Source organism: Salminus brasiliensis, chromosome 2 (assembly GCF_030463535.1).
Source record: "Salminus brasiliensis chromosome 2, fSalBra1.hap2, whole genome shotgun sequence".
Taxonomy (NCBI): Eukaryota; Metazoa; Chordata; class Actinopteri; order Characiformes; family Bryconidae; genus Salminus; species Salminus brasiliensis.
Genome location: NC_132879.1, coordinates 10,567,119 through 10,618,159, shown reverse-complemented (window position 1 = coordinate 10,618,159; position 51,041 = coordinate 10,567,119). Strand labels below are relative to the sequence as shown.

Sequence of the window (51,041 nt, the reverse complement as noted above, 5' to 3'; positions counted from 1 at the left end):
CTTTTGGAGCCATATAAAGTTGGGAAAACATTTATATTATCACCGTTTTTCAAATGTATAGTTAATATTGGCTCAAAGCTGTTAGTAGTAAGTAATTGAGATATTCTAAGTGTCAGATGTAGCAAGTACTAAGGTATAAGTACGTGGTTACTTCACTTCTCTACTGTACTGGAGTATGTCTGTTGCTTAATACTTTACCTCTATTTAATACAGGTAAAGGTACTGGAGAGCCAGGCCAGGTAACCCTGGGCAGAACAGTAGAAACAGGGTTTCTTGATACATGAGCAATAAAACAGAAAGGGAAAACAATAGGAGGAATGAAGAATGTGGCAAATGAAATGATGAGTTTACACAAGAGGAGAGCCTGGTCCAGAGGGTAGGCAGGCACCAGTGCACAACCATGAAATGATGAGTTTACACAAGAGGAGAGCCTGGTCCAGAGGGTAGGCAGGCACCAGTGCACAACCATGAATGGTGCATTCATGGTTGTGCACTGGTGCCTGCCTACCCTCTGGACCAGGCTCTCGTCTTGTGTAAACTCATCATTTCATTTGCCACATTCTTCATTCCTCCTATTGTTTTCCCTTTCTGTTTTATTGCCCATGTATCAAGAAACCCTGTTTCTACTGTTCTGCCCAGGGTTACCTGGCCTGGCTCTCCAGTATCTTGCTGCCCACTGCAATGCTGTCCTGCTCTGGATCAGTGCATTGTTTCATTCATGCCTCACTGCAAAGCTGTGCATATGACTGTTTAACCATTATTTATGGCTTGATGTCACATTAACCATAGCTCTTTCTCACTATTTTCTGTTATTTTTGTCTCTGTTATTTGTTCTGCTATCCAGTGTAAAGGAGGTTAGGTTCCCCTTTTGAGTCTCAAATTTCTCTTATTCTGAGGCTCAGACCCAGATCTCTGTAAAGCTGCTTTTTGACAACTTTTGTTGTAAAAAGTGCTATATAAATAAATTTGAACATTTGAAAAGAAAAAAAATTACTTTTTATTGTACTTCAGGTAAAAAAAAACAAGCATTACTAAAAGTAAGTAAATTTGCTTAAAAATAAATAGAGATAGAAACAGGCTCTTAGTGTTACTCACATAGGAGCTCAGAAAGCCATATGTTACCACATTTACCATCCATGAGTTAAATATAATAATGTCTCTTTCAGTTATGTTAATTTTTACATTATTCTTTACTATATACACTAGGGGCCTGTCTTACACCCTGCACAAGGCATGTCGCGATGCTTATTGCTATCTTACACCCCACCAACAGTCTATTTTCACGCCTTCCACCTGCGTTGTTTAAATAGCAACGCTGCTTGTGAATATATCTATGCCGTGTCTGCCATTAGGCATGGTGCCAATGGGTTTTTGTTTATCTGCTCCAGAGAGTCCGATTCTATTGGCAATAACTTTCTACGGTACTACACACTCTGTGTGTGTGCATTTGCACATCCATGTCAGCAACTGGCGCAATTTAAAGTAGCTGAATGTGTTCATGAGAAAGAGTGTCCACAAACATTTGGACATGTACTTTAGCTGATATTAAAATGCAGTGTGTATGATTTTTGCAGATGCAATGCACATATATAATATATATAATATTTTATATTTTTTAATCATGGTACTGGACTTAGGGCCTGTGTACACCCGCCACCTCTACTTCTAAATAGTCTTGGGGCATTTTGCATATTATCCAATATATATAAATTCAGTAATTTGAGTGAATTGCAAAATTTCTATATTGATATTTTTATCTAAAGCAAAATGCCAGTAACTCTAGACTCCTAAACACACAGATTTAGGAGTGTGTACATATAACAGGTCAAATCCGTTTTTGTCTGTTTTCCAGTTTGGTTTTGGTTAAGAGGGATTTAGTTTTCAGTGAAAAGACAACAATGTTTGAGGTTCATGGTGTGTTTGTGAGGCTTTGAGGGGCTCTGGTACAGGTTAATGCTTTTAGCCACCAATGAAAAACTCTTTGCTTGACACCAGCACTTTCCAATATAGCTGAAATTCAACAGAGGAAACACAGACGCACAGACACCAGTATTTTTAATCTACTGCAAAATGCCAGTAACTCTACATATCTAAGGGTTAATCTGGTGCAACTTATCTCAGTATGAAGGCAAGACGTGCAACATTGCCAAAGCAAACAAACAGCAGATATCACAGTGACAGACACTAGGAGACAAACTGTGTGTTGGGACACTGTTGTCATTTGAGGTAGCTTCTAAATAAAGGACAGGAGTAATAAAGATTTTCTGTCTGAGGAAGCTTAGAAAGCACCTTTTATTTTGGCATGCATACTTCGATAAGAAATTGTACACCAGAGTGTGTCAAATGAACCCTTAGAAACTGAGATATTGCTGTTTTGTGTTATTTAAATATCATTATAGAATGATCTAAATAAAACTGCATTATGAATTAAAATATGACATAGTGAATTACTGCATTACAGTCAATGTTACATACAACATTATCTATAAAAAAAAAGACTTGCAATTCAGGAACTCTGACTTTTAAGGGTTACAGTTCCTATCAGACCAGCAATTGAGCAGAAAAGAGAGCAGGGATTGTTTTTCCTAGTGTGAATAATCTCATATCTTAATGCTGATTCATATCTGCAGAACCCGACTTGCTCACAGGCACAACCGCGGCTCGCCAAATTTACTCCCAGCTTTCTGTTTGCACTTAGGGTGGTTTCTCACCAACATGTGAGAACTGGAGAGTTAATAAGCCTGACTGACAGCCAATTTACGAACTGTCATTAGATATTTTTGACTTGATTGATTTCTAATCTTTTATTTTCTGGAAGAGGTCCAACTTTGAATCTGTCATGATGAGTGTTTGTGGCCAAGGAAGGAATCGGGTCAGTTTCTCAAACACTGCAAGCGTTAGCCAAAGTGTAGTGTTGTGGTGTGTCGCTATGGTAGGTGATCCAATCATCATCATCATCGGCGTGTGTTGGTTAAAGGTTTAAAACAGTGCAGTTTTTGAGAATTTGAACTTGTTATTTGGAGTATATATAGTAAGTCTGTGATTTGTGATTGGGGTTGAAATTGCTCATATGTGATTTTACAATGCTTATATTCCTTTTATGGTGGCCACATAAAACTTCACTGCACCACTTTGCATAGCATATCATAGCATAGCCTAGCTTAGTCTGGTTTAGCAGTGTAACAGTCAGTCGACTAAAATGAAGTTGAGCAGTCAGGTTTGTTTTTGGAAAACAGACAAAAGCTTAACAAACTGCACAAGGATTACATTTTAATTAGAATGATAAATAATGGGAATCATAAATATATTATTTTATTCTAGCGGGACTGAACATCTGGAACACATGCTAAAAGAAAATCTACATGACAACACACACTGGTGGTTCACTGCTGAGACAAGCTAAAGCTGAGAGGCTGAGGTGGAGGGGTGGTAAGTTAGGCTGCAATAATGATGTTTCAGAAAAGGTCTAAAGTATGGAGGCATTTTAAAGGAGGAGCTCTGTCTGCAAGAATCTGCTTATCTTTCAACAACAGCGAACACAGCAAACCACTTGAAACTAGTAGGTTCCTATAGGCCGCCATTCGCCAAATATCTAGGCAGATTTAATGCAGGCAGTAAGTTTATTTACAGCTAATTCAAAATATATGTTCTGGATATCTCTGCTGGACCATCATAACATGGAAAAGTATGAGCACTCCACCTGTCTTGTGATTTATAAAGGCCAGGCCAATTTTTCATTGCTGGAAAAAGAATCTGAAGAAAAAACACTTGCCTTTTCATCCCCAATATTTCACAATTCACAAGTAATAAGTTTAATTATTTATTCATTTACATCTAGATTTATTTATATTCAATGAAAAATACAGTCACTTAATTAACCTGTAGAAGACTAGAAATTAAATTGAAAATGATTTCAAAGCAGGCGATGCTGCAAATTACTGTCAGGCCTACCATTTTTCTTTTCATCTAAAAATAATTCAAACTTTGATTCATTTAATTCATTGTTTAATTTTGTTTTCTTTATGAGTTTATCATGTTTAAAGGGAAATCAATATGAAGTGATTTTAATGTTGGCTATAAGAGCTTATTTTAAATTTAAATACATGCTTTTGTCTGTCTCAATATTCTACAAATCCCTATGGCAGCCCAACATTTTATGTCTGTAATTAAAATCTTCAGTCTTCAATCTTTCATTGTTCCCAAACTAAAGAAAAACTTCTTACCATAGATCATGAATACTGCATGTTCCTGTAGATCTGTAAAGAACTTAATTGGTAAAACAAAAATGATTTAGTACCTATATATATATATATATATATATATATATATATATATATATATATATAATAAATTGTAAAAATGTTTAAATAAGTGAATTCTTTATTCTATAACTATTTTACTGCTCTTAATTTAGTGTTAAAGTTAAATGATTCTAATATTTGCTGTGAATGTGATAGTAATTACGGTGCTGAGATTATTGTGAATTTAATGTATGTAGAGTAGAGTGTATGCAGAGTAGCTGTGTATTGTTATTACTAGAGAGACACTAACAGCCAGAAAAAATCCTTGGCCAAAAATACATACAAATAAATACATGCTTTTGTCTGTCTCAATATTCTACAAATCCCTATGGCAGCCCAACATTTTATGTCTGTAATTAAAATCTTCAGTCTTCAATCTTTCATTGTTCCCAAACTAAAGAAAAACTTCTTACCATAGATCATGAATACTGCATGTTCCTGTAGATCTGTAAAGAACTTAATTGGTAAAACAAAAATGATTTAGTACCTATATATATATATATATATATGTATATATATATATATATATATATATATATATATATATATATATATATATATATATATATATGTATATATATATATATATAATAAATTGTAAAAATGTTTAAATAAGTGAATTCTTTATTCTATAACTATTTTACTGCTCTTAATTTAGTGTTAAAGTTAAATGATTCTAATATTTGCTGTGAATGTGATAGTAATTACGGTGCTGAGATTATTGTGAATTTAATGTATGTAGAGTAGAGTGTATGCAGAGTAGCTGTGTATTGTTATTACTAGAGAGACACTAACAGCCAGAAAAAATCCTTGGCCAAAAATCTGGTTCTGATTGCTGTAATAGCAGTTACAGGTCTGTGAAATTACTGTAATAAAAATGACATTATTTTATAGTTACTGTGATTAAATGTACAGTATGTATACTGTTGAATTTACAACAGTCCTCCAACTTCCCTCTGCAGATACCTGCAGCGGTGCTTACTCTGTTTGGCCCTTTTCCATTTTTAGGTTGGCCCAGTGCAGCTTTTAGCCTGGTTAGCCTTGCTTCCATATTCCCCTGATGTAGCCTTTGTGTTTAGCCTCGTAAGGCTTCCACTAGTGGGCTGGGTGTATGTAAATGTTTCGGGTTTGACTAGGCTGGATTTTGTTGTCAGTGAAGAGACAGCAGTGTTTGAGGTTCATGGTGTGTTTGTGAGGCTGTGAGGGCTCTGGGAGCTTTGGTACAGGTTAGTACTTAAAGCCAGTAGTGGGGTAACTCCACGGTTCTGCATGATTCAAAGGACTACGTGACACCAGCATCACCAGCCTGTCAAAATAAGCTAACACTAAGAAAAGTTGCCTGCAGAACAAAGTCAGAGCGTCTCCAGGAGCTAATGAAGACTCTTGAACATGGAAAATTGAAAGCTCAGGCTGGGGTTTGGATGTGAGCAACATGGTCCTGCTCACACCCTGCTTCTCTCTGCCAAACAACCTAGACATCATGACAGACTCTGAAAGGCTTCTGGGGATCTCACATCATCACACACACACACACTCGCTCGCTCCCCATACCACGTCTGGACATGCTGAATGATCCGCACTTGGATCCAGACCACAGACGGCTGTGCCGCAGCTGCAATACCGGGTGCTGTGTCGGGGAGATGGCCAGCCAAATGACTCTAAATGAAGACACACTGAATAGCACGCCTGTAAAAGGCAATATGTGCCTTAAACAGGCTCGACACACTCAGAATGGTTTTCCATGAATTTTTATTGAAGACCTATCTAGAGAGCTCTACATTTTTGCATGGTCTTGTTCATAAACGAAAACACCACCAATGACAATTTACAGTATAATATCTGCACTGTAAACATGTAGACAGGCCAACTTGATGGCCAAATGATGCAGTAACTGATTACAGAACGTAACTAAGGTTAGTCAAAAAACATTTTTTAGTTCAGCATCTAATCACCATTTGGTCTGATTAACCCCTTTAAAAAAAGCCTATGGGCTGCCTGTGGTAATACACCTTAGTGTGCAATGAGCTTTGAAATGTTAAGGGGCACAGGCCGAGTTGAGTCTTAAAAACATTAGTAAATGAACTGCAGCCTAAAGTTTGTGTAAGATGTCTGTGGCTCCTCCCCCTCAATCTGTTTATGTACTATTTATTCCCATTTGCAGGTTAGAACTCTCTCTATAACATACAGAGACCGTCCTGTTTTCAGACTCCTGATCATGGAGGGCTGTGGTGTTGATGGGATTTAAACTTATGCTCTTATGTCTCTTAACAAGCAGGCAGTGAGACACATTGCACGGCTCTTGCACATAGAGTGGCTCTACAGTCTAACTGCTGCTCATGAAGTGTGAGGAGATCATCAGTTCAAATCCCGGCAAGGCCTCAGTGCTCCACTGTAAAAGCCTCCCAGTCTGGGGACGTCATGTGACAGGGGGAGTTCTAACCAGCAGATGGAAATAAACTGTAAACAGATTGGAGGGGGGGGCGAGGGCATAGACTAAATATCTTACACAATATTTAATCAGATTCAGCCGCAGCTCATTTACTGCTGTTTTGAGGCTCAACTCAACATGTATTGTTGAGATGAAGATCTTAAAAACACTCTGTAATCAGTTCCTTTATCATTTTAAGTTGGCCTGATTTGACATTTTTCCAGTAAAAAGAGCTAATTCAAACAAATACATATGTACAGCTATACACTGGTCACATTTTCAACTTTAAGCAATTGCATCCTTAACCATTCCCCCAGGGACTTTCAAGAAAAACAAGGATACCTTTAATATTTTCCAACTTCGGTGTCCAATTCCATAACATTAATAATGGTAAAATAAACTTAAATAAACTCTGAAGTTTCACTGGAGCTTTCATCTGACCTCCAACATACTGGTTTTAAATGAACCACTCAATAACATCCTTCATCTTTCATCTACTCTAATACACTGGCCTCCATTAGAGTCTAACTCAGACTGGTCTCAGTACTGATCTGACATGAATAATTTTTTGAACTCTAACTCAGACTGGTCTCAGTACTGATCTGACATGAATAATTTTTTGAACTCTAACTCAGACTGGTTTCAGTACTGATCTGATATGAATCATTTTTGAACTCTAACTCAGACTGGTTTCAGTACTGATCTGATATGAATCATTTTTGAACTCTAACTCAGACTGGTTTCAGTACTGATCTGACATGAATCATTTTTACCTCTAACTCAGACTGGTTTCAGTACTGATCTGACATGAATCATTTTTGAACTCTAACTCAGACTGTTTTCCAGTACTAACCAGTTAGACGCTTGACTCACATTTGTTTAGTATTAGCTTGATATGAATAATTTCTGAACTCTAATTCATTTTAGTTTTAGTACAAACCTGATATAAATCAGTTCTGAACTCCAGCTCATGCTGCTTTCATCTCATGCCTGAACCCATGGAAGCCTACTTGTTTTAATGAGTTGACTGCTACTAATTCACAGTGGCTTTAGCATCGGTCAGGAACTGACATGACTCATTTATGAACTCTAACTCACACTGCTTTCAGTCTTTACCAGTTACTGATACTCACTCCCACTGGGCTTAGACTCATGAATCTGCAGGAGCAGAGGGTTAGGATGCTGGTGGTCTGGCTGAGGGGTGTGGGGGTTCGTTTGCAGGCATCGTATGATTCTAATCATCTTAGAGCTCAGTGAGAGTCGTCTTTAATAACTTTTTGTGTGCGGGACGGGGGGTGAAACGCAGACCAGAACACTTAGGAAATTCCATCAAGCCGAAGAAAGAAGAAAAGCCCAGATCCCGAAGCTTTCCCATTCACCCACACATACACTGTACACACAAATGTCTGTACTCAACTCAAACGCACACACATATACACACAGCTGCCCTTTAGAAAGTCAAGCTAGCCCACAGGACATAGAGCAGCAACGGCAGGCCAACCAGCTGCAGAGGGGGCGGTGAAAAAAAAAGAAAATAAACACGCATTGAGAAAAGAGAGAGCTAGAGTGGGATGAATCAAAGTGATCTATGGCCCAGACTGGACATATCCAGTGGTGGTTTTCCCCACTGAGCACATTTCTGACCATTTGACAATTGATATATTGATCATATTACATGTGTTTGGAGTGTGTTAAACTTCAACACATCATATTGTGAATTTGTTTATGTCACTTTTGGTCTGAATATATATTGTTAACACTAGAGAGACTCTAACAGCCGGAGCAAATTCCTTGTGTGTGAACATACTTGGCCAATAAGTCTGATTCTGATTGTGACTCACATTCTTAATAAAATCCTTAAAAACATTATAAGACCCTAAATAAAAGATACAATGCCATAGACCGATGGTCTACATGCCTGTACAGTTCATCTTCTCAAACTTAAATAGCTGCATTTGTAAGTTTAAGGAAGTCCCATAGACCTACATGTGTAATCTGATGTTTACTACCTCTCATGGATTCAGTATTGAATTAAGCTTATATGAATCATTTCTAACTTAGCTCACGTCATACTGTACTGTTTCAATACTGCCCTGATTTGAATCAGTTCTGAATGTTAACTCATTCTAATTTCAGTATGTACCTGGCTAGAATAATTTCAGAACTACAATTTACTTGTTTCAGTAATAATCTGATCTAAATCAATTCTGAACTACAACTCACTCTAGTTTCAGTAATAAACTGACATGAATCAGTTCTGAATTCTGAACCTGACATGAATCAATTCTGATTTTTTACTCCCTCTAGTTTCAGTAAAAATCTGATCTGAATCAATTCCGAATTCTTACTCCCTCTAGTTTCAGTAATAATCTGATCTGAATCAATTCCGAATTCTTACTCCCTCTAGTTTCAGTAATAATCTGATCTGAATTAATTACGAATTCTTACTCCCTCTAGTTCCAGCAATAATCTGATCTGAATCAATTCTGAATTCTTACTCCCTCTAGTTTCAGTAATAACCTGATCTGAATCAGTTCCGAATTCCAACTCCCTCTAGTTTCAGTAAAAATCTGATCTGAATCAATTCCGAATTCTTACTCCCTCTAGTTTCAGTAATAATCTGATCTGAATCAATTCCGAATTCTTACTCCCTCTAGTTTCAGTAATAATCTGATCTGAATCAATTCTGAATTCTTACTCCCTCTAGTTTCAGTAATAACCTGATCTGAATCAATTCCGAATTCCAACTTCCTCTAGTTTCAGTAATAATCTGATCTGAATCAATTCTAATTTACAACTCACTTTAGTTTTGTACCAACATAATTTGAATCAGTTCTGAACTCAAACTTAAACATAACTTTGAGCACTAACTTGCTGTAAATACATTTTGAATTCATTTAAGTTTCAGCTCTGACCTGATATAGATCAGTTCTGAATTATTACTCACTCTAGTTTCAGTACTCTCCTAATATGAATTACTTGGGGGAAACTGTTTGCTAGGCGGTTGCTATGGTAGCCCAGGTAGTGATTAAGTTAATTCTATTCAGTTGCAATGGAATATTTGGGTGCTTGCTGAGTGGGTGCTATGTTATTGCTAAGGTGTTTCTAGATGGTCCATACCAGGAGAATGCTAGGACTGTCTTTAAGGTATTTCAGGTGGTTCATAGGGTGTTCTAGGTGGTTTTGTGATGGTTACTATGGTATTTCAGGTGGTTGGTAAGGTGTTTCTAAATGTGGGTGTTGTGGCATTAAAAACATGTTCCTTGGTGGTTGTTTCAGATGATTGCTAATAACCGAACTAACCCGCTTTAGCATCAATACTAACCTGATACTCAAAACTCTGTCTCAAAGTCTGTCTTTGTGTCTTTGTGAGTCTCATAGATCTAGACGTGTAATTTAGTCCAAGATTAGGCCTAATCTGTGTCTGGAAAACCAGTCCAATAATTTATAGCTTTGCCGTGCTATGTTTTCTATGCAGTGTATGCCTGTGGTCCAAGATCAAAGTTTGCAGACACACACTTGTTCAAGCAAAGCCAGATGACTATGACTCTGAGTGCATGTGTGCGTATGTGTGTTTGAAGGCCTCCAGTGTCACCCTGGTATGAAATCTCAAACAGACACAAGTATTTGTGTGGAAGTCTGAGCCGGCGTTCTGCTGTGGGGCAAGACAAAGCAGAAGTGTACTTAGACAAAGGCTCTGACCTGCTTCTAATACAGTGGCCAGTGAGTGGAGGTACAAGGTAGGTGTTTCTAATATTGTGGCCAGTAAGTAAAAGCACAATGTAGGTGTCTCTAATAGAGTGAGTGGACATACAAGGTAGGGGTTTCTAATAAAGTGACCAATGAGGGAATGTACACGAGAGCTGTTTCTAACAAAGTGACCAGTGGTGGGGAGTACAAGATAAATGTATCTAATAAAGTGGACAGTGAGGAGAAGTACAAGGTTGGTGTTTCTAATAATGTGGCCAGTGAGTGAAAGAACAAGGTAGGGGTTTCTAATAATGTGGCCAGTGAGTGAAAGAACAAGGTAGGGGTTTCTAATAAAGTGGCCAGTGAATGGAAATACAAGATATGTGTTTCTAACAAAGTGGCCAGTGAGTGAAAATACAAGATATGTGTTTCTAACAAAGTGACCAGTGGTGGGGAGTACAAGATAAATGTATCTAATAAAGTGGACAGTGAGGAGAAGTACAAGGTTGGTGTTTCTAATAATGTGGCCAGTGAGTGAAAGAACAAGGTAGGGGTTTCTAATAAAGTGGCCAGTGAATGGAAATACAAGGTAGGTGTTTCTAATAAAGTGGCCAGTGAGTGAAAATACAAGATATGTGTTTCTAACAAAGTGGCCAGTGGTGGGGAGTACAAGATAAATGTATCTAATAAAGTGGACATTGAGGAGAAGTAGAAGGTAGGTGTTTCTAATAAAGTGGCCAGTGAGTGAAAATACAAGATATGTGTTTCTAACAAAGTGGCCAGTGGTGGGGAGTACAAGATAAATGTATCTAATAAAGTGGACAGTGAGGAGAAGTAGAAGGTAGGTGTTTCTAATAAAGTGGACAGTGAGTGTATATCCGAGTGATAAAGCCCCCTTGCCAGCTTGAGGAATCAGCATAGCTCAGGTCTGCTCCGACTTTGTTCTTTTCCCTGTTACGGTCCCACATCAGACTCTGAATGTATGGGAAAGCCATCTGCACAGCACCTTTTTGTCCCGCACCTTTTTGCCTCCATTTGAAACTCACAGGAGGGAGTAATCAGAGCCTTGGCTGGCTACTCTTATAATTCATAACAATCAGACCCAGTCTAAACACAGCTCTCTCCACTCCGGGGGCCACGTTAGGGCACGTTTCCTCACATATACATCAATTCCTCGTGACATTCCTTACCTTTACTTCACTTTACTTTCCTTACCTTACCTCAGTTGACAAATTCAGTTTATACTGACAGCACATCATTACACACTCTGACATTTTTCACCTGTGTTTCTGAGCAGGTACAGGAAAGACCAGGCACTGAACCAAGAGGCATAAAGACTAAACTAGAAAAGAGCTTCCAGAATGGTCACTCAGCTTAAAAGGCATTGATTTCCAAGCAGTTGCTAAGCTTTTGCTACATAGTCTTTTGCTACTAGGGTGACTTTGTGATTGCTATGGTATTCCAGGTGTTTGCTGGGTTGTTGAAATGCAGCTACTATGGAATTTTAAAGTATTAGCCCATATAAGGTGTCGCAGGTGGGTGGCAAGTGGATGCAATGGAGTTGCTAAACTGTTTCTAGGTGTCTTCTATGTGACACCAGGAGGTTGCCAGGGCTGTTCCTTAGGCCGTTAAGGTGGTTGTTAAGGTGTATCAAGTGGTATAATGTAGTTTCTAGGGTGTCTGCTATGGTATTCCAAGGTATTTCTTTTTGGTTTCTTGGTGGTTGCTATGGTGGTTATGTTTTAGGTGGTTTCTAAGGAGGTATTATGGTGCTGCTAAAGTGGTTGATATGGTATTTCAGGTGGTTGTTAAAGTGTTTGCTATGGCAGCTGCTATGCTTTTGTTTAAGTATTTGCTAAGGTCTTGCTGTGCTATTTTAAGGTAGTTTCTAGGGTGGTTGCTATGGTATTCCAGGTGGTTGCTATAGTTATTGCTAGGCAGCTGCTGTGGTATTCCAGGTGGGTTGCTAAGGTGTCCCAGGTGGTTGCTAAGGAGGTGGTTTGGTGCTGCTAAGGTGTGTCGTGGTGGTTGATATGCTATTACAGGTGGTTGCTAAGGTGTTGCTAAACTTTTGCACCCTATTCATTCCTATGGGGAAAAATCTGTTGCTACATGGAAACTTTCTTTTTTGCTATTTTTTTGTTTCCATTTTCTTTGTTTCTTCCTTTCCATTTTTATCGTTTTATTGTTCTTTCTTTCTTTTTTCTTTCTTTTTTCAGTCTTTCTCGCTATCGTTATCCCTTTATAAGCTCAATAAGCAGATCCAGGTACAATAGACTTGGGTGGGGGGTTGGGGTGGGGGGTAGTAAGGGCAGAGAAAGTGACTCTATGTGTTAAATATGAAAATATATAATGGTATAATGTGTTCAGTATGCATACTTGAAGGAAACCATATGAAAGTGGGCCAGACAAAGAACCGTCTGTGTTTTCCAGATCGTCCACACCCCCTTTTTCCCCTTTCTCTCAGAGACTGGCGAGAGGGAAAGAGGAAGAGTGAGATCAAAAGAGCGGGAGAGAGAGAGAGAGAGAGAGAGAGAGAGAGAGAGAGAGAGAGAGAATGAAAGATACTGAGAGACGGAAAGAGATAGAGCGAGGAAAGAATGACAGAGTGCAAGAACAAGCATGATAGAGAGAGAAGTAGTAGAAGAAGAAAAGAAAGAGCAAGGGAGTGAGGGAGAAAAGGAGGAGGAGAACAGTAGGAGGGTCTGGAAGGGGGCTGTGCATACTGGCTGTCACTTACACACACACACACACACACTTTTACACACACTGAAGTGCAGGAGAGCTCAGGTGAGTCTTGCGTTTACTGTGTCTAATCTCTTCTGTCTGTCTAATCTCTATCTGATCTATCGGGCCTGAGAACAGATGCAGAACACACACGACGAGATGAAGGACTTACGAAGACTTTCGCTCAGTGCAGTTCCTTTCTCGTGCTGTGTGTGCTCTGCATCTGTTCTCAGGTCAGTCAAAATCTCTAAAGGATCTGTTTGGTCTCTTTGTGAGTGTGAGTTTAATTAAAGCTCTGGGCAGTTCCTTTGTTTTGCCTGTGAGAGTGTAAGTGTATGTGTGTGTGTGTGTGTGTGTGTGTGTGTGTGTGGTGAAGGTGTGGGCGGTGTATCCTTAGTGAACTAGGTACTAGGCACTGTATATCTGGTCCCAGGTAGGCGAAGACAAGCTGCAGGCAGTGCATGTTTACTAAGTGTCCATTCTCAGATACTGAGATAAAGATCCTGATCATAGGAGATAATCATTCATATGGAATACTGAATTATACATAGAGAACACTTTATAACCCTGAATTATTCAGAATTCATAATAATTCAAAATTTAATAAGTCATAGTTGATGCTAAAATATTTGTAGTAGGTACTGAGTAATTCATAGTAGTTACTGAATGATGTATAGTAGACACTGAATTTTTTGCAGTAAAAAAAAGATACTGACTAATTCATAGTGGATACTGAATTATTTACAGTAGGTACTGAATAATGTATTGTAGATACTGACTAATTCATAGTGGATACTGAATTATTTACAGTAGGTACTGAATAATGTATTGTAGATACTGACTAATTCATAGTGGATACTGAATTATTCACAGTAGGTACTGAATGATTTGTAATGGATACTGAATAACCCATAGTAGGTACTGAGTAATTAACAGTGAATACTGAATAATATATAACAGATACTGAACAATTCATAGAAGATACTGAATAATGTATAGTAGTTACTGAAAATATCATAGTAAATACTGAAAACTTCCTAGTGGATACTGCTGAAATTCATAGTAGTAACTGAATAATTCCTAGTGGATACTGAACAATTCATAGCAGGTATTAAATAAATTGTAGTAGATCCTGTAGTAATTGTATATATATATATATATATATATATATATATATATATATATATATATAAATTTGGATTTCTATTGTTTGGTTTTGATCAGTACTCTGAGACAACTAGAGGACAAAATCTAATATCATAAATGAAGTGATAAAGTCATTTTTATGAAGATATGGTTTGATCAATTTAAAATATTTCTTTAGATTTTTATTCAGGCAGACTCAGAGAGCATATGGCCTGAAGAGCGATGGAAATATTAACTGTGGTCATTAATGAGTAATGAGTAAGATATACGATGATCAAGTCAGAGAAAGCTGAAGGTTTATTTTCCTTGTCTAGATCGTGTGTGGTTGCCATACTGGAGTCGAGCAGTGGTGTGCAGTAACAGGAGAGTCAGTAGAGTGTGTATCCGGTGTAGCAGTATCTTAGCGACCGTGATGAATAATGACTTATACATCAGCCACTGAGCTGCAGACGACAGCGGGACGCTTGGCATCTGGTTCTGCTCCGCCTCATTGCTTCTTTACCTGCAGGATTAGACAAGGACCTTTTAACCCCTTCAACTGTAGTTCTGGACTTAGATGGTAGAGGAAGGGTTGTAGACACCTGTTCATCCACATCTTCTGAAATCAAGTGATTGTCCTCCTTTGGTAGACTAACAGTTTCTGCTCATCTGGAAAGCTTTTACACTGCATGTTATAACTTTGCTGTGAGGATTTGATTGCATTTAGCGCATGATTAGTTCTGCCACTCCAGTTCATCTCAAAGTTTTTGAATGGAGCTCCATCACTTCAGAGAACACGGTCTTCTGCTCTGCAACTCCAAACCCCTCTGGCTTATGATAAGCCAGCGTCAAAAGCTAGAGGACTTTACACCATATGTTATAACTTTGCTGTGAGAATTTGATTGCATTCAGCCACAATGAGAGCAACAGTGAGATAGTCAGATACTGATGTTGGATGATTAGTTCTGCCACTTCGACTCATCCCAAATGCCCAAAGGTGTTGGATGAAGCTCCATCACTCCATTGCACACAGTTCTGCTGGTCCACAGCTCAATGCTGAAGGGCATTATACTCCTCTATGCTGCATTGTTCAGCCCTGGGCTCAGCATGGTGACCTTATTCTGATGTGTCGTTGCTCCAGAGTGGTCTATGCTTGCCGGTGGATGCAGCCTAAAGTAGATCTGAAAATATTGTCTATGATTCAGTAACTACTAGAAATGATCTCTACTGCTATCAATGTTAGCATAGTTCCACCGCAGCTCTGTGTCCTTGTATTCGGCCCAGAAGGACGCTCTGTGGTGTGTGAGTCTCTCAGGGGTGTAGAGCTACTGGTGGTGTTTTGGTTGTCTGTCACCAGCGTGTACAAGACGAGGCATGTCGGTTATCACAAGCTCTCTGAACATTACTCTCAAGGAATGCCAATCGCACAGCACAAACCCCAAATTATTTTTCGAGACACTTACAGTGTGTGTGTGTGTGTGTGTGTGTGTGTGTGTATGAGAGAGAGAGTTTAAAAAAGAAGGAAAGGTAGTAAGAAAGAGAGTTAGAAAGACAAAACAGAAGGAAAGAAAGGAAAATTAGATACATATAGATAAGAGGTGAGAGAGAGAAAATAGTGAGAAAAAAGGAATACAATAGAGAAAGTGATGAAGTGAGAGACTGAGAAAGTTAAAGAGAGAGAGAGTGTGTTTGTGTGTTTAGAGTGAGATAAAAGCAGGAAACACTGAGAAAGCAGAGTGAAAGAGAAAGAGAAGGGTCAAAGAGAGAAATAAAAGAAAAAGAAAGAAATAATGGTTAAACAAAGAGAGAGAGAGAGAGAGAGAGAGAGAGAGAGAGAGAGGGTGAGGTTTAAAAAGAGAGGGCGAGAAAAAGGGATTAAAGAGAGAGAGAGAGATAGGTAGAGGGAGAGAGAGAGAGAGAGAGAGAGAGAGAGAGAGAGAGAGAGAGAGTGAGAGAGAGAGAGAGAGAATGGTTAAACAAAGAGATAGAGAGAGAGATAGGAAGAGGGAGAGAGAGATAGGAAGAGAGAGAGAGAGAGAGGGAGAGAGAGAGAGAGAGAGAGAGAGAGAGAGAGAGAGAGAGAAAGGGTGAGGTTTAAGGGATTAGAAATGGGATTAGGAATTAGAAATTAGAGGGCGAGAAAAAGGGATTAAAGAAAGAGAGAGAGAGAAATAGGTATACAACGAGAGGTAGAGAGAAAGAAAGAGAGAAAAAGAGAGAGAGAGAGGAGAGGGAGAGGTTTAAAAAGAGAAAGAGAGAGAGAGAAAGAGGGGGTAGAGAGAGAGAGAGAGAGAGAGAGAGAGAGAGAGAGAGAGAGAGGGAGAGAGAAGTGTTGAACAGGTTGTTGTGGATGTGAGTGATCCAGGCCTGGAAGGCTGTAATAGATCTGGATATAAAAGGTAATTCTGGAAGCTCATCATAAATCAGTCACTACACACACACACACACACACACACACACACACACACAGGTAAACGCAGCTCATTACTGTGGCGAACGTGAGAAAAGAGCGAGCGTTAGCGCCACACTGTAGAGGCACATAAATCAGGCAGGATGAACTCATTAGCTGCAGTAGACGAGCTCGTACCGCTGTTGTCCTGGAGCAGTTTGGCAGCGTTCATCGTCAACTAACGAGTGGTGGAGGAAAAACAAATAGCTGGAGAGCAGTGGAGGAGAGCAAGCAGCTTACCTCACTGTGAAGTCATGTGTGTGTGCTACACACAACTGATAAGTCACACACTCGCCCAAGGCTTCAAGACGAGTAATCACCAGTCGCTGTTTTCCTAATCGGCTTTCCGATGAGTGCTGATACGAGTGCTCTGGCACACTCTCCATCAGAGAGAAGACTACAGGTAGATACTTCTGCAGATCTACAGCTGTGGCACAGCATATTTGGTCATTGGTTCCACTCAAAGTTCTTGGTTCCTCTTAGTGGTTCTTCTTCATGTTCTTCAAGAGTTTCTCTTTCTGAGTCTTGGTTCCTCTCAGTGGTCCTTCCTCATTTCCTTTTAAGTTTTTGTTTTTTATTAGTGATATTTCTCTTTCTCTTTGAGTTTCCTCTTTTAAGTCTTGGTTCATCGACTGGTTCTTCCCCATGTTCTTCAAGAGTTTCTCATTTGAGTCTTGGTTCCTCTCTTGGTCAGTGGTTCTTCGTTGTGTTCTTATGGAGTTTCTCTTTTTAAATCTTGTTTTTTTCAGCAGTTCTTCCTCATGGTCTTAGAGATTCATGATTCCTCTCACTGATTCTTCCCTATGTTCTTCAAGAGTTTCTCTTTTGAGTCTTGGTTCCTCTCTGTGGTTCTTCCTAATGTTCTTCAAGAGTTTCTCTTTTGAGTCTTGGTTCTTCTCTGTGGTTCTCCCTCGTGTTCTTCTTCTCCTCTGGAGTTTATCTTTCTGAGTATCGGTTCCTCTTAGTGGTTCTTCCTTAGCTTAGTTCTTCCTTAGCTTAGTTCTTTCTCATGTCCTTAAATATTATTTTCTTTTTCGTTCTGGTTTTTATTAGTTTGTGTTTTTTTCTCTTGCTCTTGGAGTTTCTTTTTTGGAGTCTTGGTTCCTCTCAGCAGTTTGTCCTCGTGTTCTTAGAAAGTCATGATTCCTCTCAGAGTTGATTTCTCATTAATCCATACTCATTAAGGGGCTGCAACCACATTTCTGCAGGGCTGCTTTGTGTAGAAATAATGCTGAACTGAATTAGCTTCAGCCTTAACTCGTATGGTAAAGCTTCTGTTCCATATCTATAACTCCCAAGCCCAAGATCTAATTTCCTCTAGTCTAAGACTCTGGATCCTCTGCTTTTCACACCTGATGCTACTGCACCTGATCCAGTAAATCAAAGTCTTCTGTAGACAGTAATTAGCTGGAGCGGATGTGGCAGATCATGGTTGGAAGTGAACTATACAGGAAGACAGATTTCCAGGAGCAGGGTTGGGGTACACTGTGCTGTATCATCTTTTCCTGACTGCATGCCTGTTTCAGGGGATAATGACAAGAGCACTACGAAAGAGGCTTTCAAAGCTGTAGGCCTTTGATACTTGATCCTGATACAGCTCTTTAATGTTCTGTGAAAAGATCTGAACCTGTGACCTTGTGGGTTTGGCTGTAGTGTGTGTGGTTGCACTTAAGTTTCCTTTATGTACTGCTGCTGTCACTGCTGTCTTGGCATGGTCCTTCAAAGTGTGAAGAACCAAAAGAGACCATTCAGAAACCAAAAAAGTGTCTTTTGGGTTTTTTTTACATGACGCATCTTGAACTCCACAACCTACAAAAAAACCCTTTTTTGAGGAGTGCTGTGGTCCATACTGGCTGGGTCGACTCCAGCAGCAGCTCTTGAACATTTTATTTCAGCCTGGAAGTGATAAACGTTAATGGCTACCATCAAAGGTCCCATCTCCTCGTAGCATATCTAAACAATGCAGCTGTTTCTCGCTGGTATCGTGACAGGGAGTGTGCTGATCAGAAGGCCGCTGCAGCCAAGTGGGTTTGTTTGAGTCAATTGTCTTCAGTTTAGCGGTGACGGCACGAAGCAGAGGATGGAGGCGTTTGGGAGAGTGGGGCCTCTGATCTCAGGAAGTGCAAGACTCATCAGTAGCAGAAGAGGGAGTCGCTCTCTGTGTAGGCTGTAATAGGTTTTAATAGTGTGTGAAAGGCGATGATTGTGATAAATGGTGTCTCTCCAGTTCACATGCCTTCAGGCTCTGGTTCCACAGGATAAGAGACAGAGAGAGAGAGAGAGAGAGAGAGAGAGAGAGAGAGAGAGAGAGAGCATTGCCGGCACAGGCCAGAGGTGATTTACGCCCTGCAGATAGTTTTTTCTCTCCACCCCACTTGAAACTCTGCCGCTTAATGCATGGACCCAGTTCAGTTTGTGGTTTTCATTGCACAAAAGCTTATGCAGCAGAACAGAGAGTAAGACCTTTTCAGCACATTCTTGGGATATCTCCAGTTGCCAACACCCCAAAAGCATTTGAACCCTCCCTGCTTCCAAGATGAGGAACAAGACTTTATCACATTTCAGCCCCTAATTAGGCAACACCTAGTTGCCTCTGCCACCCCTTCCTTCTCCTCACCATTAGTCAAAAGAAAAATGACTTTTGCATTGTTGTGTTACATGAGTAGGAAATTCAGTTCATTCTTGACAATAATAATTCATTGGTGGGAGTGTCATTTCCACAGCTGATTGGGAAAAAAATGAATGTTAATAAAACCAAAGGAAATGTCCCTCCTTTAGTCGAGTACAAAGGAAGCTTAAATTTGACTGATGATGATTGCATACCTCAGGCATGGCTTGAGCCTCGCCCCTCTTGGTCTCAGATTGGACATGAGCCTTTTTTTTATAGGACAGGCCTATTTTATATGGTCGCTCTTCAAGGCTCAGTTGCACCCTTGGAAGAGAGAGTGCTAGTGGGTCTGCTTGGGCTCCACACATTTTTCATCTTTGGGTAGCGCCCCCTTTCTCAGATAACAAGCCCATGTGGGCCCTGTGCTGATATCCCAACTGGGAACTTAAAAGTATTGTCCTCGGGTTCCACATTGACCCTACATATGGATGCCCAGGCTCATTGATGGGACCAGGAAGGGTTAAGCATGGGCTCCATCTAGGTTGTACACCACACACATGGGCCAAGATGGGACCCATGTTAAATTAGGGTGGGCTGTAATGATGGGGCCCTTGTACCCTGACATGGGTGTAGGTATTACTTCAGGGGTGGACAATACAACACTAATTATCTGTTTAAAAAACTATCAAACATAAAGCGAGGGTTGCTATTGAGCCTGGTAGGCATCCATATGTGGGGTCAACGTGGAACTCAAGGAAAAAGCGTCCTCTTGCTATCCATACAGGCCCCACATGGGCATTTAAGTTGGAAACTGGCTACACCAAAAGAAATATGTTGTACATCAAATTTGTGCTCACTGTGTTTATTTTGCTATTGAGGCCTTGCCTCCCAAGTGGGCTGTGTACTGCTACTCAGATGGATGTTTTTTGTATTGGTCTAATGGTTCAAACCTTTCTGTTTCAGGTGGGAGAGGACAAGTAGAAGCCATTCTGAGTTCTTCTCAATGACACACGCCCCAAGTGCCCCAGCATCAGTGGGAGTTTTGTAGAAATGTTGAGCAAAAGCAGAAGTTAAGACATCCTACTTAGTCTGGATAAACGATTTGCCCGAGCAGCCGCGTCTCATCGGACCTAATCCGGACCGAACAAATAAAAGACCATTAACTTTGCCTCAGATTGAAATAACACTGGCCTTGATGAAGCCACCCAGGGTGAATCTGTCAACAATGTGAGGATACAGAGGGATTATAACGTCAAGGATCTATTCATAACGTTAATGTATAAAATAAATCCTTGTTGAAATGAGCATCTCTTGAACAGTGACATTCAGAAAGTCTGGACGACCTTTAGGCTGAATGGTTTCATAGTCGTAAGAAATTGCAGGAAGCTACGAAACATTGCCTTTCTTTTCAGACATTGTTGGAACATTTCAAGAGCAAGGGGCGTGCACGTGTCTTTCGAGGACTGCAGCCAGCCTTCTGAACGTCGCACTACTCTAAAGGGGGTGTTTAGGGACTGAGAGAAGAAAGAGAGGAAGAGAAGTTTCTGGAGCACTGAAGGAAAACAGACCCAAGCAGAACAGTGGATGGTGTTTCAGCTTTTAGCGGATCTGCAGCGGAGCACATCACGAATTGTGAAATTTCCTTGGCTTTTCTCCATGGGAACCGATCCAGGGTGCATCAGAGAGAGGGAGAGAGTGGGAGAGTCTGCCAGGACAGTCCAGTTAGAGTTTGAGTAATATTGTGTGGAGTATAAGGCAAAGCAAACGTGTGGCTTTTCAACACATCTCTATCTCCTCAGACGGATTACTCCAGAGAGAAACCTCCAGGCAGATGCAGAGGTGAAGCCATATCTTTTCACTCCTGCTTGTGGCTTTTCTTCTTCTTCTTTTTTTTTGCAAGTCCAAAAAGCTAGAAACCCCCCTCCCATCTGGGCCACCCTGACCTCCAGTCAGACACAAACACAAAGCTTCGGTCAAGCCCAGACAAGCAGGCGAACGGGACACCGCGGACCAAGAGACAACGCTGTCTTGCTCTTAAAACACCTAAAGGAGCCACTGCTGAACATTTGCCAGCCTCAGGCCAGGAGGAAGGGATGGAAAGGGAGCACGACCCCGTCAGTAGAGGTGTCAGCTGGTCGGGGCCTGGTGCCACAATGCTGACTTCGCTTCGAAGAACCGAAGCACAGAAAGGCCATGAAGAAGTGATCTCTTGTGGGGAAAGTGGGGACAGGACTAGTCCTCATGTTTGGGAGAAGGAGAAGCACAGCTGGGTCAAAGTGAAGCCAGCCCTGACCTCTAGCTCCAGCCGCCCGGGACGCAAAACAAGTAAATATTTACTTTAAGATCTTGTTTGTTACATGGAATAACCCTGGTCCTGCAGCACCCCTGCCCTGCATATATAGTGGTGTTTTGCCTACTCTGAAAACATCAGATGTACAGGGATGGGGAACTCCAGGTCCAGAACTTGGGATGCCTAACAGTACATTTATACTTGTTGTTTGGTTCCTTTGGTCTGGGTCAAATCAGAAAATGATACATTGCTGTTTTTTTTAGTTCCGGTTGGTTAAGGGTTCATTCTCAAATATTTGATATGAAACCAGAAGGTGCCAAAAAATAGAAAATGGCACGTGAGTGATGAGGACTACTTGGATTTTAAATCTTGCATGAATTATTATTTTTTATTAAAGTCATATACTGTCACTGTCATGCAAAAACCTTGTATGTCTATATTTGTTTGTTTTACTTTTTTACAAAATGTGAATCTGGCAGTTGTTCTTGAATGGACCAATAGAAATGCTCCACAATTACTTAAAATATAACCTTTTTACAGTGACTTCCATTGAAAGTTACGAAGGTTTTTTCCTTCTCTTGTACAAAAACTTTGACATTCTGGAGACACAAAGTTTTTGCATGACTAGTGAATAGTTTTATTTTTTTTAAATATCATTGCTTAACATAGAGTCTTTCATAATGGCTTAAAATGTGCCTCAGCCTGGTTTTAAAAGTGAAACGAGCTGTTCGGTAATGACTAATTCAGAGCTCATGAAGAAACTCATCCACATGTCAGAAACTTGTCTGTTGCAAGTACCAACGGGATCTGCACAACGGCAGACGAATGACAAGGTCTTTCCATGTTAAACCAGAGTTTGATTGGAAGACTGTCGAGACTGACCTCCTCTGGTTGTCTCAGGCCTGGTCACACATATCTAGATGTTTTTGGAAATGTAGTTTTTTTCTGTTCTGGCTTTCTCTCCTTAAGAAAACTGTGTTTTAGGTCAGTGAAACTGGAGAATCTTAAAAACACTCTCCAGGGTGGAGATTGTTGAGGGCCCTGTTTTCATTGCTGTAGGATGGAAAGTGCAGCTTTTTGAAAGCTTTAGATGTTAACTTAAGCATGGTCATTGTTTAATGAATGACTGGGTTTGCTTTTTCGTTGCACTGTGACAGAACGTCCAGGTACTCCACGTCCCTACCAGGAGTGTGTAGATGTATGAGACAGCAGTGTAGCCATGGCAATGAAAGAGAAAAAGCTTAAGATGGATTTTTATTTTATTTATTTTTCAAAACTGGATTAGATTTTTGTTTTGAGATATTTCATTAGGGGGAGCACATTGACCCCACAGGGAGTGTGTATGTCACCCCCACAGCCTGGGGTGTCTACATGTGTTTCCTCCGGGTACTCAGGTTTCCTCTTGCCTCCCAAAAACACACACAATAGATAAACTGGCTGTGCTAACTTGCCTCTAGGTGTGAGTGTGTGTGTGTGTGGTACCCTGCGATGGACTGGTGACCTGGCCAATGGATATCCCAATGATTCCAGGTAAAACGTTTCTTGAAGGTTCCTCAATGCACCTTAAGAGGTTCCTCCACAGTTTCAACTGAAAGAACCTCCAAACGTCCTCAAGGACCTTATACTTTTAACAGTGCAGGCTCTGGACCCACCAGGACCCTGACCAAGAAAAGGCTGATAAGAAGATCTAAACAAAGCTGCCCAGTGTGAACAGAGCCTACGTTTCTGCTGGGGGGATTGAATGCTTGGTGCCTTAGCTTATCTTTTTTACATCCGAGACTAAAAGCATGACTATAGTTGTAGTATGTCAACAACTCATGTTGGACACCATGGCTCAGTTATGAGCCTTGTGTAGATTCATATGGGTGCCTTGGTATGTCGTCATCAGGAAAGAATTACATCTGAGTTTGATAGAAACCAGGCCAGATCACCACACCCTTACTGGTCAAGCTTCAGAAAGTGCTCAACATTAAACATTAAACACAACATCTGCTTCCTTCTGGTTACAGTGCTGATTTTCCTCCACTGTAATGCAGTAATGGGCCTCTCTCAGCCTCAACCGCAGACCCGCTGACCATAATGCGTGCACTAAAAAGAGTTCGCTGGAAGGAATTCGCGATCAGAAACACAGATGACCGGTCGCCATCGGCCGGTGGGAGGCCTTTCACACTCCTGCGCCAGTGCTTTCAGTTCTGAGCGGGTGGGAAAAGCATTAAAAGCAGCTCGAAGTTCAGAGAGCGTGCTTCAGACAGGGTGCAGTTGTGATCAGGTATTTCTACAGGCCACGCTAGTGTTGTTTCAGCTTTCGGGGCGAGTGCGAAGTGACGTGTTTGAGGGGCCAAGAGGTGGAGGCGAGAGCGTGAAGAGAGCGAGGGGGGAAATGAACAGGGCTGGAAGAAAATAGAAAGACAAGTTATTGCTTCATTGTGTTGTGTTGGTCCCAGACCGTTTCCAGGGAGAAATGAAGTAGAAAACCAATGACCAACTGGAGTAAGTAGGGGCACACACACACACACACATACACACACACACACACACAGACGCCCACACAGTCTCTCTCCCACTCTCTCTCCATGTGGAATAATATATCTTTACAGCATCCTAGCGTGTAGACATATTGTGCCCTCAAAGGCATCTCATGTGTTAACCTTTATTTCTGACATCAGCCTCCAGACCTTAAATGCATTAAACAGCGCTGAATTCTGGCTCTCTGTGGTTTCTTGGGTTAGGGAAACTCTCCTAGCTCTGTACTCAGCATTCGCGAGCCAAATCTACCCGACCTGGCAGCTGACTCCGAGCAAATGTGCCTTTAACCTAACGTGTTCCTAATTAAGAGTCGGATTCCTCACGAACGCACAGCATCTGTTTTCATATACAGAATCTGCTGTATCTGAAAAACTGCAGAAGGAAAAACCTGAATGCTGTAAACGCAACTCGACCTGTTTTACGGCTGCACGTTGCCACTGTCACGCAAAAGCCTTGTATGTCCATCTTTGACGTTTTTCGCCTTTTGACATTAGGTCAATCTAGCAGTTGTTTAGGACATTCTGTCAAAATTTCATGATGAATGCAGCAATAGAAATGCTCCAAAATGACTTGGCATAAAATCTTTTACACTGACTTCCATTGAAAGTTAAGCATTTTTTCCCTCCTCCTGTAAAGATGACATTTTGGAGAAAATATTGGAGATATTGTTCAGAAAATGTCTGAAAAGTCTTGTTGAAATAAGGTTGGTCTGTGTATTTGTGCAGTAGACCTCCAAGGAAAACCCTGAATCCCATTTTGTCCATATCCATGCGCAAACACACACACAGGCTAATAAATATGCTTGCCAAGCCCAGTGGAAGCATGTCATTTTATCTCGTCCCTTGGTGAACAACCACAACATCAGATAGGGTGATTTGACCTCTGATACGCAGCCCTGGGGAGGCCAGGGTCAGAGTCCTCCACATTCTAGGGAGATTTCTTCTTCTGCCCTCACTGAGGACCAATACATCACACAGCCGGCCATCAGCAGCACTGCCGGGGGCTAAAAGATTCCTCTCTGTCTCTGTCTCTCCCCACTCGTTTCACTTTCTTTCCTTTTCTGCCCTTCTGAACTTTTGGCCCCACTCTATCTGTGCTCTCTCCTCACTTTCCCAGTTCTCTCTCTTCCGTCCTGCTGGAGGAGGAGGGGGTTTCTGTCCCTTCCTGAAAGGTTAATGTGCAGTGGAGGGGCACTGAGTCAGGTTACTTATCATGGCTGACTGCACAGGCCAGACTGTACTAAACTCTAGATGCCAGATGAATAATAATAACCCTAACACTAACAATCCAAACCCTGTCCCAAACTTCATTCCAAATCCTAACACCAATAATCCAAATCCTGATCCTATTACCCAACACCAATGATCCAACATTCTTCTCAATCCTAACACCAACAATCCAAACCCTGATCCCATTGCCCAACACCAATGATCCAACATTCTTCTCAATCCTAACACCAACAATCCAAACCCTGATCCCATTGCCCAACACCAATGATCCAACATTCTTCTCAATCCAAACACCAATAATCCAAATCCTGTTCACATTACCAACACCAATAATCCAGATTTTATTCTCAATAGTAACACCAATAATCCAGATCTCATTCCCAACCCTAACACCAATAATCCAAACCCTGATCCCATTACCCAACACCAATGATCCAACATTCTTCTCAATCCAAACACCAATAATCCAAACCCTGATCCCATTGCCGAACACCAATAATCCAACATCCTTCTCAATCAAAACACCAATTATTCAAATCCTACACCAACATCCAACACTAATAATCCAAACCTCATTCCCAACCCTAACACTAATAATCCAAACCTCATTCCCAAACCTAACACTAAAAGTTCAAAGCCTGTTCTTATTATCTCCAACTCAAATTAAATGCTAATACTACCAGTAATCCAGCTCATAACACCAATAATCCAGATTTTATTCTCAATCCTAACACTATCAATCCAGACCTCATTCCCAACCCCAACACTTACATTAACCCTACATCTAAAACCTGGTACCTTTACCTCCATGTCCAGTCTAAACACTGGCAACGTAATAGAGATATACATACTGAAGAGTATTCTCAGACTCAGGAAGAGAGAGAGAAGAAGGAGAAGAGGGTGGGAGAGAGAGAGAGAGAGAGAGAGAGAGAGAGAGAGAGAGAGAGAGAGAGCTCCTGTCTGCCTCCTCTACAGCTCATCACCCGCAACGAAACGAAACACGAGCCGAAGCTCAGTCTGAGAGAGAGAGAGAGAGAGAGAGAGAGAGAGAGAGAGAGAGAGAGAGAGAGAGAGAGGGACGGTTTGACGGCAGAAGGCGGAGGAGCAGCGAGCGCAGCGGCAGCGCAGAGAGTTCAGCACGGTAAGGAAAAGAGGGACAGAGGGAACAGCAGCGGGAGCTTCCAGTCCTCAGTCCGAATACCTTCCTAAACCTGGGCACAGTCAACAAGACAGACACTTTCTGGGGTGAGCGGCTGTCTTTTAAGAAGGGTAAACTACTACAAGTCTTTCCTAACGTAGAATCCAGCTGATGGTGTCTGAGGAACACAGGTGAATGTGACCTGAGCTGAGGGTGGAGAAGTGGACCTTCTCTATAGGAACTTCTTGGCATGGGAGCTGCTGTTTAGATTTCAGGCAGAGAGCCAGCATCTGACGTGCTGTAGGTGGTTTAGTCCATGTGGCTGGAGTTTGGTTTGCGTGGTAGGAGTTTAGTCTGGAATTGGCTGTGTGGTAGTGGGGTGTAGTCTGTTTGGTACGGGTTTAGTCTGGGTGTTTTATCTGGTATAGGCTGCATGTTAGGGGTTGTGTGTGTGGTAAGGGTTTAGTCTGGTATTGCCAGTATCTGCTGGGAAGGAAGGGAGCTTGCCTAGTCTGGGATTGCCTTAGAAGGGTACGGGTTTAGTCTGTGTGCTATGGGTTTAGTCTAAGAGGTATGGGTTTACTCTGTTAGTGGCTGTACAGTAGGGGGTTTAGTCTGTTTGGTAAGAGTTGGTTAGTCTGTAAGTTTAGTTTAATACCCCCTCTTAATGTTAGGTGTTTAGTTAGTGTTGTAGGCATTGCCTGTATATTAGGGGTTTAGTCCAAGCAGAATGGGTTTAGTCTGGTATTGGTTGTATGGTATGGGGTTAGTCTATTATTGGCTGTATGGCAGGGGTTTAGTCTGTGTGGTAAGTATGTGGGTTTAGTGTAGTATTGCCTGTATGTAAATGTTTAATGTGTATGTATGTAAAGGGGTTTAGTGTGGTATGGGTCTAATCTGGTACGGGCTGTATGTCAGGGGTTTAGTCTGAGTTGTGATTCGTATCTGCTATATGGCAGGGCTTGATACTTACTGTGTGAGGGTTAAGTTTGTGTGATGGGGTTTAGTTTCGTGGTAGGGGTTTAGGTTTGTGGTAGGGGTTTAGCTTGTACAATGTTGATTTAGTTTGTGGGATAGATGCATAATTTGTGGGTAGGGGTTTAGTTTGCTTGGTAACATTTTAATATATGTAGTAGGGATTAGTTTGTGTGGTAGGGGTTTAGTTGATGGGATGGGGATTCATTTGTGTGGCAGTGGGGTTGGTTTGTGAGTAGGGGTTAGTTTTGTGGTAGTGCTTCAACTTGTGTAATATTGATTTAGTTTGTAGGATAGAGGTTTAGTCTGTGTGTAGGGGTTTAGTTTTTGTGGAAAGGTTTTGTCATGGTGGTTTTGTGTAATATTGAATTAGTTTGTGTAATAGAGGTTTAATCTATGTGTAGGGGTTTAGTTTGTGTTGTAGGGGGTTAGTTTGTGTTGTAGGGGTTTAGTTTGTGTTGTAGGGGGTTAGTTTGTGTTGTAGGGGTTTAGTTTGTGAGTAGGGTTTAGTTTGTGATAAGGATTTAGTTTATGGTAGTTGTTTTAAGCTGTGTAATATTGTCTTAGTTTGTGTAATAGAGGTTTAATTTGTGTGTACAGGTTTAGTTTGTGTTGTAGGGGTTTAGTTTGTGTGGTAGGGATTTAGTTTTTGTGATAAGGGTTTAGTTTTGTGGTAGTGGATTTAGGCTCTGTAATATTGATTTAGTTTGTGTAATAGAGATTTAATCTGTGTGTACAGGTTTAGTTTGTGTTGTAGGGGTTTAGTTTGTGTTGTAGGGGGTTAGTTTGTGTTGTAGGGGTTTAGTTTGTGAGTAGGGTTTAGTTTGTGATAAGGGTTTAGTTTGTGGTAGTTGTTTTAAGCTGTGTAATATTGTCTTAGTTTGTGTAATAGAGGTTTAATCTGTGTTGTAGGGGTTTAGTTTGTGTGGTAGGGGTTTAGTTTTTGTGATAAAGTTTAGTTTTGTGGTAAGGGTTTAGTTTGTGTGGTAGGGGTTTAGTTTGTGATAAGGGCTCAGTTTGTAGTAGTGGTTTTAGGCTATGTAATATTGATTTAGTTTGTGTAATAGAGGTTTAATCTGTGTGTAGGGGTTTAGTTTGTGTGGTAGGGGTTTAGTTTGTGATAAGGGCTCAGTTTGTAGTAGTGGTTTTAAGCTGTGTAATATTGATTTAGTTTGTGTAATAGAGGTTTAATCTGTGTGTAGGGGTTTAGTTTGTTTACTAGCTTTTAATCTGTGCAGTAGGGCTTAGTTTGTGTGGTAGGGATTTAGCCCTTCAAATGGGCTGTGTGCTTTTGACTGAGCTCTGGCAGAGATATAGTTTGTGTGATATGGGATTCATTTGTTTGGTAAGAATTTACTTTGGTACCATCGATGGAGATTGCCTAATGTCTACTTCTGATGACTTGTTGCTGGCTTGTTTGACGAGTTGTAACTAAGCAGTAACAAGAAGTGTGTAAGCATTGTGGCTTTCTTACTGTCATCATCGTTGGGCTTATTGCTTAATTAATGGAGTGACATGTTTAAACCCAAGCTGTCTAAGCATTAGGTCACCACCGTCTCTGTGCCTGTGAGTGATTACTGTGTGGCCGCCACACTGCACAGCAAAAGTCAGATTATTACATTCTAAATAACGGTAAAGAAAGTTTGTTCTTTCTGCTTTAAATATCAGACTTTTACTGTGGACTGTGGTGACGGCTGGTTTCACAGACACCGACTTCTTCTGAATATTAAGAAACTGAAGATGCATATTTGTGCAGAAAGAAAATGGAAAATGCTAACCACTGGCTCTGGAGGTAGCTTTCAGCAGCCTGAGTCAGTTAAGGAGAGAGGCGTTTTCTGGCGAGACATGGAGCGGGTGTGTGATTTTGCTCTGTTTGATGTGAGAGCTGTTTTGAGCCTGACAAATCTGCTCATAAAATATTCAAAGGACGATTTAAACACAACTCTCAAATTGTATTACTTGAAACTGCTCAAGCAGAGCGCTGGCAGGGCAGAGTCGGACCTGCTCAAAAAGTTGTTTGCGAGTATTGTGCCAAACGTCCCAGTGTAGGAATACAGACAAAAGCTCAAACTCCCACAGAGAAACACGCTGCCGACAATTAATCAAAGCCCTATTAAGAAAACTGGATTGTGTTCGTATCACTCAGTTTGACCACACAAGTGAGTCAACTCTCTCAAGGGAGTCATCTAGTCCACTAACAATGGTATCACTCTTAATGTGAGGCATTTCAGAGTGTGTTGCAAGTAGGGGTATTATTTGAAGACGTTTAAAGCTTCAGTTTGGTGGCATTATGTTCTATTTTGTGTAACATGTAGCATTGCTATCACACAAAAACCTTGTATCTCAATTTTTGATATTATCTAATCTGCTCTTTACATTGTTTCAAAATCCCATTATGAACGGACCAATAGAAATGCTCCAAAATGACTTGGAATCAAATATTTTTTAATTGGATCCATTGAAAGTTAAGAAGGCTTTTACCTAATCCTGTAATATTGCCATTTCGTAGGTCCTAGACCTAAGGTTTCTGCATGAGAGCGAAGATATAGATAGAAGATATTGTGGGGGCAGTGGTGGCTCAGCGGTTAGAGCGCCGGGCTATCGATAACAGGGTTGTGGGTTTGATTTCCGGGCTCGGCAAGCTTGAGCAAGGCCCTTGAGCAAGGCCCTTGAGCAAGGCCCTTTACCCTCTCTGCTCCCCGGGCGCTGGAGTTGGCTGCCCACCGCTGTGTGTGTGTGTGTGTGTGTGTGTGTGTGTGTGTGTGTGTGTGTACTCACTCACTGCCCCTAACACATGTAAGTGTGTGTTCACTACCAGATGGGTTAAATGCGGAGGAAACAGTTCGCTGTACAGTGACAAATACATGCACCTTTACCTTTTAAATATAAGGCTATGTCAGCGTATAATGTATAGTATTAGACTCTTACAACTGAAGGTGCTTTGCATGGTTCTCTGAGGGATGCTATAGAAGAACCACTTTTGTTTTCATAAAAAAAATCTAAATCAGTTTTCGGTAGTGATGGGAGAGGGTGTAAAAGTTCTTTGCCACTTGGCACCATGCCTAATATCAGGTATGGGCTATAAGGCTATAAAGCCCCAGCACTGAGCTGTGGAGCAGTGAAACTGTGTCCTCTGGAATGATGGTTGGTGCTCCAGCCAATACTTTTGAATTGAGTTAGGAATGGTGTTGGGGTGCTGGGGTGGTGATCATCCAACATCCTGACCTCACTAATTCAGCTCTTGTCACTAAATGCAATCAAATGATCACAGCAATTCTCCCAAATCTAGCAGGATACACTCTTTTTAATACCCTTGATTTCACAAAAAACAAAGAATGAGATGAGGTGTCCAAATACTTTTGTCCATATAGTGTAGCTAGACTCTTCAAAATGAAGGTGCCATAGAAGAATCACATGTAGGGGAACTGTGTTTGTACCAGGTTTGTAAAAGAGATCTGAGGGAATAACAAACCTTTCAAAGGTTTAAAGAACCATCCCCTGATGTAAAGGCTCTTGGTCAATTTAAAGGTTCTTCACACATTTCTATTACAACAAGGTTCCTTATGAAACCAAAAGTGGTTCTTCTATGTCATCATTCAAAGAACCATTTGAAGCACATTTAACCTTTTAAAAAGTGTATGTCAGCATGGTTGAGAGCTGTAAACCTGTGTGCTAGCTACAGTAACTGAGGATCTCTAACCAGGAAAAACAAACTACACTATACATCAATATCACACATAAATGTAGGCATTGTTTATTACAGTGTCTGGACACTGTACACATTGTACTTATGAAGATAATCCAAGCAGCTATAATAGTAAGCAGCTAAATAGTGTACAGAGTAAATATGAAGACTCTAGTATGGATACCAGTGTAACCCCAGTGTAAATAACAGTGTAATGGGCATAGTTACAGGTGAGATTTCATGATAAGTAAATCAAAGCATCAAGACATCAAGAAGGTCTTTTACTTTGATGGCTAATGTCCAGTAAGAACCCGTGTTGGGATGTCAGTGCGGACAGATGACTGTCCAGCGTCTTGGAGTGCACGCCACAGACCGAAGCAGGGAATTTTCTCGGCAGTTCAGGAATGCTAAGGGAGGGACTAGAGACGCGTGCTAAAGGAAATACTTTGTGCAGCATGGAATGGGAGCTCTAAACGGCCAGACAATAAAACCACTGCCATTTTCAACAGAAAGATGCTTGTTTAACATTTCCCTTTGCCAGAGGTTCACAGTCACTTACATTCTTGTCATTATTGTGGTTCTTTAAAACAACAGGCTAGTAGACCTCATCACCATCCTCTGAGGTGTGTATGGATTTGAGATCATTCAGAATGGTTTTTTGACATAAAACAGTGGAAACACGGATTAGGTTAAGGTTTGTACTCACAATGTGAAAAGCCTCCTGCAGCCTCCTGTCTCTAAAATGTGAAAAAACAGCCAACTGGACAGTCAGTAGGCGACTTTGGTGTTGATGTATCAAGTATTTTGAATCTGTTCGCTGCTCAGGGATTCGCTGAAGCACGGAGGAGCAAGCATTAAATTACCATTTGAAATCTTTAACACAAAGAGACAACTGCGCTGGGCCCGCACTATTAGGATATCCCATATGGCTAAAATTCAGGCAAATCCCAAACTCTCATGACAGTAACGAGAGGGTAATGAAAATAAAGACGAAGTGGGAGTCGCCAGGCTTCGAGGCTTAGAGACACTCTAATGCGAAACAGGGCCGAGCTACAGTACGTATCACCTCAGGCCTGCCGTGATAGAATGCTGCTAATCAGAACCACATGCGGCAGGAACAATTATATGGGTTTTAAAATAGTATATGCCTCACCAGGCTTGTGAATAGCTTGCGCTTGGTGGTTCACAGCGAGTCGGACATTTACAAGCTTTGTTGAGCAACACCTCACAATGGTCCTTGTTAACTGAGGAGGGGGGGGGGGGGCATCACTATCCTTGCATGTGGGTTAGTCTGTGCGCAAGCAGTGAAGTCATTGTATAGACACCAAATTCTTGTCGTTTTGGCCTGACGTTTTCTTTGTGTTGTCTTTTTTCTGTAATTGCAGACCTCAGCCGAAGCGCCAGTCTCTCGGAGAAGGAGCTGAAGGAAGCACGGACACGGAGTCAGATTATCGCAGCGCAGTTGACCATACCATCTAACCCCAACTCCAGAGGCGTCCAGCTTTTTAATCGGCGCAGACAGAGGGTGAATGCCTTTACATTGGTGAGCGTGGGAGGAGGAGTCCACCCCGAGTCCAGGAATGAGCCGGACTCTCCTGCTTCAGGCACATTGACATGGGACGAGGACCACTCGCCTGACAGCCAGATTAAAGACTTGAATCACAGACGTAGTGAAGCGCAAGTCCTGCAGGAGCGTGACATGGAGGCAGGGGAGGTGGAGCGTGAGCTGGTCGATGTGGAGGACAATGCAGGAGACAGGCATTTTCTCCCTGTAAATGAGAAGGATGAGGAGATTGAAGAAGCAAGGGATGAGCGTGGTGGTGACAGTAGTGGTGCTGTTCTTGACCGAGGCGAGCGCGAGGAACTGGAATTAAACGGTGCACATAAGGGGCCTGCAGGGTCTTTTAAAGACATGCCAAATGGCTGCCACAGCGCAGAACCCAATGGAGAAACAGCCAAGCCAGCGTCAAAGCAGCCAACCATCGTCAACAGAACAGCTCGGCCCTTTTTCTCTCCAGCTGCAGTGACCACGGCTAGTTTCAGGAGTCCAGCTCCGGACATCCCTCCAGCACCCTCCTACTCCACTTCTCAGCTCTCCACTAACCAGGTACCACTTAGCAGTGCATATTATGACCCGCAGCCACCAAATCACACCATTGATCCACCTTTCCCAGTGTCATCAAGACCAGCGTTCTCCCCTCCACCACCTGCACCTTCGTACCCAACCCCTCCGCTTCCCACCTACATGAGCCCGCCTCCATCTATCCATTCTAATCCACCCTCCTCCATGTCTCTTAAATCTCCCCCGTCCACCCCTACCTGCTATGTTCCTCCGACTGCACCCCACCCCACATTTGTCCCTCAGTTCTTGAGCGAGAGGAGGTCACTCACACCCATTCGGACAGGAATTCTGGATGAAGGCGCAGTCCGAAGAGCCACCCGTAAGTCCATGTTCACGTTTCAGGAGAAGCCGAAGTTGGCTCCAAACCCTGAGCTCCTGTCTCTGGTCCAGGGGGCAGATGAGGTAAGGAGAGGAAGGGGACAGGCAGAGCCACAACAGCCGGAGGAAGAGCTGCTGGCCCTTGGAGCAGAGGCCTCCAACTTCCTAGCCAAAGATGAGGGCGGAGTGGAAGAAGCCTTAGTGCCGGAGTGGGCCTCGACACTCAAAAGCTCCAGGACTCGGAGCAGGATGGAGCACAAGCCCGAGCAAGCCCTGACTGATGCCTCTGGTAGGGGAGCAGAGCTTTTTGCCAAGCGCCAAACCAGGATGGAGAAATACGTTCATGAAAACAAAGCCGGACAGAGATCTCCTTCTCCGACTTCGTCCCTGCCTCCCTCTTGGGTGTATCCGTCAAACATGCCAGGTCGAGTCAAGGCCATTGTCAGCACCTCCAACATCAGTGCACAGATTACAAAGTCTCTCCAAGCCCAGCAGGTCACACAGAAAAAGAATGTTCCGGCAAAGATGCAAGTACCCGTGCCGCCTCCGGTGCCAGAAAGCCCAGCACTGGAAAACGGCTGCAGCAGAGTGGAGATGGAACTGTCCCGGCACCAGCCTTACCAGCTCAACTCCTCCTTGTTTATCCTTAACCCAACCAAGGACCCCATGAGCACCCTCCCAAGAGCAGCACCACCACCCAAAGCAGTATTAGCTGGATCCTCCTACCCCAGACAAACCTCTCTCCCATCCAGCCCCATCACTGCCCAGTACAGTCCCTCACCTGCCTACAGACCTGCCCATTGCTTCTCCCCTCCCATGATGCCCCCAGGCTCCATGAGCAGCGATCTATCAACCCCTGTTTCAGGTTTAGCTCCAGAACGCGTGGCTTCCCCAAGGTCGGCCGTGCAGACACCCAAGCCAACCTTCTCTGCCAAGAAAGCCGGGATTACCCCACAGGTGTGGAAGCCGTCTTCCTACTTTTAGTCTACTTCTCTTTTTCCTTCATCTTTCTGCTGCTCTTCTTCATTCACTGCACTCTACAGACCAAAGTCAAACACGTGATGTGGCTTAACTGGGGACATACCGAGCTGTTTGTGCAATTATAGCCTAAGAAACAGGCAGAAACGGGAGGTGTTCCAGGAAAAAGACAGCACTATCGATTATTTTCACACAGAGAGAGTATATTATTTTCTTCAGGAGTCCAGGATTCCTTTCGCCTCTGATTTAATGATGAAATATGCTTAACCGTAGTTTTTCCCAGTTTTGCATGGGGAGGCAATAAACGTCAGGTATTCTGCAGAGAAATGGCAATGACTTCACACTGTGCTCAGGAGCTGGCCACCAGAGGGCTTTTTGAGTCTTGTGGCCTACAGCTCCCACTAAATATGGATCTTATTTTTGGACACACCACTAAATAAAGCCATAGTGATTTAGTGCAGCTCTCACTTTAAAGACACATAGTATTGCTTAGGCCAAAAATCTTTCAGGTGAGAAACTAGCAGGTTGTTTTTTCCGCCAGGTTGAAGTCTGCTGCGGTCTTCTAAAGCACTTTAGCAGATGTTGTCCCGGGTTTATGATCTATGATTTGTAATTTAATATGAGTGGACAGGCGTGACACAAGTGAGGGAACTCCTCTGCTGCCTCTAAGCCTTACCAACAGCTCTTTTTGATGCAAGGAAGAAATAATTCTATATAACAGTGGTCTTCACATGCTTTAACGACATGAGAAGGGAAGACTGTGTGCTGTGTTTGTTTTCAGGTCAGTTAGATCGTCTTATTAGACTCCCACAGCTCTATCACTGACTGTTTTACGCTTCTTTCTCTCACTATTGTCTGATATTTCCTTCTGCTTTTCCCTTGATTAAAACACAACATAAACTCTGTCCTCTGACCTCTTTATTGTTTCCGCAAGGCTTTAATATCTCTGAGCAACTTGTATGATGTTTTTTTCTGTTCTTTTAACTTTCCTGCATTGCTATAATTTCATTTTCATATTCTCTTAATTTCCTTTCGTGCTCAACTCCTCAGTTTAGAACTCACTTGTTATAAACATTTGATGATTGATATTTAACACCACACAAGAACAACAGGAATAAAATTAGATATGTTTTTCAGAGGCGCCCATGAAATAACAGTCATGAAATAGCAAGTACAAAACTCTCCAGACGGCTTTTCATTCGAAACAATGGATACAGGAGGTGGGGACACATGATGGAGCTCAAGCCAGTCGTCTGCTAAGTTCACATGCTATAATCGTGTAAATATAGTAAATGAGTTCCCGGCTTGAAACGTGCACATGAACACCCCCTCAGGTCATAATTTCTAGTGGGAAATTCTGAGATAATTTTGATACCAGAGTTCCCGAGTTGAGGTGATCTTCCTCAACTTTTAGCTAACAAGGCGGAGAAGACTGAATCAGTATCAGATGGTACATGGTTCTTTTGTTTTTGACAGTGCAGCTGCTGTTAATGGGTAATGGTTGATGGTGCCCATTATCTAGTTCCTCCATAGCAAATGATGCTGCTCCAACAGCAAAGCACTTGAACGTGACGTGTTCGTAATTCCACATTTACAAGCGAGAAGTAGGATCTTCCTGACTAGCACTTGATTCCAACATTACTGTTGCTACACACTTGACAAAGGGGAGGGAGAAATAAGGAGAGGAGAGAAGAGAGAAAGGTAGATTAAACTAGCTTTAGAGAGGTTTTGACAAGGCTCCGTCCAGAAATTCAAAACCATTGTTGGTAATGGAGTCACCCTAACGTCATGACTTTGAGCACTTTTCAGTTCCTCAGCTTGCCACAACACACCATGCAGCATTTAGACAGTACTACATTAAGTTAAAGCAATCCCGAGACCACAGAAAGCCACAGCAGGTCACATGTGAGGTCACTCTGTGTGATTTACACAGAAAAAGGCAGCCAGTCTTCTTGTAAACAAACAATGCCAAGTTACCGCAGCTAGCGTTACTATACCAGTCTTGTATAGGCCATGTCTTTCAGCTCAAAAACCACCAGTTCACAGTGGGTGAAACATGCCATATATATAGGGATATCTTAATAAAATGCTTAATAAGATGCTAGAGGAAAAACACTGTAATGGTTCATGGTTGGAGAACAACAACAGAAGAGTGAGAAACACTACAAATTACAAACACTATGGAGAAACCACAAGATAAGGCATGTCAGACTACATGGCTGTCAAACAGTGTTGAGTGTTGTCATGCTCTAGGATCTTAATTTGAGTTTCAAATTAACAGTAATTGCTATTAGACGTACGAACAAGTCCTAAAAAGCAGTTAAAATGAAAATGAAAGGCAGAACATTTAAAGTGGGTGCCTCAAAAATTTGCATTGTTGGAGCACTTTATTGTGGTTGGCACATTCAGTAAGGCTGCAAGAAACCTTAGCAAGGCTTAGCATCAGTCCATTAAGTACTTTCAGAAAAGTACGAAGATTTTTAAAAATACTTTACAATACTGTGCAAAACTTGAAGAAGATCCAGAAAACATCAGAGTTTTGTTCCTGTACCATGGGGTCTGAACCCCTTCTATCAGTCAGGCTGACCCCGGGCCTCCCTCTCACATGGTATAACCGTTCTCTGGAGGTGAAAACCTACCCAGCAGGCTCAGCAGAGTAAACGCATATCTCAGCAAAGGTTAGTGCTGTTGGCTTGCATGCTAGTAACCTGAACAGGGCACGAAAGCTCACTATGCTGAAAAAAAGAGAACGTTGGAGAATAAATAGAGCTTGCTATATTTACTTGGAATGCTCTAGAAATCCTGATTGCGCCTCTGTAGATGCATTTAAACATGAAATAGCCGTCGTGGATGTGTTTTGAGTGTGTGTTTAATGGTTTCCTTATCCTGTTGAAACTTATTTGAGCACAGTAGCTGCTTGGCATGAGCACAAAGAGCTGTGTTTGGCCTATTCATATGAGCTGGGGCATGTTTTGCGGATTCAGATTAAGCCCAATCTAATCTAAATCACATGGTCAATGAGGATGTTGAGTTGGATCGTCATTTTTAGCCGTGGAAAGGGATGTCAAACTCAAAACAAACTCTTCAAACTCTCCAGCTAAAGGAGTCACTAAAATGCCTGGCATTTCATATGATGCCAGTAGATTCATGTTTGTCTGCTCCTTGAATTCTTATTCCACTGGCAATACATCAGCAATGGGTACAACTTAAAACAGCTAAATGCATTCATTACAAAAGGTGTCCACAAACATGTGGACATACAGTGAAGCTGAGAGTGATATATTTTTTGTTCTGTCTCTAGGTTAAGGAAGAGTTACCAACTGCAGCCCCATCCAGCCGCTCCAGCACTCCAACACCCTGGACACCCAACCTGTCCCGTCGCTTCAGTAGCCCTGAGGGCCCCCCCAGTTCCGTTTGGTCCCCCACCAGCCAGCGCAGCACTTTGGTCACCTCCCCACCTCCCAGACCCATCCATAACCCAGTCACGTCCTGCACATCCCCAAGACCCTTCTATGATCCTGTTTCTTCCTCACCAACCCCCAAAGCCACCAAAAACCCCATCACCTCCCCTTCAGTCTCAAGAGCCTTCCAAAACACCAACCCGGTCAGCCCATTCTCTAGGCCTGTCAGTAACCACACTGCCACCTCTCCGGTGTCTCCACCTTGGGAGACCAGATGCCAGTCCCCCATCAGCCCCCAAGACACCAAGGCCAACCATCGCCTCCTGGCCAAGAACATCATCAATGCAGCCAAGAGGAAAAACAGCCCGTCACCTGGGGCTATAAGTGGACACGGCCTTCCCATGTCTCCTGTGAGCAGCAGCATCCTGCCCTTTGAGCACAAACCTGTAAGCCCATTTCAGTCTCGTTCACTGGGGGCCCAGTCCCCAACCTTCACCAGCCCCCCGCCCACACCTACAGGCATGGTCCGTTCCCCGCTGCGGCTCTACAACACCCGTTCGCTCACTGATTCAGATGCCTCCCTGGAGTCAGAGGATTCCGGTGTGCGTTCCTCTGGGGTACGCAGCCACAACACCTGCCCACGTGGTTGGACTGGGAGCCTAAGAGTGAAGAGAGGAGGAATGTCAGAGGACCTGTAAAATGCAGGAACAATGGGAAATGAATGTTGAACGACAGATTGGCCAAGGCATTGGACCAATTGTTGACGGAGCACCATCAGTGCCCTCTTGGAAATCTACCTGCCTTATGAGTTAAGCTCTAATCCCAAATTTGCCACACGAATCAGTGATCTCTAAAGACCTTGGATGTTTCTGAGTTGCAATAGCTTGAAGAGTGGACTTGCGTGCCTGGGAAGAAACCTCTTGCCAAGTTACTTAGATGTTGTTGCTTCCTACCCAATGCTTCCTAATGAAAGTGAGACCAAGCATTCATATTCAAATATCGGTTATACAAAATTAACAAAGATCCAGCAACCATGTTGCCCATTTCTTGCTTTTTTATGTGTCAAAAAGTAAGGAAACTAAAAACTACACTCATGGCTCTGACTTGTCTCTTCTGCAGTGAGTTATGAGAAGTTCAGTTTGGTCTTGTGAACAAGTCTTCAGCTGATGCATGGACAGTTTTGGAGGCCTTTCAGTGGTTCTCAGTGCTGTCCCTATTCAATTATATGGAATGGTGTTGGAATCTGGTCATCAAGCAAGTCAACAGACTGTCAAACACATGAGAAACACCTCTTTGCTTGTGTTTCAGATTTGGGTTGGACTGAACTCTGCAGGAAGCGTGTTAAAAGGGTTGATGGCCACTGGGATAGAGAATAGGCTAGAATCTCAAGGCTCTGGAGACTTCTTTAGTTTCTGCAGTTTTCATTCCAAAGTGGCCTTTAAATTCTGAATGTAATGCTGGAGTCCGGGGTTTGATAACTGCCAGTGTTGTAGACTTTGAAGAGATTTATGAAGCAATAATGGAGAGACTGTATCTTCTGACTCAGTGGCATTCAGTCCCAGTCCTCAGACCCCACCTGCACCCCATAGCTTTGTGTCTTACCTGCTCTTACACATCCTTCAGCTCATGAAGGGATTGGTAATGGGCACCTTTGTACCTGAAGACCTTTGCTTCAATTCCTTTGCACCTGGCTGAGGTTCTTTTGATAAACTATGCATTACCTGGACTGCAACTGTTTTTAACCAAAGACTTTCCATGGCTTCTAGTGACCAAAGAAATAACCGAGATGCAATACCCTTCACCGCACTGTCAGATGTTCAGATTTTCTGTGTGTTGCCTCTTCTTGTGTGATTCTAAAACAAGCTTTTTTATACAGTGTTGCTTTGCGAGGATTTGAGAGGACAAGAAGGTAGTTTGTGGGTGAAGTTTGTGGGTCTGACATAGACCAGATGTGGAAGGAATCTATTGGTACAAGGATGGATGATTGTCATTTTTGAAAGGGTTATAGGATTGAGCCTTATAAAAACACCAACAGCAGTGGATAATTCACTTTAAATGTCTTGAATGTTGTATATGAGTTGTAGATAGTATGTGCGAAGTTATTGTGAGGTGGTGTTAAAACAAGGGATTATGGCACTATGCTTTTCTTCTTTGAATGCAAACTGTATGGACAATTCTGGTGGTTTGCCATTTAACCTAAAACTCTGCAATTTACTGTTTACATATCTGTCTGTATAGAAGATAGACTGGTGATTTTACCATCCACAATGCTTAACGTGTGTAAAAACACAAGATAAAGCATTTTCAGGAGGTTACAGAGCATATGGACTGACGTCATGTTATATAGACATATGACAAATGTAATGGAGGGAGTGACAGTAGTCTAGCATATTAAGGCTACTTTTCACTCTGGATGGAAGATGAGGAGATGGGGAGGAGACTAGTTTGACTCAGACAGATGAAACAAGTACTTTTAAGAGTTAACAGACCTGTAATATCCAGTTACTGCACCACAGACCTTCCAAAGCCTTCGCTTCACAAGAACAAGCCCCAGTTTAGGCAAGTGTTAGCCAACTAGCTAGCAAGGTAGCTGAGCGTTGGTGAGGTAGCTTACTTTTTAATAAAGCATAAACATCAAAAAAGTGAAACGGTAAACCTAAAGGTTGTCAAGTTAGTCAGAAAAGGTTGTTGTTAGTTCCCGTCATGTTGGCTAGTGTTAATTGCTCAAAATAAAATTTTAGTTTTTAAGTTAGGGTGACCATATTTAGGACACTGGGACACTGTTTCGTGGCTAGGAAGTTGTGTCCATGTGAGCTTCAAAGTGGCCTATATTGCTAAATCATCTCCTTTTGCATTTAAAAATTCAGTAAGTGTAAAATAATAATATATAAACAAATCAATTTGTATATAAATAAGTAAAAACAATAAAATAAGCATTGAAAAATAGCTTTACCAGCTTTTACATAATATATTCTTTATTTATATGCCAATGTAAAAAATATTAATAAATACACGCAATAAAAATGTCAAAATATATAGGTAATAAATAGGTAAAGTCAAACTGATTGTGTTTATTTACATTTGCGTGCAGACATTTTTAGGCTGTGGTGGGAAGCAGTTTGACCAATGGTTGAGGAAGATGTCGGTACACATAGACAAATAGCGGTGGTGAGAAAGCGGGGCTTAAGTGTTTAAAGCTACCCAATTTTACACAACTGGAAAATCCCAGCCAGACACAATTTTAGCGTCCCCAAAAAGAGGACACATGGTCACCCTATTTAAGTTCATATTTTGTGTACTTTTATGAGCAACTTTTCACTTTATCATGTAGCTATCACACCTTACCTGAAACAAATTAGGGCTGCTTACAGACTTTTACTTAATGCTTCATGCTTAGGAGAGTTACACTATTACAACTTTAACTACCTAGCTAGCTAAGCATTGGCTACCGTCTGGCCAAGGTGGGGCTTTTCCTGCCCACGTTCAGACTTTGCCAAGCCTGGGGCTTCAGAACTGAGGAGCTGAGGCAAAGGCTGCAGGTTATTAAGCACCATAGCTGGTACAGGTGGTCAGGCCGACTATGGCAAATACTAGGTGTATGTTAGGGGTTTTTTTTTATATTTTTTATTTTTTTAATAAACTTCACTTTTTGCACTTTTGTACTCAACAGCATGCATGCAACTCAGCTGGTGTACTCTGCACACAACAGACTGTGTTCTTCCAGTAAATCGCAAGATCCCGTCTCGTTCGAGACCGGCACTGGATGCAGTAATGACAGAGGTAAACATTCCTCAGAGCGAATCAGAAGAGACTGTGCACGAATTAGGCATCGAGTCACGTGTCCTGTATACTAAAGGCACATATATTGGCATCCAATGGAGTCCTGGTCCTCAGCACATGCAAACGTGATTCTTCTCTGGAGCCCTGACACTCTATATTGGTATATCAGCAGATTTCCCAGCACTTACTTGTCCACATGCCCTGACTGACAGGGACACCAGCTGCAGGGTGACTTGGCTCCTTTGACTCGAATATCCTTCTCGGTGTGAGGGATGCTTTTCAGCCCCGTGTTCATCACCCTGCCCCTGGACTTCTCCAAGCAGATTTGTACACAAAATGTAACTGCCCTGCACTATATGTCCAAATGTTTGTGGACACCCCTTCTAACAAATTCAGCTACTTTAAGTTGCACCAGTTGAATAGGACTCTCTGGAGCAGATAATCATAAACCTATGTGGGCTGGAGGGGTATAAAGCCCCCCCCCCCCCCCAGCATTGAGCTGTGGTCTCTGGATTAATGGTTGGTGCTCCAACCAATACTTTTGGGATGAGTTAGGATGTTGGAGATGAGGTAGGTTGGGTGGTGATCATCCAACATTTTGACCTTGCTAATGTTCTTGTTGCTGAATGCAATCAAATCCTCACAGCAATGCTCCAAAATCTAGAGGAAGCCTTCCCTGGACTGTAGAGACAGTTACTCCAACAAAAGCACAATGAACTCTTTTAATACGCTTGATTTCAAAAGTAGCAATGAAGGAGCAAGTGTCCCAATACTTTTGTCCATATAGTGTATCTTAATTACACAACCAGACTCACTATCCCTGCTCTCATGAGTGCTGTAATTTATACATAAACACAAATAAAACATTGACACTTTACTTTGTGGCACAGTGGTGATTTTTTGAATATTGTAGTACTGTCATGACTTACTGATCAATCAATAGATTATTGCTTTGATCTTACTGATCGTTGATTGGTTGCTGATTATTGATTACTAAGATTGCCTTAGTAATTGATTGTTAATTATGAAGACTGCCTTGGTTACTTATTGATTATGAAGATTACCTAAGGTACTTGTTTTGAAGACCGCCTCAAATAATAATTATTGATTATGAAGATTACATCAGTTACTCATTATTGATCACTAAGACTGCCTCAGTTACTGGTTGTTTAGTCTGCCACATTTACTGATTATGGATTATTAAAACTGCTTCATTTACTGATTATTGATTATTAAGCATGCCTCACTTGGCGGTTATTGATTATTAAAACTGCCCTTGTTACTGGTTGTTCAGCCCACCTTATTAATTGATTATTGATTATTAAAGCCACCTGTTACTGGTTATTATTTATTAAGATTGGGTCAGTTAGTGGTTATTGATTATTAAGGCTGCCTTAGTTACTGGTTGTTCAGTCTTCCTCAGTTACTGATTATTGATTATTAAGCCTATCTCAGTTAATAAATATTGATTATGGAGATTACTGTGGTTACTAATTATTAATACTTACTCAATTATAGACTGAGTTTTACCCTGCATTAGATCTGTACATTTTCTTTAGATCTAAGGTTTAAAAGGTCACCTGAAGAGCCACAGCTCACTCACGCCTGACTGAACTCATCAAATCATTCTCCAGCTCATGATGAGGTGAGTCAGATGTGTCAGGACAAGAGAGAACATGAAATTGTTCAGAGGTTCTAAACTCCCGTCCTGGGAACACACTGCTCTGCACAGTTTCAACTACACCATGCCCAGCATACCTGACCCAGCTCATGAAAGACTTGATAACCAGATGATAAGCCGGATCAGGTGTGTAGGAGCAGGGAATAGCTGGACACTGTGCAGAGCAGTGTGTTCCCAGGAACTTACTGAAGCTAAATGAATGACCAAGTGTTTCTTTAAGTAACGTTCAGATATACAGGATCAGTATCAGCAATTATTAAAGATATCAGTCACATGTCACCAATCCAACCATAAAACATTAAATAACAGTAACTAATGTTCGTCATTACAACAAGCAAAGGTCAGAATAGACTAGACTGTGGTGAGCGGGACATTTCATTTCATTCATTTTTCTTCAAACTATAATAGACCATAAATGTTTTGTACTGAAGTGGATAGTGGGAAAATACTGCATAATTACCTACAGATACTGAATCATTCATATCAGATACTGAATAACTAGATCAGTAGATACAGTAGATACTGAACTATTCACAGTAGTTACTCAATTACTGAATAATCAACGATACTGAATAATTGACAGTAGTAATTCATAATGGATACTAAGTAATATATATGGAGTTACAGAATAAATAGCAGTGGTCAGTGCATAGTTCATAGTTAATCATTCTAAATAATTCATGGTAGATTTTAATCATTTATATAGGATACTAAAATAACCAATAGTAGACACTGAAAATAAATGCTGGTTACTGAATAATTAGTGTGTAAGTGTTAGTTTTTAAATTCTTTATTTGGGATACTGAATAATTCTATTAGTTCCTGCATAATTTATAGTAGTTTTTGATTAATTCATACAGGATACTGAATAATCCATAGTGGAACTGGAATCATTTACAGTAGTTACTGAATTATTTATATGGGATACTGAATAATCTATAGTGGAAATTGAATAATCCACAGCAGTTTCTGTATGTGTATATATATATATATATATATGTTGCTGAACAATTAATAGTGGTTACTGAATACATAATATTAGTTAATAATTAGTTAATTCATAGTAGAAACTGTCACAGTAGGTTTTTAATAATTTATATGTGATACAGAATAATCCTTAGTAGATACTGAATCATTCACAGTAGAGACTGAATTATTTACAGTAGAGACTGTAAAATGCTAGTTTTACAAGACAGAATGATGTTTTAATGTAGCTCATTGTAAAGATTATAAGAAAATCATCGATCAATCATAACATTAAAACCACTGACAGGTGAAGGGAATAACATTGACAGTCTGGTTACATTGGCACCTTTGCAGAGATTACATTGTAGAGGTGGGATCTTCTTATTTGGCAGCAAGTATACAGTCAGTTCTATACAAGTTATATATACGCACACATATACCAATATACAGCTGTGCTGCTGTGCTCTAAAAAATGGTTTGGGAAGACAACTAAAAGTGCAGAATTAAATTTGATGCTTGTATAATTTGTATACTTTTATAAAATTTGATACTTCAAATTTCAGTTCTCTGTAAACAGAAAGACTGCATTTCATATTGCTGACAATATGATAAACTCACTTTTCAGTCATGTGTTTTGATTGATTTTAAATATTTCAGCATTCTTGGATAACATACAAGCCAATATATACATTAACGGGTTGCAGTCTACTTTTCTCTGATCAGTTTAATCTGGCTGTTTGAAGCAGTGAAGTGAAGCTGGCCTGGCCTATACTGCCCTCTGGTGCTCTGAACTGGTAGGTCTCAGAGCAGAAACACCTCAACTCATTCAACTCATTGTTGTTATTGCACTGAATTCTCCTTTAATCGTTACAGTACAGTGTGTAAGGTACAGTATTTCACTATTTTTAGCTTGGTTTTCTGGTGATTCTGTTCTGTGCTGAGCTTTGGAAAGTCAGAGTCACTATCAGCAGTGAAGTGAGGGTATAAACTGCCTAAACCAAACTCTCGAAACGCTCTGAATTGGGGAACAGTACAGTTACAAATAGTTATTAGAGAGAAGAACCATTTTTGGTTCCTTGTAATAGAGATGTTTAGAACCTGTAAATTGGTAAATAACCTTTACATCAGCTGACGGTTCATTACATCTTTAAAAGGTTCTTCACCCTCACCCTCACACTGAGTGTCACATTCATGATATCCTCCTAAAATGTTCTTGTTTGTTCTTCAGAAAAGTCCAAACAGAAAGTCTAGGTCAGATTCATGATTGGTTTAACATACCACTGCCAGCCTAAATTGAACAAATCCCAACTGAGAAAACATTGGTGAATGTCAGAATCTTTGTGAAAATTGCTGTGGCACACCCCTTGGGGAAGGGCGTGGTCATGATGACCCAGTAATTAGCTTAGCACAGAGGCAACACACACGTCAGTTTTAAGAAACCCACAGTGCACTATATTTACACACTAAACACCCAAATGAGGCTCTTAGGGCTACGCTTTACTGGCAGGCTACTTCTTAGTCTTAAACAGTCCAGTTAAAGTCCTGTGGAGCTTCCAGTCCCTGCATGCTCACACCTGTGTGTCAGCTCAGGCATAGTGCCTAGCTCACACGTCCCTCCAGTGTTTACCACCACCACCACCATCACCACGATGACTACTACTACTACTACCACTACCACTACTACTACTATTGCTACTACAACTACTATTACTACTACTATTGGTACTACTACTGCTACCACTACTACTACTACAACTACTGCTACTACTACTATTACTACTTCTACTGATACTACTGCCACTAACACTGCCAGTACCACTACTACTACTACTACTACTACTACTACCACTATTACTACCACTACTACTACTGCTACTACTACTACTACTACCACTATTACTACTACTACTACTACTACTACTACTACTATTGTTACTACAACTACTATTACTACTGCTACCACTACTACTACTACTATTGTTACTACAACTACTATTACTACTGCTACCACTACTACTACTACTATTGTTACTACAACTACTATTACTACTGCTACCACTACTACTACTACTACTACTACTACACTACTACTACTATTCTACTGATACTACTACTACTACTACTACTACTACTACTACACTACTACTACTATTCTACTGATACTACTACTACTACTACTACTACACTACTACTACTATTCTACTGATACTACTACTACTACTACTATTACTACTACTACTATTACTACTAACACTACTACTACTACTACTACTGCTACTACTACTATTACTACTGCTACTACTACTACTACTACTACTATTACTACTACTATTACTACTAACACTACTACTACTACTACTACCACTATTACTACTACTACTACTACTGCTACTACTACTATTACTACTGCTACTACTACTACTAATACTAATACTACTACTATTGCTACCACTACTACTACTACTACTTCTACTGATACTACTGCCACTACCACTTCTACCACTACTACTACTACAACTACTGCTACTACTACTACTATTACTACTGCTACTACTATTACTTCTACTGATACTTCTGCCACTACCACTGCTAGTACCACTACTACTACTACTATCACTATTACTACCACTACTACTACTACTATTAGTACTACTGATACTACTACTACTTCTACTGATACTACTGCTACTACCACTGCTAGTACCACTACTACTACTACTACTACTTTGTTGTGAGGATGTGAGTCCATTCAGCCCTACGACAGCATCAGTAAGGTCAGGTATTGATGTTGGACAGTTAGTTCTGCCGCTCCAACTCATCCCAAAGGCTTTGGATGAAGGTCCATCACTCTGTTGTTGTTTGAGCCAAAGTGGACTTCATTGGAGATGATCAAGGAGGACACCATTGTTGAAAACAAATAATAAAAAAGCCAGACTGGAATTTGTCAAACTACATGTTGACAAAAGCTTCTGGGAGAATGTCCTATGGACAGATGAGACAAAAACTTTTTGCCAAGGCACATCAGCTCAATGTTCACAGACGGAGAAATGAAGCTTATCAAGAACAGAACACTTTCCCTACTGTGAAACATGGAGGAGGCTCTGTTATGTTCTGGGGCAGCTTTGCTGCGTCTGGCACAGGGTGTCTTGAATCTGTGCAGGATACAATGAAATCTCAAGACTATGAAGGGATTCTAGAGAGAAATGTGCTGCCCAGTGTCAGAAATCTTGGTCTTAGTTGCAGGTCATGGGTCTTGCAACAGTATAATGACCCAAAACACACAGCTAAAAACACCCAGGAATGGCTAAGAGGAAAACATTGGACTATTCTAAAGTGGACTTCTATGAGCCCTGACCTAAATACTATTGAGCATCTTTGCAAGGAGCTGAAACATGCCGCCTGGAAAAGGCACCCTTCAAACCTGAGACAACTGGAGCAGTTTGCTCATGAGGAGTGGGCCAAAATACCTGCTGAGAGGTGCAGAAGCCTCACTGACAGTTACAGGAAACGTTTGATTGCAGTGATTGCCCCAAAAGGTTGATCAACAAAATATTAAGTTAAGGGTACCATCATTTCTGTCCTGGCATGTTCAATGAGTTTATTTTTTTTAATAATTCTGTTGAAGCATGGTTGAGAAGCAATGTCTGACTTTCATTGGTTAATTTTCATTTTAATTTATTATTACTTTTGTCAGATTCAAGTTACATTCACACAAGTTCATTAACCAAGGGGTACCAACAGTTTTATCCATGTATGTAAATCACTTTCTATATTAATTAATTTAATTAATTAATATATGTATTAATTAATTTTGTTTTTAAATACCATATAAGCACATTAGCTGGACTGGACAGAGAATGCTTTGCCATATAGTTTAGATTAGATTAATGTAGATTAATGTAGGTACATGATTTTAAAGATATTTAGCTCCCTCCCATCCTCACACATACACACGTACACAGCAACACTCACAGCGTTAATTTAACACTATCAGTGTCAATTTAACACTGGCAAATTAGCTTTTTACAGGGCCTGCAACATAGGCCTACATCCTAAGCCTGGGGGACACCCGTGTGCCCCCATTGTTCTCTTTTTTCCAAGTAAAGTGTCAGGGATTCACTCTGGGGGATGAGCGTCACAGCTCTGGGGGAAAAGCTCTTAGCATGTCTAGTTGTGCTCGCTTTGATGGTCCTGATTCTAGGCCTGAGTCTGCCAGTGATCCGAAGCACACCAAACAAATGAGCATCCATCCATCTTCTCCTGGTGAGGGTTGCAGTAAGTCCTGAGGCTACAGAATCATTAGGCTCAAGGCAGGATTACATAGGGCACCAGTCCATCCCAGAAACAGGGAGACAGAAAGAGGGCCCTTAACCCCAGGAGCTGTGCAGCACACTAACATACTGCCCCAAATGTAGTGTTAGGAGTGTTGAACAGGGACTGTGGTTGCTTTCGCCCAGCCAGGGAACTGAACCTCAGTCTGCCACAGAAAAGGCAGTGCTGTAACCTACTACTCTACATCAACCATAAAACATGGGGCAGAGGTGGGTTTGATACACGGGTTCGTTATTTGTGTGTGTGTGTGTGTGTGTGTGTGTATAATATACAGATATATTGTTGCTGTCACACACACAAAAAAAATTATCTCAAAAGTCACAACTTTACAGAAAGAAAAAATCTTCTTTCTTTGGATGTTAATGGATACTTTCAGTGGAAGTCAATGTAAAAAATGTTGTAATTTCTGTAATTTCTGTGTAGCCGCTAAAGTATCATGGAAGAAAAATTATATTTAGAGATATTAAAAGACAGTTTAGCAATTCCATCCAGTTTAATATATCTCACTCAGTTTAGAGGGGCTATCAGTTAAACTGAGTAAATAAGATTGGATGTTTATTATTAGTGTTATATAATATTTAAATAATTATTTATTAAAGGACAGAAATAATGATTTCAGGTCTTTAAATATTATTTTAGATAGTAATATTCTATGTAGATTTTTCTGTGACAATATATATACGTAAAAATAAATAAATGTAAATAAATATAAAATATGTTGTAACATCAGAACCATCAAATAATTGCCAGAAAATTCAATGTGTGTGACCTTCTGGCCAATTATTTACTTATTTACAACTATAACTTTTTACTTTTATTTTGTATTTTATTGGTTAAATCAGGAATGCATCGCTCACAACAGATTTCTTTTAAAGTTTAAAACACAAAAATCACAGAATTGAATGAAACCATTTATTAACCCCCTTAATTCTGCCTATATTGTTTTACTCAATTAACTTAAAGTAACTTTTAAAAAAATCTGTAAATCTGTATGTACTCTTCTGGTGCATGCAGTACACACAAAATCACCCAGGGGCCAAACTGTACCTGTCCTTTTTTAAAATTTTTAATATAATTAATGTATGCATGTATAATCTAATAATTATTTACGATAATGAATTATTGAAATGTCATATTGCTGCTTGGCTGTGGGGGGGGGTTTGGGGGGGACTCTTATTGTGAAGCGTGGTCCTGCTGCCATGTTTAACGGTCGTGTTGCTGGTTCAGTGCGGGCTGCTTTAATGGATGTGGACTGTGTTTTTGTCCTCGGGACGTCCACAACAAGGTTGAAAACCCGGAGAGAGACAAATGTCACCCTTTCGGGGTGATTTAACCAGCAGTTCCGCACGGTCCGAGACTAGATTGGTGGTTATCTAGCTAGCTGATGTGCCCTGAGTGAGGGAGGGAGAGTGTGGAGCAGAGGCTGCGGGGCTGCGGGGCTGCTGGGCTGCGGGGCTGCGGGGCTGCTGGGCTGCGGGGCTGCGGGGCTGCGGGGCTGCTGGGCTGCGGGGCTGCGGGGCTGCTGTTGTTGTTAGCTGGGCTGGCTGGTGAGCTGACTCCAGCTGCTTTAAGGGCTTATTAGCTATGTGTTTCTGATCCAGACACTTTGGAGGTATCTGATCGGACCGGTTTCCTGCCTTTGACTTCTGGGTTAAAGTTGGTAACCTTCAGGACAGTGAGCATTGGGGTAGCTGGCTAACTTATCTAGGCTGTTGAGGGAGTTAGCTAGCTAACCTAGATAACTACATCCCACCAGGATGAGTAGAAAACACCACCATTTCAAAGGAGCTGAAGTGAGCTGCTGTGTGAAGTACTTTCTATTCGGATTTAACATCATATTCTGGGTAAGTTTTCCTGGGTAAGGTCTGATGTGAAATCTGTGTGACCAGCTTTCTATTAATGTGGCTGCTTTGCTACCTACCTTTTATTCTGCACTGATGTGTGTGTGTGTGTGTATATATTTATATATGAAGAATGGGTGCTTGTAAATCAGCTAATCTGTAGTATACTTTATTATATTTAATAGCAGATATACAATTATGCTCTGATTAATAGTCTGCTTTAATGCCAGGAAGATTTAGTGAGCTGTGGTGGACCACTGGTAGACCGTCCTGCTTTCACTAGCAGTGTTTTAACATACAGCAGCTAAATGGGCTTCTGCTTTTCTGGGATCCCCATACTATTCAGTGGCAGTGGGGCAGTGGTGAGAGCGGTTAGAGCGCCGGGATATCGATAACAGGGTTGTGGGTTCGATTCCCGGGCTCGGCAAGCTGCCACTGTTGGGTCCTTGAG

General features: G+C 41.3%; 2 protein-coding genes across 2 annotated transcripts in view; both read left to right on the top strand.

The window, feature by feature from the left end:
• Window positions 1-12,984: 12,984 nt before the first annotated feature.
• Window positions 12,985-42,647, top strand: LOC140550353 (synaptopodin). Its single transcript, XM_072674305.1, has 4 exons — window positions 12,985-13,209; window positions 20,292-21,653; window positions 32,557-34,568; window positions 37,891-42,647. The coding sequence occupies exons 2-4, from the start codon at window positions 21,422-21,424 to the stop codon at window positions 38,686-38,688; spliced, it is 3,042 nt and encodes a 1,013-aa protein (XP_072530406.1). The 5' UTR covers window positions 12,985-13,209; window positions 20,292-21,421; the 3' UTR covers window positions 38,689-42,647.
• A 7,620-nt stretch (window positions 42,648-50,267) lies between these two features.
• tspan17 (tetraspanin 17) overlaps window positions 50,268-51,041 on the top strand; it is a 51,037-nt gene continuing 50,263 nt past the window's right edge. Inside the window, exon 1 of the mRNA XM_072674304.1 lies at window positions 50,268-50,593. Coding sequence (XP_072530405.1) covers window positions 50,507-50,593 — 87 coding nt within the window. The 5' untranslated portion in view covers window positions 50,268-50,506. The remainder of the gene's footprint in view (window positions 50,594-51,041) is intronic.

Bases quoted from the DNA above. Each gene is read 5' to 3' on its own strand.
- LOC140550353 (XM_072674305.1), top strand. From the start codon at position 21,422: ATGGAAAGGGAGCACGACCCCGTCAGTAGAGGTGTCAGCTGGTCGGGG. The intron at 21,654-32,556 runs GTAAATATTTAC...CTGTAATTGCAG, and splicing joins CCGCCCGGGACGCAAAACAA to ACCTCAGCCGAAGCGCCAGT. The intron at 34,569-37,890 runs GTGTGGAAGCCG...TTCTGTCTCTAG, and splicing joins AAGCCGGGATTACCCCACAG to GTTAAGGAAGAGTTACCAAC.